Source organism: Bufo gargarizans, chromosome 6 (genome assembly GCF_014858855.1).
Source record: "Bufo gargarizans isolate SCDJY-AF-19 chromosome 6, ASM1485885v1, whole genome shotgun sequence".
NCBI classification, from domain to species: Eukaryota; Metazoa; Chordata; class Amphibia; order Anura; family Bufonidae; genus Bufo; species Bufo gargarizans.
Genome location: NC_058085.1, coordinates 309,132,682 through 309,204,770, shown reverse-complemented (window position 1 = coordinate 309,204,770; position 72,089 = coordinate 309,132,682). Strand labels below are relative to the sequence as shown.

The 72,089-nt window shown below is 45.3% G+C and overlaps 1 protein-coding gene across 1 annotated transcript; it reads right to left on the bottom strand.

The window, feature by feature from the left end:
- Positions 1-38,254: 38,254 nt before the first annotated feature.
- On the bottom strand, positions 38,255-65,731 carry LOC122941301 (interferon-induced protein with tetratricopeptide repeats 5-like). The gene is made up of 2 exons (XM_044298422.1): positions 65,613-65,731; positions 38,255-40,514 (listed from the first exon to the last, which is right to left on the bottom strand). The coding sequence occupies exons 1-2, from the start codon at positions 65,615-65,617 to the stop codon at positions 39,074-39,076; spliced, it is 1,446 nt and encodes a 481-aa protein (XP_044154357.1). The 5' UTR covers positions 65,618-65,731; the 3' UTR covers positions 38,255-39,073.
- Between the last annotated feature and the right edge of the window lie 6,358 nt (positions 65,732-72,089).

The following is a 72,089-nucleotide window of genomic DNA, read 5'->3' as shown; positions in this document are numbered from 1 at the left end:
CCTTATGTACCTTGGGTAGGCAATAAAGAACCGTAAGTCTACCAGGTGTTCCCATAATGTAATTAAATTCCGTTTTTGTTAGGATTCCTAACTGTAGCCCCTATTGCTATATGTAAGCAATTTTTCTTTAAAGGGGACAGTCGGATCTCCTTTTAGTTTTTTATATGTAGTAGCATCGGATAAGTGTCTTAGACATTCTTTGTTGTATTTTATAGTGTCTAGAATTAGAAACTGTTTTCTTAAATCTATCTCCACACATTTTTGAAAGCTAGACACTTCTGGTCCTATTTCATTTCTGGGAAATTTCCTTGATTTATTTCTTAGATTTGTATGTGAGAATTTTTCAATTGTTTGTATATGTGGGGATACTGGATTTTTTTTAAAGTATTTCTTTAAATATTTTTTTTATAAATTTTTGAATGCCGATATAGGTATCAAATTTATTAAGTTTCATCGAGGGGGCAAATTTAAGTCCTTTATTAAGTAATGATATTTGTGCTTGTGTAAGAATTATATTACTTAAATTCATAATGTTGTCCTGTTCTATATTTAGTATTCCCTTCTGTGATCCCTGTGTCTTCTTCCTTCCTCTCTGTGTTTTCTTAATTCTCTTTGTTGTTCCGGATAATGTTGTGTATGTATCGGTGTTGTAGTTTGTTGTTCCATATAGCTCGGTGTTCGTGGGTATCTCTGTTGATACTGGTTCTCTATCTGTGCTGTTTGTGCATTGTTGTGTCTCAAATTGTATTGGTGTTTCGGTGGAGTCTTTTTGTGTACTGGTGATATAGATCACCTGTGTCTTATTCGTGCTGAATGGTGTGGGGGGGAGGGGGGGTTCGATCTAAAAAAGGCTGTTCTGTAAAATTTTCATATCGGTTTCCCACTGGTATATTATATCTTAATTTATCTGTAGGAATCGTCTCTGGGTAATTTCTATTTGTTAATTTTATCTCAGTTCGTTTATGGGTTTCTTGTATATGAAACTTTTCAGACTTTTTCAATTTTTTACTTAAAAAAATAATAATTCCTGTTCTGTCTTATCTAGACTTCTACATATTTTTTCTTGCCAACTGTTATATATTTCATCTTTCGTTAAATGTTCCATGTTAATGTTAATTTGATTTATTTTCTCTGATGTTGTGGCTAGAATTTGTGTCCTTCGTTTTATGATCAATTCGATTAGTGCCCGTGATTGTGCATTTAAAAGGCTATCCCATTTCCCATTGAATTCCTCACTTCATAAATCTTGTGCTGGTATTTTGGTCACTTGTAAACCTTTTGGTATCAGATTTTAACTCAAATGTTGTCTCAAAGATCTAATCTCCCAATGTTGTCTTAATTGTTTCAGCAATAAACTTTCCAATTCTCTAAAAATCTCAGATACAGATTTTTCTCTAGTTTGTAACAGCTCTGTCCCTTCCAAAGTATCAACTATCTTCTTGTTGTGAGCATCTATACCTCTTTTGATATATTATATATATACTATCTTTGATATTTGCTTAAGGCCTCTTTCACACGGGCGTGTGCGCCCCGTTGCCGTATTGTGGACCGCATTTGCGAATCCGCAATACAAGGGTACCGTTCCGTGGGCATTCCGCATCACGGATGCGGACCCATTCACTTCAATGGGTCTGAAAATCCGTCTGCATTTTGCGGGCCGCAGCACGACCACGGGGCGCACACACCCGTGTAAAAGAGGCCTTAGCTGCAGCTGTCTGGCATTGCTCACTTAGTTAAGTTTGCTGTCCACCATTATCCCCTAGCTTTTCTCAGGGCCAGTATTACACAGTGTTTAGCCTCATGCACACGTCCGTGGAACACGGACCATGAGATACCGGCCTGGATTCCTGCTGAGTGCAGGAGCGCACGGCGTCATTGGTTGCTATGACGCCGTGCGCTTCGTGACGCCGCTGATGTACAGTAGTACACTCGTATGATCTATACGAGTGTATCACTGTACAGCAGCGGCAGCATGAAGCGCACGGCGTCATAGCAACCAATGACGCCGTGCGCGCCTGCACACAGCAGGAATCCAGGTCGGTATCTCATGGTCCGCGTTCCACGAACGTGTGCATGAGGCTTTAGGGCTCATTTAGACGACCATATGAATAAGTCCGCATTCATTCCGCAATCTTGCGGAATGGGTGCGGACCCATTCATTTCACTGGGACCGCAAAAGATGTGCTGTCCGCATCTGTTGTTCCGTTCCGCAGACCCGCAAAAAAGATAGAGCATGTCCTATTCTTCTCCGCAATTGCAGACAAGAATACACATTTTCTATGATAGAGGCGGCCATGTGCGGTCGTGTGATTTAGCCTTACGCGTATCCATACTGCACTTCATTTGCCATTTCTCCGTCCAAGCCTCCAATTTCCCCAAACCCCTCCGCAATCTTACATCCCCCTCCTCTGCGTTGATTACTTTGCAGAGCTTAATATCATCTGAACATTGCTAAACATTTTAAAAAGAAAAGGGCCCAATACCGACCCCTGTGTCCCCCCAATGGTCACTGGAACCCAATCTGAGTACCTACCAGTACCAGGTCACTGAACTCCTAATGGGTGTCTAATATAATTTACAGTAGGGGTTAAATCTGCAGTGGACCAGCCTGATGTGGACACACCCTAAAATATACATGTCTCCAAAATGCATAAATCCATCCCTGCTACATTAGCCCCTTAACAGCCCTAGAATGATGCTTTTTTAGAATTTGAATTTTCTAACCCAGTCACCATATTGCTATATGGTGGATGGTTTCCCCAGCAGCAGTAGAGAGGGAAGAGAAAAGTAGTGTTGATCACAAATTTTTGAATCATGAATATTAATCGTGAATATCGGCACTTCAAGAATTCAGAATATTTAGGAATATAGTGATATATATTTGTAATTTCGAATATTCTAGAATTTTTTTTCATCAGTAACCTCCCTTCCTGCTTGTGGGCCAATGAGAAGGCTGCAATGTCTTTGTCTGAGCTTAGCAACATCCCTAGCAACCAATAGGAAAGTTGCCTACCCCTTACTATATAAGAACCTGCCCAGCAGCCATTTTCTGCAGTTTTATGGAGTTCTGAGAGAGACAGCAGTGTCATTGCTGTGCTCTGTGCTTTCCACACTACATTAGATATATAGTTAGATAGCTATATATATAATACAGATAGTTAGTGGGAGATAGTCAGTGTAGGTTGTATCCTGATATAGTGTAGCTGTTGCAGTGCAGGGTGTTAGGTAATGTGATAGGTTCTGCTGTCCATACATACATGCAGACCTGCTAAAATGTGAAGTTTCACATATTGCGACAAAATATTTGCATCGTTAGTGGCGATTTGCGGAATCGCGAATATATTGGAGCACTCTAACTGCATATAAAGCCATTTTTAATGTTCTGCCGTGCCAACCATTTTCTCCAGTCTCAGGGAACAGCTTGGAAAATGTAGCAAAAGTGACCCACGCCTTATTTTGCGCGCATACGTGAATATTACATTGCCGATTTTTCGCGATCAAGAAAATAATCTCGAATTCGCGAATATATGACGAATATTCGCCCAAATATTCGTGAAATATCGCAAATTCTAATATAGCCGCTGCTTGTGAATCACTAGAGAAAAGAAGGTAGATACCTACTTTAAAGAGTGCGGCAATAGCCATAGGTTAGACATAAGTGACATGAATATAAATCCAGATCAATAGTTTGAAAAGTCCAGCTCACCTGTCGAGGCCACGACTAAGAGCCTAGGCGGCTCGAAACATGTTGGCTAAACGGGAGTAAAAGGGAGAAGGCTGCTCTATGTCCTGTCCTGTTCCATATTTGTTAAAGTTTTGGCAATAAAGAAATGCTCGAAAATAGGAACCTCAGTGCCGGATCACCTTTGTGCAGCACGCCAGACCTGCAGAGTATTGCGAAGTGAGGTCACGGTTATGGGCAATCGAGGGTTACTCACTGTTTGGAGGAGAACCCTGGGCAGGCATGCGGCAGTGAAGGAGAGGCTGACACAAAGTTCCTCTGGGGCACACTCTGTATATAGGGACCAGGCCTGATGGTGTGTGAGGTGCCCTGGATGTTGCAGGTGCTTTATGTGCCTGGGGCAGGGTCCCTTTAAGAATCATGACGCCAGTGCCTGTAATGGTGGCACACCGGTTTCCAGTAGCAATAAGTGAGGTACACAGATGGTATGGTGAACCAAACGTTGCTTTACTTATAACAGTCCAACTTTGTACATTCAGATAGTAATACAGTCCCTTGCATCAAGTGCTTCACAAGCAGGCTTAATTCAATACTGGCAGGTATAATCTTGCAAGATACTCGGAGGGTAATAATAATACACACACCCAGACCAGGCTGTACCTTCTCCTCAGAAATAGTGTACACTGTTCCTAGAACTCCTGTCTGGTTTCTATCCCAAGGCCCGGACGCCTAAATGCTGGCTTTTATCCTTGGCAAAACTAATCTTCCTCCCGTATTAATCCTTGCACTATATTTGTAATCCTTCTGCCCTTCAGTTTACTTGCGTCTAGCTGGATACACTGGAGTTGCTTGGCTTGAGGGTACTGCAGGTTTCTCCCAGGAGGCACATTTCTTCTACTGGGGTTGATTCTTCTGAGCTAACATAGGCTCATTAACTGCAGGCAGGCTAGGATCCTTCCACTAGCCTCCTGGTGGCAACTAGAAACCAGGACTATCTGGCTGCATGTCAGGAGGAGGCCCTCAGCATATCTTGGGCTGGTGCCCTCTCACTTCTGTCTCCACAGACTCCTGAGTATGACCTAACTCCTCCCTGTCTGGGCCTGAACATTTATACTAGGGGCTCCCTATCTCCCTCTAGTGTCTAGGATGCTACACTACACCCCAATAGGCCTGTTATACATGTCACAGGGCAACAATACATATAAAAACACATAGAAAATACATTAAAATGCATAGTTAAACATAATGCCACTGTCCCTTGGGAGTAGGAGTAACACGTAACCCAATTGACCCTTGTGTAGTGCCCACCCCTACCTAGTGGGACACTACATTTGTTTTTACATAAGTGACATGAAGCAGCGAGAGGATTCCTCTGTGACAACTGATGACCATAGAGATCTGCCAGTGTTACATGCAGTGAACCAAGTAAATTCCAATATATTATTATTAGTCATAAAGTCAACATATGTCTTCATACATTGTTATTTTAAAAGGGAATTTACCTGGGAAACCCTAAGATTTCACAGTAGTCTATTTGCAGCAATATAATCCTAGCTTCCTGCAACTACCACTAGGGGGCGCTTGCTGTATATGAATTCATACAGCACATATTAAACTCAATAGTAAAGTCATGTACAGAAAGCCCCTGTTCCGTGAGTCTCTTCCTAGTTCAATTATAGGCCCAGTCACACTGTATTTTGGATTTTTTTGTGCCTGAAAAAACATGTTCTCCACAATAGAATCTAGATTTCTGCCTGTAAAACGTGTTTGAGGTGCACTCTAATGCCATACCCTATATATGGGCCATAGAAATCTATGGGTCACAGGGGAATTTTGGACACTTTTTTGGTATAAAAACATACTTTTTATGCAGCCGATTATAGTCATGTGAATGGGGCTATACTCTGTGACCGTATGATGTAATACAGAGGATTTGGAGCTCTGACTTCTATAAAGTAGAATAGAAAGAAGTATCTGTTTCTTTTCCAGTTCACATGGAGATTTTTGGCACTGATTTTGCAGCATTTCTGCCTCAAAATAAGCTCCAAAAACACCTCAAAACAGCCTTGCATTCATTTCAATGGGAAGTAGCACTTGTTTCTCATTTACATGTGTAAAAGGCGCAAGAAAACAAAGCGGCATTGCCCTATATTAGGGCAGAATCAGCACTGAAACTCCCATTAAAATGAATAGGAAGCATAAAAAAACTGCTCCATGAAAGTCCATGCATTTTTGGTGTGTTTTCCGCACTTTTTTTGTTGAGCAGATCTGCTTGAAGTCTGCTTCAAAAACCTCAAGCTGAAAATTCTGCTTCATATTGAAGTAAACACCCACTGGTAAAAAAAAAAAGCATAAAAAAAGTCATCAAAAACGCTTCAAAAACCGCATGAAAAACATGTGTATTTTCGCCCTGAAAAAAGCATACAGATTCTACACTGATATATAAAGCATGTTTTTCAAAATCAGTCGTGTGAATTGGCCCAAACAGCGGCACTCTTCTACATGGGCTTTATTTGGTATTGCAGCTCTACCACATTTAAGTGAACAAACTTTTGAAAAAAACCTTTTTTCCTATGTTAGAGAAGCTCTATACGTTCCTCGGCACAGCTTTTGGGGTCTTAGGAAATGAGTATGTGATTTTCAGTGTAGCCTGTCCTTAGAATACAATAGGAAAATCAATGTGCCTATTGTTCTCTTAAAAGGAATCTGTCAATAGTTGTTAAGATGCTACACTGCTGACAGCAATAGATAGGGGCTGGAGAGAGCAGTACAAACATACCTTCTCTAGACTTTTTATTAACAGGAGTAGTGTAAATATGAACTTTTATTCTGCCAGATTCTGCTTCTTATGTGCACTGGAGGCAGAACTTCTCTGTGAAGTGCTCTGTATATTGAGCTGCTTTACAATCCCTCGCCTTTGCTTTGAATGGTGGCTAGTTAGTAGTTATCTGCTGGTTTGAAGCTTCAGCTGGCACGTTGTGACCCAAAAATTGCTGTGATCGTGGCACAAAAGTTACAAGAAATCCAGCAGGTGTGTATCTTTTGCTATTATTGTATTGTAGTTGAGGCAACTTTCGGGTCCCAACTGAACCCCATTCTCAGTTATTGGTTGCAATGCAGGCTTTCTTACACTTTTGAAACTTTGGCGTGCAATTTGTATTATGGGCAAAATTCACCTTGTAGCCCCAGCCTATGTGTACGTACAGTATAATTGAATTATTTTAATATCAGTAGATCCAGAGTTCTTATAGGAGGTCAGAGATGTTTTTTCATAATCATTTCTAATCCCTGAAAACCCAAGTCTGCCTTTAGAATCCTCTACAAGGAGCCAATTATAGAAGGCATTTCACAACTCATTAAAAAAGTAGTCAATAAAAAACCAACCACTGAGGAAGGAGCACGCTGAAAGCCCCGAAATGCGTCTGGTTTTGGGGGACCCTCATGCCTGATGTACCTGTTTGAAACTATATGGAGCGCTCCATAAGAATTCCTTGAAGAATTCTCATTTGAGAAATTGCTATTTAAGCAAGCGCAATCATCACGTGGATAGGGTTTTCCATTCACTCCCAACCCTACGTGTGGAACCTGTGCTGAACTGCTGCACCAACATACAAAACCCAGCCAGCTGCGATACACCACAAAATAAGAAGTGAGCAGCAAGACCGGGAAGTTGCGCTTTATTTAACAGCGAGGGAGGCTCTGCATATGCCGGAGACCACGTGGGATGCCACGGTATGCACTGAATTCCTTATCCCCGCACCTAACCGTGAGTAACAAACAACTGTGTGTAACGGTGCACGTACAGAGAGAATGCACTCTTAAAATATTCCTATGGACATTGAAGCGATACTTACCAGCGATTAGTCTGTTATACTGACCGCATGGTCTGAACTGTCACTTGCATTTTTACAACTCACTATAGATGAACTTGCAGATATATATCCACCTATTCTCTGCACCTCTGAATCAATATGCATCCTTATGTGATATGCACAATAGATTTTGGTGTACATAATTTTTGTAAATTGCAGTTATATAAAAAATGTATATGGCGTGGTATACATAATATTTTTATATGGCGTGGTATACATAATATTGTTATATGGCGTGGTATACATAATATTTTTATATGGTGTGGTATACATAATGTTTGCTATGAACTGAATTTTAGGCTGTAAAACCATATTAATTAACTTGACTAATTTCGGTCCACAATTAATATTTATTTGATATTCGCTAGATGTTTCAGTGGATATACATTATAAAACAAGCAATAGTGGATCATTTTATAAATAGCTAAACTTATATTCGGTCCAGGACTCCTATGAAATAACTTTTATTCTATCTGTCCGTTATCCATTCCTATGGTTTACAGCACCACATTAATGTAAAAACATAACAACATTTGGATCTATATGTATATAATATGTTTTTTTCTAGGTACAATACATCCTCAATTTATATAGACTGTCCTTAATAGGAACATCAACGGAACAGACTCCAATATCTCCCTATTTTTAATCCATTTATATTCCATTTTTATTTTATATATTTTATATATTCTTAAACTTTTGATTATTTTTATTAGTGTGTTATATACAAATAAAATCAGTTTGACAATCCTATGTGATTCCATATGATGTGTGCCTATCACTCTTTTACTGTAATTTCACACCTTTTATATAAGTCAATAATAAATAGTATGTAAAGAGCTCCCCCTAGTGGCATCAGAAAGATTATTTTATATCTGGCTGAACTGATCAGATGTGGCATAAAGCCTTTAAACCTGCAGCCTTTGTACCTGCTACAATGTGTCAGCGTCAGTAATTTTCAGTAGCCAAGAAGATATGAGATAACTCTTTGATACTAATAGATATATCTCTGTAGACTGTATAGCACCTAGAGATATGAACCAGGTTTTGTTTTAATGCTAAGAATCTATACAGCTAAAGGCCCTGAGATATTCCAGGAGGAAGCAGCCTTCCCCCAGTTTGCCAGTGTAGCGGAGGAGAGGGGAGCCACTGGGAGATGGCAGGCTGCAGCGAGAGGAGAGGTTTGGATTCACCTTTCCCTGTAAAACAGTACATGACCCCTGGGGTAGGGGTGAGGCAGGGTTTACATAATCATTTTTATTTCTATTGTTCAACTCCATGATAGGAGCAGAAGAATGAAAATAATGGAAGTGGCGTTTCCATCAAGTAAAGGAAAAAAAATGCCACCTGATGGACCCAATTTAATATCAGGCTCAGACTGGCCCACCGGGGGAGGCGGGGGATTCCTCGGTAGGCCCCCAGTCTCCTGCGCCCAGGGATAAGGCGGAGGAGTACTTAATTATCTTGTTTCTCAAAAAGAGATAATTATTTTAGCCAATAGGTGGCAGTATCGCACAGTGATGCAGCCTCCTACTGGTGTAAATTGTACAGGAGCCCCCGCAGTATCTTCTAAACTTCCCGGTTGCTGGCAGTGAAAGAGGAGAGAACATGTCTGGCTGTAATGCACCGAGCTGTTTTGCGAGGATCTCAACTGCGGAATCGTGTTGCATTAACCAGTGCCCAAGACCCAGAAGGAAAGTGAGGTTATAGATCAGGTTCAGTAGTGGATTCCCAGGCGGCTCTCTCAAACAACTGAGCGGAGAGTTAGGGATCCTGACATCATACACCTGTTCCCTGCTCTGAATGTATTATTAACGGCGAGATGCCATACGCCCTACAGGTGGATGCAGTAATTCATTTTGGTGTAGGCAACAGTTATAGTCCATGAATCATGTTTTGCTTAACACACACCTCACTTGCATAAGTTATACAGAGAACAGAGTGCCTTGAATATTATTGCTTAGTTGGAAGGTATTGATAGTCCAGGTTATATTCAGCCACTGAATTTACTATACTTGCGGTTTGGTAGAATCCTCAGTAGCGTCCCGAATTGCCAGGGAGGTTAGCAGAGTGAGGAATAAGGTTCCCAGGAGTTCTGGGGTCCGGATCCAATGCCTATGGGGGAGGCTTCAGTAGCAGTATGCACGGCGCACACTCCAAATTAGTGGAACGCTGTGCATAGCTGCCTCGGCGCTTATATGGGGTAGCTCCGCCCAGTGGGAGGAGCCCATGACGTCATCGCGCACGTTGCGTTCCAGCGTGGAACGCAAACGCCGCTGTGATGACCGGAGCAGTCGCTGCGCTCCAGATGGAACCACCCTGCCGATCCGTTACACTACCCCCCTCCCAAGGGAACCCCTCCGGGGTACCCTAGAAGGGGAGGGCCGGTCGGGGAACCTGCGGTGAAACTCCCTTTGCAATTTTGGAGCATGGACATTATCGGCCTCCTCCCAGGAATCATCTTGGGGACCATAACCCTTCCATCGCATGAGGTACTGGAGTCTCCCCCTCCTCCTTCTGGAATCCAAGAGCTCCTCAACCTCGAACTCTTCATCACCTTGGACAATGACCGGAGGTGACTGGGCAGGGTTCCTGCCCGGGAAAGGGTTAGGACGAAAAGGCTTCAGCAAAGATACGTGAAAGGTGGGGTGTACCTGAAAACGAGGAGGTAGAATGAGTTTCATCGTGTTGGGGTTGACGACCTTCTCGATACGGAATGGTCCCAGGAACTGTTTCCCCAATTTTTTAGAGGGAGTACCCAAGCGGAGGTTTTTGGTGGAGAGCCAGACGGAGTCCCCTGCTTGATATGGGGGACTCGGCCTTCTGCGTCGATCATAATAAAATTTTTGTCGATCTCTAGCTCGGATAAGGTTTTCTTTAAGCTCCTTGAGGGTCTTCTGTAATGTGGAGATGTAATCTTCAGTAGCTGGCACGTTAGTAGGGATACTCATCGGAGTGAGAGGAGAAGGGTGAAAACCGTAGTTCGAGAAGAATGGAGAGTGAAGAGTGGAGGCACTTTTGGAATTGTTATAAGAGAATTCCGCGAGAGGAAGCAGGCGCTCCCAGTCGTCCTGGAGATATGAGCAGTGACAGCGAAGGTACTGCTCGAGGCACTGGTTTACTCTCTCAGTTTGTCCGTTTGTCTGCGGGTGGTATGCACTGGACATCCGATGGTCTATCTGGAGTTTCCCACAAAGAGCCTTCCAGAACTTGGAGATGAATTGTGAGCCTCTGTCCGATATCAGTTTAGTAGGCACTCCATGTAGACGGACGATGTTAGTCACAAAAACCGAATGGAATGACGTGGTATAGCAGGAGGTGCTCAAACCCACATGCAGTCGTGCATATATATAGGGGAGCAAATCCTGCACTTGTGGCCCGTTGCTAATGGCAATCCCCAGCAAACATGCATACGGTGGAGGATGCCCGCAGCGAACCACAAGTACCACAATAGACATCCTACACAAGGTAACAATTGTGTGGATGTGATAATCAATATAACAATATAACAAAATAACAAAAGACAGGTGCACTCTGCGGTATTACTAAATCCTCAAACTGGTTTTAAAATTGAGAGATTAGTCAACATGTCCTACGGAGTAGGACATGTCTAAGCCCGGGCACCGCGACAAGGTTTCTCAAGTAGCCCGGGACCTAACACTCTCCTACCTGTGCCAGTGGGCAAATACCAGGAGCCAGTGGGCAAATTACAGGAGCATAAGGCCGACTCACAAACAACTCACCAGTTACCTCCAGCATGTATCCATGCTTGCAATGGGAGGAGGGAGGAGTCTGCAAGTCCCACTCAAGACTGTCTGGTATGGCCCAGGCCTCACAGGTGCACCTAAATGTGGCCTGTAGATGGAAAACAGGCACATTTAAATTGGAGTTTATATACCTCCAGGAATCTCTATATATACAAACTGAATGGAATGACGTGGTATAGCAGGAGGTGCTCAAACCCACATGCAGTCGTGCATATATATAGGGGAGCAAATCCTGCACTTGTGGCCCGTTGCTAATGGCAATCCCCAGCAAACATGCATACGGTGGAGGATGCCCGCAGCGAACCACAAGTACCACAATAGACATCCTACACAAGGTAACAATTGTGTGGATGTGATAATCAATATAACAATATAACAAAATAACAAAAGACAGGTGCACTCTGCGGTATTACTAAATCCTCAAACTGGTTTTAAAATTGAGAGATTAGTCAACATGTCCTACGGAGTAGGACATGTCTAAGCCCGGGCACCGCGACAAGGTTTCTCAAGTAGCCCGGGACCTAACACTCTCCTACCTGTGCCAGTGGGCAAATACCAGGAGCCAGTGGGCAAATTACAGGAGCATAAGGCCGACTCACAAACAACTCACCAGTTACCTCCAGCATGTATCCATGCTTGCAATGGGAGGAGGGAGGAGTCTGCAAGTCCCACTCAAGACTGTCTGGTATGGCCCAGGCCTCACAGGTGCACCTAAATGTGGCCTGTAGATGGAAAACAGGCACATTTAAATTGGAGTTTATATACCTCCAGGAATCTCTATATATACAAACTGAATGGAATGACGTGGTATAGCAGGAGGTGCTCAAACCCACATGCAGTCGTGCATATATATAGGGGAGCAAATCCTGCACTTGTGGCCCGTTGCTAATGGCAATCCCCAGCAAACATGCATACGGTGGAGGATGCCCGCAGCGAACCACAAGTACCACAATAGACATCCTACACAAGGTAAAAATTGTGTGGATGTGATAATCAATATAACAATATAACAAAATAACAAAAGACAGGTGCACTCTGCGGTATTACTAAATCCTCAAACTGGTTTTAAAATTGAGAGATTAGTCAACATGTCCTACGGAGTAGGACATGTCTAAGCCCGGGCACCGCGACAAGGTTTCTCAAGTAGCCCGGGACCTAACACTCTCCTACCTGTGCCAGTGGGCAAATACCAGGAGCCAGTGGGCAAATTACAGGAGCATAAGGCCGACTCACAAACAACTCACCAGTTACCTCCAGCATGTATCCATGCTTGCAATGGGAGGAGGGAGGAGTCTGCAAGTCCCACTCAAGACTGTCTGGTATGGCCCAGGCCTCACAGGTGCACCTAAATGTGGCCTGTAGATGGAAAACAGGCACATTTAAATTGGAGTTTATATACCTCCAGGAATCTCTATATATACAAACTGAATGGAATGACGTGGTATAGCAGGAGGTGCTCAAACCCACATGCAGTCGTGCATATATATAGGGGAGCAAATCCTGCACTTGTGGCCCGTTGCTAATGGCAATCCCCAGCAAACATGCATACGGTGGAGGATGCCCGCAGCGAACCACAAGTACCACAATAGACATCCTACACAAGGTAACAATTGTGTGGATGTGATAATCAATATAACAATATAACAAAATAATAAAAGACAGGTGCACTCTGCGGTATTACTAAATCCTCAAACTGGTTTTAAAATTGAGAGATTAGTCAACATGTCCTACGGAGTAGGACATGTCTAAGCCCGGGCACCGCGACAAGGTTTCTCAAGTAGCCCGGGACCTAACACTCTCCTACCTGTGCCAGTGGGCAAATACCAGGAGCCAGTGGGCAAATTACAGGAGCATAAGGCCGACTCACAAACAACTCACCAGTTACCTCCAGCATGTATCCATGCTTGCAATGGGAGGAGGGAGGAGTCTGCAAGTCCCACCTTATTACCTTGTGTAGGATGTCTATTGTGGTACTTGTGGTTCGCTGCGGGCATCCTCCACCGTATGCATGTTTGCTGGGGATTGCCATTAGCAACGGGCCACAAGTGCAGGATTTGCTCCCCTATATATATGCACGACTGCATGTGGGTTTGAGCACCTCCTGCTATACCACGTCATTCCATTCAGTTTGTATATATAGAGATTCCTGGAGGTATATAAACTCCAATTTAAATGTGCCTGTTTTCCATCTACAGGCCACATTTAGGTGCACCTGTGAGGCCTGGGCCATACCAGACAGTCTTGAGTGGGACTTGCAGACTCCTCCCTCCTCCCATTGCAAGCATGGATACATGCTGGAGGTAACTGGTGAGTTGTTTGTGAGTCGGCCTTATGCTCCTGTAATTTGCCCACTGGCTCCTGGTATTTGCCCACTGGCACAGGTAGGAGAGTGTTAGGTCCCGGGCTACTTGAGAAACCTTGTCGCGGTGCCCGGGCTTAGACATGTCCTACTCCGTAGGACATGTTGACTAATCTCTCAATTTTAAAACCAGTTTGAGGATTTAGTAATACCGCAGAGTGCACCTGTCTTTTGTTATTTTGTTATATAGTCACAAAAACCTCAGCAGTCTCCTTCGAAGATGGTAATTTTTTCAGGGCCACAAAATGTGCCATTTTTGTTAGTAGATCAACAACAACAAGTACGGTATTATGACCTTGTGAGGGAGGAAGATCAACTATAAAATCCAGTGATACCCACTCCCAGGGTCTGGAGGGTATCGGGAGATTCATTAGTAGGCCGTAAGGTTGCTTACGATCATGTTTGCAGGTGGCACAAATCTCACATGAGGCGACGTAGTCTTCAATTTCCTGTATCATGTTGGGCCACCAGTAATATCTGCGGACTAAATCCACGGTTTTGGAGATGCCCGGATGACCCGACATGGGAGTATCATGGCATAGTTGAATTACTTGTGTTGTAACGTTTGGTGGTATGTATAGATGATTTCCCTTATAATAGAAGCCTTCATCATCCTTACGGAGTCCTGGAGGTAGATCGTTTTCATTTAGGGTTAAGCAGTCCTTGAGTCTTTGTCGTAGAACTACAGTGGCGATAATTTTTTTGGGTGGAATTACCCCCGAAGGGAATTCTGCCCCTGGATGGGGATCATTCAAACGAGAAAGCGCGTCTGCCTTTCCGTTTTTTGAGCCGGGTCTGTATGTGATTTGGAAATCGAAGCGGTCGAAGAAGAAACTCCACCTCACTTGGCGAGAGGATAATGTCTTACCGGTCTTTAGGTATTGGAGGTTGCGGTGGTCTGAGTATATGGTGATTGGGTGTGTCGAGCCTTCCAATATATGTCTCCAATTTTCCAACGCGTTTTTTATTGCCAGAAGTTCCTTTTCCCCTATGGGGTAGTTAACCTCGGCCGGATTGAGTGTCCGGGAGAAAAACCCTACCGGATGTAGGGGCGTCATTAATGATGAACGTTGAGATAAGACAGCTCCTACAGCATGTTGGGAAGCATCCACTTCGAGGACGTACAAGTTGTTAGGGTCAGGTATGGTGAGAATGGGAGCGGATGTAAACCTGTCCTTCAGTAGTTGGAATGCTTCCTGAGCTTCTCCATTCCATATGAACCTCGTGTGGATGCTTGTAAGTGTGGTGAGCGGTTTTGTAGTTGCAGCGTAATTCTTGATGAATTTCCTGTAGAAATTAGCGAACCCCAAAAACCTTTGAAGTGCCTTTCTGGATCCTGGAGTGGGCCAATTTTGTATACATTCAATCTTTGACTGGTCCATCTGAATCCCCTCGGGGGAGATGATGTAACCCAGGAACGGTAGTGTATTCGTATCAAATACGCATTTCTCGAATTTTGCGTACAGGCAATGGGCTCTCAAACGTGCTAATACCCAATGCACGTGTCTTCTATGGTCTTGGATGTTGTCTGAATAAACCAATATGTCATCGAGGTAGACAATGACACAAACATCCAGTAGATCTCGAAAAATATCATTTATAAAATTTTGGAATGTTGCAGGTGCATTGCACAGTCCGAACGGCATCACTTGGTATTCAAAGAGTCCGTAACGGGTGCGAAAAGCGGTTTTCCACTCGTCTCCTTTTCTGATCCTTATCAAGTTATAAGCTCCTCTAAGGTCCAGTTTGGTATAGACAGTGGCAGTGCTGAGACGTTCAATCAGTTCGTTGATGAGAGGCAGTGGGTACCTGTTCTTTACCGTCACTTTATTTAGGGCTCTATAGTCGATGATAGGACGGAGGCTGGAATCCTTGTTCCGAACAAAGAACATTCCCGATCCTGCGGGTGAAGTAGAGGCCCTAATGAATCCCTTTTTCAGGTTTTCCTCTAGATACTGTTTGAGGTGGTCTAGCTCAGGTTTCGCCAATGGGTAGATTCTCCCCTTAGGTATTTCACTTCCTGGAAGTAGATCTATGGGACAGTCGTATGTCCTGTGAGGCGGAAGCATCTCCGCATTCTTTGAACTGAACACGTCGGCGAAGTCCTGGTAGTGGTCTGGTACCTGGGTGCCGCCAACCAGTAATATGGAATTTGTAGGATAACAGGTCTCCTGGCAATACCCCGAATCTAACCGTACCCTTCCTTGGTCCCATAGTAGTGTTGGTCTATGTAGTTTTAACCAAGGTAGTCCTAGTATGATAGGGAATAAAGGGGAGGGTATAATGTCAAAGGACATAAATTCAGGTGTGGTTGTTTTCACACGTCACCATTATAGGTAAGGGTTTGGTTTTGAACTGGGCCTGAGGCCGAAGTAGTACCGTCAATAAAACTCACGGACAACGGGGAATTCTTTTTGATCAATGGAATTTTATTTTGCTTAATCAACAGCGTATCGATAAAATTTCCGCAGGATCCTGTATCCACCATTGCGTCAACGGTAAGTCGATTTTGGTCCCACTGTAGAGTAAGAGAGGTGTATAAGTAACCCGGGGTTCTGATCTGGGGATCTACGATTTTACATAGAGAGTATCGCTTACCTTCGGACTTCTTCCGTATTACCGGGCAATCTTCTACCCCATGGCCTTCGGAAGAGCAATATAGGCAGAGATTCAGGTTGCGTCTTCTGGTTTTCTCTCTTTCTGTTAGAGGGCCCCTGAGGGCAGCTATCTCCATCTTTTCTTCAGGAGGGTGCATCTCGGTTTGTCTACTGGGAGGTAGATATCCATAGGACCGTTCTGCTCTGCGTTCACGGAGACGCCTGTCAAGGATGGTGACACGTTGCATAAGATCTTCGAGGGTGAGGGGCATGTCACCTCTTGCCAACTCATCCTTCAGTGCTTCGGAAAGGCCGAGACGGAACTGGTTCCTAAGACTGAGATCGTTCCACTCAGTCTCCCGAGCCCACCGCGTATATTCCGCGATAAAATCCTCAACAGGCCGTCTGCCTTGTTTAATGCTCCTGATGGCGGATTCCGCCGTCAGCTGCTTGCTATGGTCTTCATACAAGAGGGCCATGATTGTAAGAAATTGGTGGTAGTTGTCTAGGACGGGGTCCTCCCTCTCCAAGTAGGTATTTGCCCAGGCTCTGGGCTCCCCCCTAAGAAAGGAGATCATAGTGAGGACTTTTATCCGGTCAGTAGGGTAGGTCCTAGGGCGAAGCTCAAACATTAATTTGGAAGCATTAATGAAATCTCGGAACTGCTTACGATCGCCTGAGAATAGTTCCGGAGGACTGACCATTGGCTCAGGTCCCTCCCTTGGGGGGTTTGTGTTCTGTGCGACAAGGTCTCGCAATGTCTGGTTCTCTAGTTGCAGGTTCTGAACATCCTCTGAGAGGTTCTCAACCTTTTGTGAGAGGACGACGATGTGTCGTGCTAGTTCCACTGGATCCATTGTGGTTCCACTAATATGTAATGCACCGAGCTGTTTTGCGAGGATCTCAACTGCGGAATCGTGTTGCATTAACCAGTGCCCAAGACCCAGAAGGAAAGTGAGGTTATAGATCAGGTTCAGTAGTGGATTCCCAGGCGGCTCTCTCAAACAACTGAGCGGAGAGTTAGGGATCCTGACATCATACACCTGTTCCCTGCTCTTAATGTATTATTAACGGCGAGATGCCATACGCCCTACAGGTGGATGCAGTAATTCATTTTGGTGTAGGCAACAGTTATAGTCCATGAATCATGTTTTGCTTAACACACACCTCACTTGCATAAGTTATACAGAGAACAGAGTGCCTTGAATATTATTGCTTAGTTGGAAGGTATTGATAGTCCAGGTTATATTCAGCCACTGAATTTACTATACTTGCGGTTTGGTAGAATCCTCAGTAGCGTCCCGGATTGCCAGGGAGGTTAGCGGAGTGAGGAATAAGGTTCCCAGGAGTTCTGGGGTCCGGATCCAATGCCTATGGGGGAGGCTTCAGTAGCAGTATGCACGGCGCACACTCCAAATTAGTGGAACGCTGTGCATAGCTGCCTCGGCGCTTATATGGGGTAGCTCCGCCCAGTGGGAGGAGCCCATGACGTCATCGCGCACGTTGCGTTCCAGCGTGGAACGCAAACGCCGCTGTGATGACCGGAGCAGTCGCTGCGCTCCAGATGGAACCACCCTGCCGATCCGTTACACTGGCCATCCTCCTGCCCTCCCTGCTGTCAGAAAACTGTGGTTGCTGGAGAGAAGGAATCCTCTGCGGTGCTGGGCTAATTTCTCAGGTGTGCGACAGTAGTGAGCTGTAGGAGACTGTAAGGGGGAAATAGGGGATTTGTTTATAGTAGACTCAGATCTGTGTATGTGTGCTGCTCTCTGCAGAGTTCAGAGTGGCATTGGGTGGGGACTTTGCCCTAGGTCCCCCCCAATGCCTCTGCTTTAGTTGCACCCCGATTAGCGCCACAGCTCCAGATGCCCCCCAATGCCCCCACTCTAAATGCACCCCTAATATTGCCTCTTCTCCAGTTGCCCCCAATACCCCTGCAGCTGCTCCAGGATCACCACTATTACCTTGCCTCAGGCGACCCTAATGCCTCTGCTTTAGGTGCACCCCCATAAATGCACCAGCTTCAGATGCCCCACTCTAAATGCACCACTAATATTGCCTCTTCTCCAGTTACCCTTGCTCCAGGATCCCCACTATTACCCTGCCTCAGATGACCCTAATGCCTCTGTTTCAGTTATGACCCTCCGTTTGTGCCCTTGATCACGTTGCTCCTCTAGCACCTTTGCTTGGGCTTTATTAAAGGTTGTGACATGCAAAGGGGGTTGGACTTATGCCCGAAAAATTCTGCAAACAGTGCGTCACATTCTCTCGTATTGACACGTATGGTTTACATGGTGGTAGTGATGATATTCTGTATTTACAGGCATCACTGCTGCCATGTAAAGAGATACTGGTGGTAGAGTGGTGGAGGATTTAAAGGGGTTGTCCAGGTTTTCAAGTTATCCTCTCCACACCATAGGGCTTAACTTGTCGGGCATATTTATATCTGCACATTAAGGTCTGACAATATTAGAACCAAAATGGAGATTCACATTACCTTTAAGAGGCCAAACTCTCTGTTGGAATAAGCCAGAGAAGATCATGATGGTCACTGGCACACAATGTATATTGTTTTAAAAGTTATTGCCAACAGATGTGGTATCTTAGAGATTGTAATGGGTCTCACATGAACTGTCTTAACTACCGGGGTCAAGAGAGGTTATTGCTTAAAAACACTGGTTTCTCTAAACATATCAGTCTGAGGAACAATGGGTGTTCATGGCTAAGCCATAATCTGATAAGAGACGTCCATAAAACACATCTGGTGGGGAATGGGTATCTTTTCGTGTATATATATATATATTCCTGTGTGCATTTATTTAGCGTTTGAACTTGTTAATGATTCATATATACTATGCAATATTAATGTATTATAACCGATTAATAATGTATCTTTTTGTATTGTATCTCACTGAGGGAATATAGAGAGCTAAGTTGTATGTTCTTAAAAGAAGGATCTATTCAGAGGAACTGATGGTATTTCAAACATCATTACTCGAATAGCTGTGACAATTAGGTGTATACAAACCAGGGCAAAAGCTAGAAGTTTATGGTTCTCTTATCTGACCATAAATAAGATGGTCTGTTAACTGTCAAAATGGATCCATGATGTCTGGGAAAGTGATCCTAAAGTGTCAGAAAGAATACCTCCTAATTGATTTAAGTTGGGAGAGACCAAAGGTTAAGAGGTATAATAAAGCCAGATATATATGTAAATTCAAAAAATTGCTATATGATACAACAGTGCCATCAAGTGGTAGATGGGCAGAAGGAATGCCAATTAAATGACATCATCCCCATGATTACCATACATAACACCCACCTTATCTAATTGGAAATCCCTAATCCAAGAGGGGATGGGCATAGATAAGGATGAGGATATCTAATCCAGTTTTTGGGAGAAAGAAAGGGAAGATCACTTGAAAAATCACTTGAGACAAAGAGGACTTGAGCCAAACATCACTTGGAACTTCTTCAGGGAGAACACTTGGGAATTCATTCATCAGCATCACTTCACACGTCAGGAACGTACCTCAGGACGGGATAGATCTGAATCTTGGAAAGCTGGGTCCCTTCTAAAAGCTCTTTATCCCAAAGCAAGGGGTAATGTATAATCCATTTTATTTGCAGTAATTATAAATCGCTCCAATTGGCATATAGTTGAGACCCCATTATTAGTGGGTCAATAGTGTTAACATTAATTTTACGGGAAATTTTAATGAACGTGCACATCATTAGAATTCCTGTAATATTGCTATCAGAGTGGAATCTCTGATCGGATTTTATTATCCGTAGTTAGGTCAACGGGCGTATTTATAAGATGTCTCTTACTGCCATATTCTCTGATTGAGCATAAGGGATTTTCCACAGATTCATTTCTATTGTTTTTTTTTGTTGTTGTTGCATTATAATATTTTGATTACCAGTATATTAATCGGTAATAATTTGGTAAAAAGAAAAAGTAGTATTGTATTGTACTTAAGTCAGCCTGTAAACGGTGGAGCACCATCTTATGGTCAATTTTGATATTATCTTTGTATTCATTTGTATGCCATTTATACTGCTTGTATTTATAATAAATTATATTTTGTATAATTAATTGCACCCTGTTTCATTAGCTGCACAAATTAACTTTAGATCTCATCAATAAAAGAACTGGCGTTTATATGTCCGCCAATTAAATTTTCATTTTTTATTTTTTTTATTTTTCATAAAATATGAAATCATATTTTTATGATTCCATATCTTATATAAAATAAATACCCGACATATCTGGAGGCACTGCTGAGATTGATTGAGATATTTCTATAACCAATTTGTGCAATTAGTGAAAATATAATTTAATACTTATTGGCAAGTCAAATTGTTGTTGTTATTGATTATTGATCAGAATCATGAGTGTAACAAACAGCGACCCAGGTAATGGCCAGGTTTTAGCAGATAATCCATCTGACCCAGGAAAGATAATCTCTAAGGTTATCAATTATGTTTATTCCCGTTTGAAGTTAGTTAAAAATATAGATGAATGGACTAATGAACTGCCAGCGAGAGCCTTTGAAGAACGTTGTGATGTATGGAAGTTAGGTGGCATGGTTGATAGATACCTGACCTATATGGATTTGGCAAATGATAATACCAAGAGGGACCAACACCTCTTATGTGCATTGCCACCTGTTTTGTATGCATTGTTGGCAGTCAATACTCTTTCAAAAGCTAGGTATGAGTCTATAATGGGTACAAAAATATATGTATCCAAAATGGAATCAGAACTAAAATACGCAGAAGCGAAGATCAAAGACTTAGAGTACAACCTTAGTCTCAGCCTTGATGCATACCAAAAGGCAAAAAGTGATTTAGAGGATTTATATCTCCAGTATTCCAAAATTAAACAGACAGATGAATCAGCCCATAATATAGTCAATGCTGAAAGGGATCCATCTAAATTGGAATTCGGACCATACCGAACCACTACTGCTGCAAAACGGGACATATATAGCCTTACGTGTAGACCCAATCAGAGTCCCCGTGAATTCCTCTCTGTCCTCAAAAATGCCTATGGGTTGGCATATAGATCCCCAAATTGGGAATCTGAAGAATTCAAGCAGTTATTCTATGATGCTATGCCAACCCAGATCAAACTTAACTTAGCCAGAGATCTGGATATTGATGCTCCCTTGGATAGGTTGGTGACGGCTGCCACCACGCTGTATAATATCAGTGAGTGCCATACAACAGGTGAGAGAAGGTTTAAAAATTCCCCAGAGCAAAAGGTAGCTGAAGCTAAGGTAAACCCTAACTTGGGATTTGAAAGCCAGCCACGAAGGTTCCCTCAGTCTACAGGACCTTCTCAACAAGCCCAGCAACAACAGGTAGGACCGCCCAAACAGACCAAACCCCAAAATAATAATGGATCAGAGGGGAATAATTCAGGTAATGGGAAGTCTAACTACCGTCCCTATTACAATAACGTTCCCCAGGGATATAGGCCCTATAACAATCGAGTTTATCAGGGTTATAGACGTTGGGATAATAGGCCCAGACAACAGAGGGAAGATAGGCAGGAATCCTTGAATTCACCCAGGAGTAGGTCACCTACCAATAACCAGGGTGCCCAACAAAGCCAAAATGTGCCCAAACCAAACAGGTTTGATCAGCTGGTAGAGCAAGTGGCCCAGCTGAGCAATATGGTAAATAAGTTGTCCCAGTTATCCCCAGAAAAACAGCCTAATCCTTTTTTAGGGGCAACTGCCGGTCCCAGCAATGTAACAGCATAAAGCAAAGTGGGCCGGGTCAAAACCCAGGCCACTGTAAGGATATTAAATTGATTGTGGTAGAATCTGATGTGATTCCTAATTCTTTATTTCCTTGCAGTACCCATGACCCTGAAATTAGGGCCAGGGGGGAAATGTCTAATATGTCATTTGTCTTGCAGGCTAGTGATGTCAATTCAGTTGACCAGATGTCTGTTCCAGTGTATAATCACATCATCCCAGCATCTAGCCATAAGCCAGCTGTGATTTGTGATGTCACACAGCTTGTCCCAAAGGAGGGGGCTAACGCTGCTCCTCCAGCTTGTCCTGGGAGACTCAGGAATGCAGAGGTCACAGAGCTGCAGAGAGGTCAACCTCTCAGACAGCAGATGGGTAAACATCCTAACTTTCTCTGTGATTTGTTGCAGGTGGATGGCCGATACTTTGTGGACATATATCTACAAAATGAACTTATCGGACCAATCAAAGGATTAATAGATACTGGATCACAAGCCACCATTTTATCTTACACCTATTTCAAACAAGTTTCAGATTTAACATCAAAGAAGCCACGATTAAGGTCATTTGATGGCTCATAGGAATCGATTTATTAAAAAGATTGAGTCCCATAATTGATTTCATTAATGAAGCAGTATGGACTCAGGTGAAGGCACCCATTGCCTATGAATACTCTTGCAACACACAAGCACAACGCAGTTGTCATGTGATTGAAGAGAAACCTAACTCTATTGAAGTGCATTTCAGGAACAATCAAATACCGGAGGTCACAATCCTGAAGAATGGTAAGCCCGAGGAAGATATCAATGGTGCTGCTCACACCATTACCATCCAGAGGGACAAAATCAAAAAGGTAACTCTGGATGATGATATATTAACCATTTCTCTTGAAAGGGGGAATCAAGAAGTCTTGGACCTGACCAGGCACATTCAATCGATGGTACGGATTGAAAAGGTCAATGACAATTTATTGATTCCCGTACAGGTAAACAATATAGCCCGGGTGAAATATGCCAAGTTGGATCTGAAATCCGAAGCGAGTTACATAAGCCTAGGACTTTTAAAACAGATCACCAACCCTAAAATGATTAAGAGTTCCTCTCCACAGGACCAATGGATTCATGATCTGGATGGAGATTTCCAGAGTCATAATGTTGTTGCATATCCCTACAAAAGGACACCGTAATTGGTTTAGCTATGGATTCGGAATACTACACATTTGGATTCCAAAATGATGTTATTGGAATAATTCCTGATGAATACCTGACAGAGGAACAAACAGTGGAACAACATTTTTCCTCAACCCCTGAGGGGTTATTTAACATACACTCTGTTTATCCTTTCAGCTCTGAAGAAGGTACATGCCACATCGAAGAGTCATCATTAGTTTTCAACCATGAGATCGATGAAAAAGAGTGTGAATCATACCAGCAAGGAAAGGATAAGGTACGCTACACCCAGAATGATTTAACTAGTGAGCTTGAAGAAGCTTACGAGTTAAGTCAGCCTGAGATTTTCCCAGAATTTCAGGAGCGGGTGGAAGAACAAATCTCCATGGCTGACGCATGCTCCGACGAGTCGAAGCGTCAACGGCTAAAGGAGCTCTTCATAGAGTTCCAGGAGATGTTTGCCAAGGATTCTTATGACTGTGGGGAAACAAACCTACACGTTACAAGAATCCAAACAGATCCCGATGCACCCCTGTTTTTGTCAAACAATACCGACTTCCGCTGGCGGCTTACGAGTCACTATCGGAAATCGTCAAGAACTTGGAGGAGAGGGGTATCATCCGTCCAGTACACAGTTCATTCAATCATCCGATACTTGGAGTCCTCAAACCTAACGGTCAATTTTGTCTCTGCTCGGACCTAAGACAGTTGAACAAACGTGTTTATATGTCCGGATGGTCCGTGCCATATATTGACCAAAGTTTGGCACAAATACAAGGATCCAAAATCTTCACTGCCCTTGACTGTGCACAAGGATATTGGACGATTAAGGTGGATGAAAGGGATCAGTACAAACTGGCCTTTACATTTGGCAAACGACAGTATGCGTGGACCCGATTGCCCTTCGGGTACATAAATGTGGGCCATGAGTTTGCAGTGTTCATGCATAAGGCAATGCCTGATGCCGCTGAACGAGGTACCTTATCCTATGTGGATGACATACTGATCAAAAGTACAACTTTTGAGGAACATATTCAGGAGTTGAGGCATGTACTAACCCAGCTGAGGAAAGCAGGTGTAAAACTTTCTTTACAGAAGGCTCAATGGTGCCGGACCAAGGTTAATTTCCTAGGTCATGAAGTCACTGCGGATGGAATTAACCCACAGAAAAAGAAGGTGGAAGCAGTGACCAAGACAAAATCTCCTACAAATCTCAAGGAGTTGAGATCATTCCTGGGTATGATGAACTACTCACGTAAGTTCATAGATAATTATGCCGAAATTACAAAACCTCTTTTGCAGTTGCTAAAGAAAGGAGTAAAATGGGAATGGAGCGAGCGTCATGAGCAAGCTGTAACTGAGCTCAAGGCCAAACTTATCCAGGCTCCATGCCTTGCTTATCCAGAAGGGGGAAAACCTTTCTTCGTGGAAACAGGTTTCACTGATAAAAGCATAAGTGCAGTTCTTTTCCAAAAACAGGAAAACCGAAACAAGATCATCGCCTATGCCAGCAAGTCATTGTCACCGGTACAGGTAAAATTCAATAGCTGTGAAAAAGCATTATTGTCAACTGTATGGGCTTTGCAATATTTTAGGAGTTTTATCCAAGGCGAAAGGATCATTGTGGAGACCGCACACCAGCCGCTGCAATACTTGCAGAGTGATCGTATAAGAGATGGAAACTTGTCAAACAGCAGGATAACCGCCTGGACAATGTCCTTAATGGGATGGCCATTGGAGATCAGGTACAAACAAAATAATAAAAACCCAGTTGCTCAGGGATTAGCAGAAATCCATGACTGTACCAATACGGAACGTAAAGGTGAGACAACGGAAAATGATTTCCTGGAGGAACAATCATCATCACCATATAAATCTTATGAGAAGAGTACTGCAAATCGTTACCATGTGTGTATGTAGACGGCTGTTCATTCCATGCCGATGAAGGATCCGAACGTACATTGGTTGCAGGTATTGGAGTCGTGTGGAATAATACATTCCTAGATATATCTGTTGGATACAAAATTGGTTCTAAAAGCAGCCAGGTTGCAGAGCTTACTGCTGTGTACAAAGCCGTGCAAATGGCTATTGAATATGATATTAAGGAGTTTGTAATCATCACAGATTCTGATTATGTTCGTAACAGCTTTGTGGAGTACTTTCCGGGATGGAAAAGATCCGACATGATGAGAAGCAATAACAAGCCAGTAAAGCATGGTAAGATGTTTTGTAAAATTGACGAGATGGTTACCGTCCACAGTCTTATCATTTATTGGAAGAAGGTAAGAGGTCATTCAAAGTATCCAGGCATGGATAAAGAGGGGAATGACCTAGCAGATTCCCTTGCCAAGCAGACAGCCATTGACGGAGAAGTCTTTGATGTTGACGACCTCATGGGAACTGTCCAAGTGGATGCTATGACAAGGAGTCAAGCCCAAAAGGGAGATGAAGCCAATGTGGCACAGTGGAGCCAAGATTCCCCTAGTGAAGATCTCATTGCGAGCCAAAAGGGGGATCCGATTATTGGCCTCTTTTATAAGTACATTGAGGATCCACACAACTGTCCCATAACCACGGAAGACTGTATGGGTAACGAGGAGTTACGAATTTTGATGAAAGGTAAGTCCCAATTCTCATTACAGGATGGATTACTGATAAGGACCTCGAAGAACGATATCACACAATGGGTAGTACCTGCAGCATACCGAGGTCTGATGTTGCAACATGCACATGATGCCCCAACCGCTGGTCATCGAGGTGAGAAAATAACGTACGAGTTACTACGAGACTACGCTTACTGGCCACATATGTTACAAGATGTGCGAACATATTGTCAGGGATGTCTAATCTGCCCTCAATTCCAGCCACAAGGACCCACTCATCGGGCACCGCTGATGAAAAGGGGGATGTCCATGCCATGGTCAGACATCCAAATTGACTTCATTGGACCAGTAACAACCTCATCAAAAGGAAACAAATATATGTTAACCGTAACTTGTCTGTTCACCAAATGGGTGGAATGTTTGCCGTGCAAAACATGCAGTTCAAGCGTATGTGCATCTCTGCTCATTAACCACGTATTTTCTAGATTTGGTCTTCCCCAGCGCATTGAATCCGATCGTGGAAGTCACTTCACCAGTGAGGTGATGACAAAGATGTGGGAAATCCTGGGGGTAAAGAGGAAGCTACATATAGCTTATCGACCAGCCTCTAGTGGTGGAGTAGAACGTTACAACCAGTCCATTGTAAACATCCTGAAAAAGTTTGTCAATGAATCTGGTAAGGACTGGGATGTCAAGTTGCCTTTGGTGCTTATGGCCATCAGAGCCACTCCAAGCACAGCAACTAAGCTTTCTCCCTTTGAGATGATCACGGGAAGGAAGATGGTGTTACCCCAGCATTTACTTTACAGAACAACGGACCATAACTTGATCAATGCTACAACATCGCATCAGTATGTGGAAAATTTACGCAAGCACCTTCAGCATGCTTTTGCGTTCGCATAGAAGAATATAGAGAAAGCCACAATGAGTGCTAAGACATACTACGATCTGAAGACTACACAGAAGGAGTATCAAATTTCCGATCGGGTATATCTCTATAACTTCGCTCGGGATCAAGTGAAGGAGAGAAAATTCCTACCTTCCTGGAAAGGTCCCTATGTCATCACTGACAAATTATCTCCAGTGGTCTACAAGATCAAAATCCCTAAGGGGGATGAGTTTATTGAAAAATGGGTGCACATTAATCAGCTACGTGTTTGTCACCCTAGTGCACGACTTCGAGAGATTGAAGGAGCTGGATGAAAAGAGGTGAAGAGACTTTACGGTTCCAGCTAAAGATGGAAATAAGGATTGGTATTGTATGAACTAAAAAGTGTTATCTGTTATTGAACATCTTTAACTCATACTAACCCATCCTGATGTATGTTTCCTCTGTAACAAAATGTCTCCTAACTCACCTCTGAAACCAGAACTTACTCTGTCCAAGAAAAGAACTTATGCCAATCAGAGGTATATGGTATTAGTAACTCTTTTCTTGCAGGATAACGTTGAAAAGTGTATGTACTCATATGTGTCATACAATATTTTATAGGCGTAAGATGTCATCAAAGATGATTGCCATTATCTACGTCGTCCTGATCTTGGGGAAGGAGTTCCACACTGAGCCGATTGCTATGCCAAGTCCTTCATCCGGAATCATGCTACAGGACACCGCGGGGTTCATATTGACGAACAAGAGGATTCTATCCCAGAAGATCGACATCAGCCTGGATCCTCATGTCTTCGTCGGAAAACAACTCAACGTGTCTGAGATCCTGTCGACGGAGCTCCAATCCTGGTACCAGATGCACATCGGATATTTCCAAGAACGGATTACGCAGATCCTGAAGCAAGCGAGGAAGACCTTGACCAGAGAACAGTTTTCTACAGACCAAAGCGATTCATGTTTGCAATCGTAGCCGCCATAATTTTTGGCATAGTGGGCACTGTTATTACTACCGGTGTGACAGTTACCGATTCCATCTCTATCAAGACATTGGAACTTGAAGTTGGTTCATTGAAAAGGAACCTATTAAACATTCATGTGGAGATGGAGAATCAAAACAAACCTTTATCGAACTTATATCCTGTTTTGCAGGATCTATAGGATGTTTGAATTTGTGTCCCATCCAAGTCATGCGTTAGATAAGGTTCTCCAGAAGAACTTTAACCAAGCTCTGGTTGGAACACTATAAGCCAAGTCTACGCATCGAAGAAAATATATGAAAAGCCCTTTATTACATTCCAAATGCATTCACATTTTATGGAATATTTTTGGAATGAAGGGGGATTTGTCGGGCATATTTATATCTGCACATTAAGGTCTGACGATATTAGAACCAAAATGGAGATTCACATTACCTTTAAGAGGCCAAACTCTCTGTTGGAATAAGCCAGAGAAGATCATGATGGTCACTGGCACACAATGTATATTGTTTTAAAAGTTATTGCCAACAGATGTGGTATCTTAGAGATTGTAATGGGTCTCACATGAACTGTCTTAACTACCGGGGTCAAGAGAGGTTATTGCTTAAAAACACTGGTTTCTCTAAACATATCAGTCTGAGGAACAATGGGTGTTCATGGCTAAGCCATAATCTGATAAGAGACGTCCATAAAACACATCTGGTGTGGAATGGGTATCTTTTCGTATATATACAGTGGAGGAAATAATTATTTGACCCCTCACTGATTTTGTAAGTTTGTCCAATGACAAAGAAATGAAAAGTCTCAGAACAGTATCATTTCAATGGTAGGTTTATTGTAACAGTGGCAGATAGCACATCAAAAGGAAAATCGAAAAAATAACTTCAAATAAAAGATAGCAACTGATTTGCATTTCATTGAGTGAAATAAGTATTTGAACCCCTACCAACCATTAAGAGTTCTGGCTCCCACAGAGTGGTTAGACACTTCTACTCAATTAGTCACCCTCATTAAGGACACCTGTCTTAACTAGTCACCTGTATAAAAGACACCTGTCCACAGAATCAATCAATCAAGCAGACTCCAAACTCTCCAACATGGGAAAGACCAAAGAGCTGTCCAAGGATGTCAGAGACAAAATTGTAGACCTGCACAAGGCTGGAATGGGCTACAAAACCATTAGCAAGAAGCTGGGAGAGAAGGTGACAACTGTTGGTGCGATTGTTCGAAAATGGAAGGAGCACAAAATGACCATCAATCGACCTCGCTCTGGGGCTCCACGCAAGATCTCACCTCGTGGGGTGTCAATGGTTCTGAGAAAGGTGAAAAAGCATCCTAGAACTACACGGGAGGAGTTAGTTAATGACCTCAAATTAGCAGGGACCACAGTCACCAAGAAAACCATTGGAAACACATTACACCGCAATGGATTAAAATCCTGCAGGGCTCGCAAGGTCCCCCTGCTCAGGAAGGCACATGTGCAGGCCCGTCTGAAGTTTGCCAATGAACACCTGAATGATTCAGAGAGTGACTGGGAGAAGGTGCTGTGGTCTGATGAGACCAAAATAGAGCTCTTTGGCATTAACTCAACTCGCTGTGTTTGGAGGAAGAAAAATGCTGCCTATGACCCCCAAAACACCGTCCCCACCGTCAAGCATGGGGGTGGAAACATTTTGCTTTGGGGGTGTTTTTCTGCTAAGGGCACAGGACAACTTATTCGCATAAACGGGAAAATGGACGGAGCCATGTATCGTGAAATCCTGAGCGACAACCTCCTTCCCTCTGCCAGGAAACTGAAAATGGGTCGTGGATGGGTGTTCCAGCACGACAATGACCCAAAACATACAGCAAAGGCAACAAAGGAGTGGCTCAAGAAGAAGCACATTAAGGTCATGGAGTGGCCTAGTCAGTCTCCGGACCTTAATCCAATCGAAAACCTATGGAGGGAGCTCAAGCTCAGAGTTGCACAGAGACAGCCTCGAAACCTTAGGGATTTAGAGATGATCTGCAAAAAGGAGTGGACCAACATTCCTCCTAAAATGTGCGCAAACTTGGTCATCAATTACAAGAAACGTTTGACCTCTGTGCTTGCAAACAAGGGTTTTTCCACCAAGTATTAAGTCTTTTTTTGTTAGAGGGTTCAAATACTTATTTCACTCAATGAAATGCAAATCAGTTGCTATCTTTTATTTAAAGTTATTTTTTCGATTTTCCTTTTGATGTGCTATCTGCCACTGTTACAATAAACCTACCATTGAAATGATACTGTTCTGAGACTTTTCATTTCTTTGTCATTGGACAAACTTACAAAATCAGTGAGGGGTCAAATAATTATTTCCGCCACTGTATATATATATATATATATTCCTGTGTGCATTTATTTAGCGTTTGAGCTTGTTAATGATTCATATATACTATGCAATATTAATGTATTATAACCGATTAATAATGTATCTTTTTGTATTGTATCTCACTGAGGGAATATAGAGAGCTAAGTTGTATGTTCTTAAAAGAAGGATCTATTCAGAGGAACTGATGGTATTTCAAACATCATTACTCGAATAGCTGTGACAATTAGGTGTATACAAACCAGGGCAAAAGCTAGAAGTTTATGGTTCTCTTATCTGACCATAAATAAGATGGTCTGTTAACTGTCAAAATGGATCCATGATGTCTGGGAAAGTGATCCTAAAGTGTCAGAAAGAATACCTCCTAATTGATTTAAGTTGGGAGAGATATATATGTAAATTCTAAAAATTGCTATATGATACAACAGTGCCATCAAGTGGTAGATGGGCAGAAGGAATGCCAATGAAATGACATCATCCCCATGATTACCATACGTAACACCCACCTTATCTAATTGGAAATCCCTAATCCAAGAGGGGATGGGCATAGATAAGGATGAGGATATCTAATCCAGTTTTTGGGAGAAAGAAAGGGAAGATCACTTGAAAAATCACTTGAGACAAAGAGGACTTGAGCCAAACATCACTTGGAACTTCTTCAGGGAGAACACTTGGGAATTCATTCATCAGCATCACTTCACACGTCAGGAACGTACTTCAGGACGGGATAGATCTGAATCTTGGAAAGCTGGGTCCCTTCTAAAAGCTCTTTATCCCAAAGCAAGGGGTAATGTATAATCCATTTTATTTGCAGTAATTATAAATCGCTCCAATTGGCATATAGTTGAGACCCCATTATTAGTGGGTCAATAGTGTTAACATTAATTTTACGGGAAATTTTAATGAACGTGCACATCATTAGAATTCCTGTAATATTGCTATCAGAGTGGAATCTCTGATCGGATTTTATTATCCGTAGTTAGGTCAACGGGCGTATTTATAAGATGTCTCTTACTGCCATATTCTCTGATTGAGCATAAGGGATTTTCCACAGATTCATTTCTATTGTTTTTTTTTGTTGTTGTTGCATTATAATATTTTGATTACCAGTATATTAATCGGTAATAATTTGGTAAAAAGAAAAAGTAGTATTGTATTGTACTTAAGTCAGCCTGTAAACGGTGGAGCACCATCTTATGGTCAATTTTGATATTATCTTTGTATTCATTTGTATGCCATTTATACTGCTTGTATTTATAATAAATTATATTTTGTATAATTAATTGCACCCTGTTTCATTAGCTGCACAAATTAACTTTAGATCTCATCAATAAAAGAACTGGCGTTTATATGTCCGCCAATTAAATTTTCATTTTTTATTTTTTTTATTTTTCATAAAATATGAAATCATATTTTTATGATTCCATATCTTATATAAAATAAATACCCGACAAACTATATTTAGATTAGTGGGGTCCGATTCTGCGACCCCCCCACTGATCCCAGGAACTGGTCCTGTTCCCCCTATTTGATGGTGTGGCAGGCCACACATATGCCCTGCTGCTCCATTTATTCTCTTTAGGACCACTGGAAATAGCCAGCGCTGTACTCTGCCATCTCCAGCGACCCCATAGAGAAGGAATGGAGAGGCAGGGCATATGCTCAACCTGCCACATAAAAATCAAGAAGGGGGATCAGTGGGGGCTCCAGGGTTTAGAACCCCACGGATCACTTAGTTATCTCCTATCCTGTGGATAGTGGATAACTAGAAAAGTGGACACAGGTCCTTTCACAGGCGAGCATTTCTATTTTAGTTTGACACATATTTTGGGACAAATGTTTTATTTTTGTTATCTTTATTTTTTTATACCCAAAGAAAACCTTTAAGGATAGAGAATGTGAAAAGGTCCAACAGTTATGACACAACAGGTGATAAGTGTCTGATTGATGGGGGCCTGACTGCCGGGACCCCCATGATCAAGGGAACATGGTCTTAAAACTCTTGTATACATAGATTGGCAGTAATGTAATTGAATGTCTCAGGACCCCTTTTTTCATTATCAGTGGGTGTTCCAGCAGTTAGACCCCAGCAATCTGATGTTTATCACCTATCCTGTAGATAGGCAATAGGTCATTATGGTAGGACAACTCTTTTAATGTAGATTAAGTACAATATGAGGAGGTTAAGATTTGGTAAATTTCATGCAAGACATTGATGCTTAAAGGGATTAAAGGGTTTGTCTCACTTCAGTAAATGGCATTTATTATGCAGTTAATACAAGGCACTTAGTAATGTATTGTGATACTCCATATTGCCTCCTTTCCATCACATTATACACAGCACGTATCCATGGTTACGACCATTTTGCTGTGAATGTCTGCCATCATACTTCATCTTTAATATTTCTGTTATCACTGTAAGTGCTGTGGGGTTTTGCTCTGGTAGACAGGATAGCGGACGCAGTATAGAGGCAATCACAAAGTCTTTAAGTTAAACAGTTCAGTGTTTATTCACACATAAGGAAAAACAAAATGACTGTTCAGTCTTGGTGTTTCTTCACACCATGCAATGTCCATAGAACAAAATCTTCACCTGGTTAGCAGTTTTCCACCCGCAGTCAACAGCAGGCTTTAGGGGTCTGTTTCCCGGCATGCGGCTCCCAGCCCTTTAGCACGACACAAATTCACAGGTCCCAAAACACAGAGACTCCCCAGCTTCTCTGTAAAATGGAGTATAAACCACACCCAGCTGAGACTGCTGGCTGGGTTTTATATAAGCCAAAAAAGACCCGGCCTGCAGCGTGGGGAGCAGCCACCCACCCAGCACTTTGGCTACTCCCAGTAAGAGCCGGCCCAGATCGGCTTTACAGCTATACTAACAACAAACAGTGTCAGTCAGCACTAGCTGCCGCTGACACTTAAAACTATCGGCTCTTACCTCACCGAGGCCAGGAATCTCGGTGACACATACCTTCAATCAATGATGACCCCTTGCGCTTTCCTACAGTGCTTATGAACACGACCGTTGGATGTACATACAGACACAGAATGCACACAGAGTCTTTTTTTTTTGGGGCCCCATTGAAGTGAAGGGAACAGTACGGACATGGTTATAAAGGAAAATAATAGCATTCTTAACACAGAATGCTTAGTAAAATGTGGCTTGAGGGGTTAAAAAAAAACAAAAAAAAACCTCACCTCATCCACTTGATCGCGCAGCCGGCATCTTCTTCTTTCTTCTTCCTTCAGAACCTGCAAAATGACCTCTGATGACGTAATCGCAGGTCCCGCTGAATGAAGATAGAAGGAGGTCATCAAAGGTCCTTTTGCAGGTCCTGGAAAAAAGAAGAAAGAAGACTATGCCGGCAACAAGTGGATGAGGTGAGTTAATTTATTTATTTTTTAACCCCTCAAGCCACATTTTTGTAAGCATTCTGTATTAAGAATGATATTATTTATTATTTTCCTTATAGAACCATGTTATAAGGGAAAATAATAAAATGAATCAGTGAAGAAGTCCGGGTTCGGGTCTGGGTACCACATTCAGTTTTTTCTCACGCGCGTGCAAAACGCATTACACTCGCGTGGAAAAAACTGAACAGCGGAACGCAATCGCAGTCCAAACTGACTGAAATTGTGTGCCTACTCGCACGATTTTCCCTGAACACACATGCATTGCATCCGGCCCTCACCCGCGACGCCCGTGTTAAAGAGGCCTTAGGGATACTTGAGGGCTAGCGTTGAGATTCACTGGTCTAAATAGTATATTATATTTAAAACAGGAAGGTAAAATAATCCACGGCACTCACCGGCCTTCATTTAATCCATTAATTGTGTGAAACCAAAAGTGCACAGTGCATAAGGAAAAAAATCGCATATAGCAGATGACCACCGGCCTAAGACAGTTTTTACGTTGTCTTGAATGCAAATATGAATGCAGGGGTTTCTGAGCCTCCTATATTGATGACCTATCCTCAGAATAGGTCATGAAGATGTGATCGGTGGTGGTCTGACTCCTGGCACCCCTGCCGATAAGCTGTTTGTAGAAACCACGCTGCTCTGGTGAGCTCTGTGGCCTCTTTGCAGCATACCAAGCACATTGCTGTTCCTTGTATAGTGGCTGTGATTGGTATTGCAGCTTAGACCCATTCACTAAATGGGGCTGAGCTGCTCCTAGGCCATGTTACTAATGAACCTGACGTCACTGGCCTAAGAAGAGGCCGAGAATCTCACTGGGAGTCGGACTTCAAAGGATCAGATTTTGATGACATATCCCGAGGATGGGCCATCAATATAAAAGAACCAGAAATCCCCTTTAAACTGTGAACTACTGTGCAAAATGGCAGCACTATACATTTATAGCTAGAGTAACAATGCTGTCATATCACAGCACCGTGTGTTTATAGATAGCATGGAATATTACAGCGGAAAATGATTTATTTCCACAAATCAATATTAGTATATTAAATGCTTTAGATTATATATATATTTGAAATATTAGTGCAACATTGTCAGAGTGCTCTCATTATATATTAAAGCTTAGCTATGTTCTAATACTTGACAAATTTAATACAATCCTAAATTTGAGCATGTCAATGTAGCAGAGCGGAATTTACTACTTTGTGCATCATATACATTTTTATTTATTTGCATAAAGTGCATTCCTGTGGAAAACAATGAAGGTAATACATCATATCACCATGAGTTGTGTGCAATTTAAGTATATACGTTTTTCTATAGTTTACCTACCATTTGGTGGTTTGGTAGAGGCAGAGTTTATTAACAAAATGATTGTTATAGAGTACCTATACTCTAGCTACAAAAAAATCACCCCTTGAAGAGATATTTTAGATATAATTCAGCCTGAAGAGTCTAACAACCTACATTTCTCTGTACATGCTGTGTGTCCTGACTAGGGTTGCCACCCATACGGGAATGACCCGGACAGTCCAAGTTTGTAATGCTGTGCCCGGGTACAAGCCTTTCTCAGACCCGGGCACAGGATTCATTTCAAACTGCAGACTTGCTAGCCGGACCTCATCTGACAGCTGGTGGTGAGTGGCGGCGGGCGGTGATGAGCAGCGGCAAGTGGTTATGACCGTGAGCGGCCGGCGTGTCAGTCAGCGGCGCCGGCGGCCGGCGATGAGGTCAGGTGTCAGCAGCGGACGATCAGCTGAGCCTGTCACTGCCGGCGCGGCGAATCCGATCAGCCTGTGACATCCTAGCCCAGGGCGACGCTGTCTTCAGACACTTCCTCCCTCCCTCTCCTTCTCTCTGCTAGTGAGAGGAAGTGACATCAGAGAGAGAGAGGGAGCGTGGGAGAAATCATTCTCCGGCAGCCTGCACGTGGAGCAGCTGCTCCAGCAGTTTCTCTTCTTCTTTTCGTCTGGGAGTCGAACTCTACGACTAATGCCGTGACTGCCGTCCTTCTCCACACACCTGGACCTCTGAAGCTTAACTTCTAAAAAAGGTATTTAAAACATTTGAAGTGTTTAATAAAAAATATTAATTGGAAGGGGGAGGGGGGCGGCGGGCACGGCACTTGTTAGTATTGCAGATAAAACATGCCCCCATAAAAAAATGCCACAGTTAACCAGTGACATGTTTTGTAGGGGCATCTTTTATGTGCAATAATACATATCGTCCAATACAGACATCCAAATTTCATGTTAGTGCAAAATCCATTTTATTGATAGTTGTCGTCCAATCGACAAGTGCTTTTGGGGCCGTGCAGCGTCCCCTTCATCAGGCCCAGAAATGCGCTTGTTGTTTCAATGACAACTTTCAATAAAATGGATTTGCACTATAGATGTACTGAACTCAGTGGCGTAACTACCGGGGAAGCAGGGGAAGCAGCCAAGGGGGCCCGGCGCCCCAAGCAGCGTGTGTGACAGTTTATTTTCAAGTTAGATAAATATCGTGTTCAGGGCCCCTTCACAGCCGCTAGAGTGATCTAATTTTACTGTCTGCTAAAAGTCTCCTGGTCTGGGATTCGAACCCACAACCTCCAATCTATAAGTGAATCAGTGGCAAAGCATTTACCCTCACAGCCATAAAGGCTGCATTACAACTGACTGTAAAAAAAAAAAAAATACATCTATACACATGACAGCTGCCCAAACACACCTAGCACTGCTATATCTGTATATGACAGCTGTCCCTGCACATTCAGCTCTGCTACATCTCTATATATGAACAGCTGCCATGTGTATAGATGTACACTTAGCCAGCTATAACAGTAGAAGTCTCATATTTTTTAACTCAGCCTCAAGGCAGCTCTTATGGTCTAGTGGATAGCTGCTCTGCCTCTGAAGCAGAAGGTCCTGGGTTCGAATCCCAGCAGACTCTTTTCTGAAATACAAGCACTGACTCCATATAAGGGCATACAGGGCGGGACAGAATACAAGGCGGGACACAGGAAGAGGCTGCATCGCATCGCATCGCTGACATGGAGGTAAGTAGAAGTGTTTATTATTTTTTTTTAATACCCGACTGTTACTGCCATGGGGGAGCGGAAGGCACCTGATACTGGCACATGGGGGGAGGGGGGTTGGCACCTGATACTGGCACCTGGGGGGGGGGGGGTTGGCACCTGATACTGGCACATGGGAGTGGGGTTGGCACCTGATACTGGCATGGGGGGGGGGAGGGAGAGAGGCACCTGATACTGGCATTGGGGGGGGGGGGGGGGGAGAGAGGCACTTGATACTGGCACTTTTTTTGTGGTGGTGGTGGGGGGGGGGGGGAGATGGCACTATGATACTGGGACATAGGGGGGGGGGGGGAGGCACCTGATACTGGCACCTGGAGGGGAGAGGGGGGGTTGGCACTTGATACTGGCACATGGGGGGGGGGGCACCTGATACTGGCACATAGGGAGGGGGGAGGGAGAGAGGCACTTGATATTGGCACTTTTTAGTGGGGGGGGGGAGATGGCACTATGATACTGGGACATGGGGAGGAGAGAGGCACTTGATACTGGCACATGGGGGGTGGGAAGGAGAGAGGCACTTGATACTGGCACATGGGGGGAGATGGCACTATGATACTGGGACATGTGGGGGGGGGAGAGGCACTTGATACTGGCACATGATAGGGGCACTTACTGGCACATTATTGGGGGGCATTATGGGGGACACTAGGCCGGCAGCCTATCAGAGGCCGGACACTGAGCGGCATCTACTGGGGCACTATATATGGGGCATTTTATACTGGTACATTTTGGGGGGGCACTAGCAGGAAGGGGGGAGAGGAGCACTATGGGGGAAGTTACTGGGGGCACTATATAGGGGTATTTTATACTGGCACATTTTTTGGGGCACTATGGGGACATTAGCTCAACTGGGGGCATTACAAGGGGGTATTTTTTGCACTGTCACATTATAAGGAGAATTATTACTACTGGGGGGGGGGGCATTATGGTGGGTTTTATTACTGCCCCATGGTATGACCCCCTAGTAGCGGCACCAGCCTCTCCCTGCTCTGCTATCCCTCTGCCCCTTCTCCAAATCCTTATTATAAAATCTTTCTCATTAGGATAAAACACAACATCAGCTCCGCCGAGCCCCCGGCCAAAGTGTGGAAGTGGTGTCCGAGATCCCCAAGGACCAAGCCATGTAACTGTAAGTGTTCATGTGGAGTATGTTTATGTTATACACATATAGCCTACACTGTGCCACACAATATACAGTATACCGCTACACTGTGCCACACAATATACAGTATACCTCTATACTGTGCCTCACAATGTACAGTATACCGCTACACTGTGCCCCACAATATACAGTATACCGCTACACTGTGCCACACAATATACAGTATACCTCTACACTGTGCCTCACAATATACCGCTACACTGTGCCACACAATATACAGTATACCGCTACACTGTGCCTCACAATATACCTCAACACTGTGCCACACAATATACAGTATACCGCTACACTGTGCCTCACAATATACCTCTACACTGTGCCACACAATATACAGTATACCGCTACACTGTGCCACACAATATACAGTATACCTCTATACTGTGCCACACAATATACAGTATACCGCTACACTGTGCCACACAATATACAGTATACCTCTATACTGTGCCACACAATATACAGTATACCGCTACACTGTGCCACACAATATACAGTATACCGCTACACTGTGCCACACAATATATAGTATACCTCTACACTGTGCCACACAATATACAGTATACCGCTACACTGTGCCAAAGGAGTGGGGTTTACACAGGAGGAGGGAGGTGCGAAGCGCGCTGAGGGGGGCCCTTACAAATATTTGCTGTGGGGCCCAGTCACTTCTAGTTACGCCCCTGACTGAACTGCTGATACTGATACTAATATCGCTGCCGATACAGAGTATTTGGGCGAGTACTACTTGTACTCGCCCAAATAATCCGATACCTTCCCCGATATTGGAACTTCAGGTCGGAGGGAGATGTCCCTCTGACTGGCAGCAACAAGGGAGCATACAGACGACTTCCTTTCCAATCAGGAAGCCGGGAGGTGGGTTATCATCCGCCTCCTGGCTTCCTAATTGGCTAGGATGCCTGCTTCACTTGTTGCTAGGCAGCCTGGCTTCCTAACCAATCAGTAAGCTGGGCAGTATGTAGTGAATCGCATCCCGGCCTCCTGATTGGTCAGGAAGGTACGCTGCCTACAAAAAAGTAACTCCATATGTATTGTGATGCCTTGTGATTACCTACAATATTATTTAATTACAAAATATGTGCATAGTGTATACTTTACAAACAAATTGCTGCGAGGTGCTAAAGTCTTCGGGTTTGGTTTGAAGAAAAGGTGGCAACCCTAGTCCTGACTAATCAGATTCCCTTTTCTATTCCCCATTCCTTCAAGAAGACACTGCAGTTGCATCCCCCTCCTCTCCCCGCCTCATGTCTAGAATTTAATTGTTCACAGTACTGTAGATAGATTTCATGGAGGCACACCCATTCTACTGATTTATGAAAGAAAAAATGGTACGTTTTAAAACACAAGCTCTGTCTTCTGTGTCGCTCCTTTTTCAGATCGCCAGCTTCAGCTCACAGAGTTCACTCACATATTCCGCATTGTGAGGGTCATATTTTAAGGCTTTTTCAAAGCAATTAATTGCATCATTTATTTCTCCATTCATCTTATGGACAAAGCCAAGCAAAGCGAAACCCTCAGGATCATGAATATCATTCTGAATCTTCTTTGAAGCAATTCTTTTTAGAGACTTTGCACTGAACTCTCTCTCTTTCGTGCAAAAAGTAAACTGTACGCTCTTTTTATAGTAGTTGATGGCTTCAGATTCAGACCTCATGTTGTATTCTTTGAAACGTCCATAACTGTAATAGATCTGCTGCTTCTCCTCATCAATAAGAGTGGTAAATGCCATAACGGTTTTAAACGTGTCCTCAGCTTTTTTATATTTCTTGACTTCACAGTACATATTTGCTAAATCTATATACGCATAAACAAAAGTTTTCTTGTATTCCAGCGCCTTCTCAAAATGAAACAGAGTATTTTGCAGGAGGTCATTAAATTTTTTAGTGTCCATTTGGCTCATATAACTATTCCTGTTTCCAAACCTCATTTTCTCATTGAGATACTTTCGCCTATAACAGAGTCCAATTTGGTGATGCAGAAATCCAGAAGTTGGGATGAGATCTGCTGCAGTTTGTAGGACACGCAAGGCATCATCTAGCATTCCAGCTCTCCTGTAAAACTTTGCTACATAACGGAGCAAATATGGAAGGTTTGGAGCTTGATTTATGGCTTCTTCAATATAGATTTTTCCCTCGTCAGTCCTGTTTAGATCTTGTAGCTTTAAGGCAAGAAGTGACTTCACCACTGCATCATTTGGATTCTTCTCCACTGCACGTTCCAGTAGCTCCAGTGATTTGCATTCTGAAGCAGGACATTTTCTGCCATCAAAACTATCGAGTCTAAAGATCACTGTTGCATATCCACTGTTCCACTCAGGATCTTCTGGCTCCAGCTCCAAAGCCTTTAGAAAACATTGTTTTGATTCTTCATAATATCGCCTACCACAGTGTAACAAGGACCAGGCTTTGTCACCATACATTTCAGCTACGTCTGTGGTATCTTTCAGTTCCTTATAAATATGTTCCACCTTATCTATATATTTTTGAGAATCTTCATACTGGTTTAAGTAGTAGAACACCCACGCGTAATTTCCGTATGTCACCAAATACTTTTGATCAGTCGGGTTGTTCTCTTTAATCATTTCTTCTGCTTGCTCTAAATGGGCAATAGCTTGTGTGTTGTCCCCTTTCAGATGCATCACATAGGCCAGTAGATTGTACACCATGTATTTGTTCTTGGTGACAAGGAATGTCAATTGATCATACAATTTGTCTGCTAATTCATCAGGGTCTGTGTCCTTTAAAAGAAGTTTCCAAGTAAAGTGGCATTTAAGTTGTAGTAAACGCAGCTTCAAAGTTCCCTTTTCTGATCCACTGGGATAAAGAATGAGAGGTGATTGGTATTAGTAACTGATTAAAAAAGTGATAACATAAAATGCACAATATGGCCTCATGCACACGACCGTTGTGTGCATCCGTGGCCGTTGTGCCGTTTTCCGTTTTTTTTCGCGGACCCATTGACTTTCAATGGGTCCGTGGAAAAATCGGAAAATGCACCGTTTTGCAGCCGAGGCCGTGATCCGTGTATCCTGTCCGTCAAAAAAATATGACCTGTCCTATTTTTTTGACGGACAACGGTTCACGGACCCATTCAAGTCAATGGGTCCGTGAAAGAACACGGATGCACACAAGATTGGCATCCGTGTCCGTGATCCGTGGCCGTAGGTTGCTTTCATACAGACGGATCCGAAGATCCGTCTGCATAAAAGCTTTTTCAGGTTAGAATATACTGAAAAACTGTGTACATGACTGCCCCCTGCTGCCTGGCAGGTGCTGCCAGGCAGCAGGGGGCAGACCCCCCCCCCCTGTTTTTAACTCATTTGTGGCCAGTGCGGCCGCCCCCCCCCCCCTCCCCTGTAGTTAACTTCTTGGTAGCCAGCCCCCCCTCCCTCCCCTGTAGTTAACTAATTGGTGTCCAGTGGGCCCCCCCTCCGTCCGCTATAGATAACTCATTGGTGGCCAGTGGGCCCTCTCCCCTCCCACCCCCTCCTAATTAAAATCGCCCCCCTATCATTGGTGGCAGTGGTGAGTACCGATCGGAGTCCCAGTGTAATCGCTGGGGCTCCGATCGGTAACCATGGCAACCGGGACGCTACTGCAGTCCCGGTTGCCATGGTAGCTTAGCAATTTGTAGAAGCTTTATACTTACCTGAAGAGCAGCGATGTCTGTGACCGGCCGGGAGCTCCTCCTACTGGTAAGTGACAGGTCTGTGCTATAAGCAATGCGCCGCACAGACCTTTCACTTACCAGTAGGAGGAGCTCCCGGCCGGTCACAGACATCGCAGCTCTTCAGGTAAGTATGAAGCTTCTACAAATTGCTAAGCTACCATGGCAACCGGGACTGCAGTAGCGTCCCGGTTGCCATGGTTACCGATCGGAGCCCCAGCGATTACACTGGGACTCCGATCGGTACTCACCACTGCCACCAATGATAGGGGGGCGATTTTAATTAGGAGGGGGAGGGAGGGGAGAGGGCCCACTGGCCACCAACGAGTTATCTACAGCGGAGGGAGGGGGGGCCTACTGGACACCAATGAGTTATCTATAGCGGACGGAGGGGGGGCCCACTGGCCACCAACGAGTTTACTACAGGGGAGGGAGGGGGGGGGGCGGCCGCACAGGGGAGGGAGGGGGGGGGGCGGCCGCACTGGCCACCAATGAGTTAACTACAGGGGAGGGAGGGGGGGCGGCCGCACTGGCCACCAATGAGTTAAAAACAGGGGGGGGGGTCTGCCCCCTGCTGCCTGGCAGCACCTGCCAGGCAGCAGGGGGCAGTCATGTACACAGTTTTTCAGTATATTCTAACCTGAAGCGTCCCCATCACCATGGGAACGCCTCTGTGTTAGAATATACTGTCGGATCTGATTTTCACGATGTAGCTCATATCCGACAGTATATTCTAACATAGAGGCGTTCCCATGGTGATGGGGACGCTTCAAGTTAAAATATACCATCGGAATGGAGAAAACTCCAATCCGATTGGTATAAAAGAACTCCAGACTTTACATTGAAAGTCAATGGGGACGGATCCGTTTGAAATGGCACCATATTGTGTCAACTTCAAACGGATCCGTCCCTATTGACTTGCATTGTAATTCAGGACGGATCCGTTTGGCTCCGCACGGCCAGGCGGACGCCAAAACGACTTTTTTTTCATGTCCGTGGATCCTCCAAAAATCAAGGAAGACCCACGGATGAAAAAACGGTCACGGATCACGGACCCACGGACCCCGTTTTTTCGGACCGTGAAAAAAAACTGTCGTGTGCATGAGGCCTATATTACATATGGGTCACATGAAATGTATGTAACCAGAATGTTCTATAATGCCATCTAGTGTATAGGGAAACTTTGTGTTCAATTTGCCTGAACTGTAAGGTTAAAGGGGTTCTGCAGTGAGTACATACTAATCACCTAACCTAAGGATAGGTCATCAATATCTGATCTAGAAAAGAAGATCTATGGCACACCAAAGGATTCTTTTTCAAACTATGCTTTAATGCATATTTGTGCAGTTACATCATTTTGTGTTAAATTTTCAACCAGAATATGTAACAGTATATGGAGCCGTCAAAAGAAGTCCCACTCCCAACGTTTTCGGTCAATAATGACCTTTGTCAAGGGATCTGGCCCATCCAAACGAGCCCGCTCCTCACATGGGTCCGATCCCTTGACAAAGGTCATTATTGACCGAAATGTTGGGACTTCTTTTGACGGCCCGTATACTGTTACATATTCTGGATGAAAATTAAACACAAAATGATGTAACTGCACAAATATGTATTAAAGCATCGCTTGAACAAGAATCCTTTGGTGTGCCATAGATCTTCCTTTCTATATCGGACTGACTTTTGTCCTCTATGAGCACCCACCACTGGAGGGTGTGCAGATCTCACAAGTATCAATATCTGATCGACATGAGTCCGACTCCCGGAAAGCCCATCGATCATTTGAAGAAGAGGTGGTACTCGCATTAACGCTGTTTCTGCTTGAAGATGACACTGCGCATCATCTCACATGCAGAGGCGGCGCAGTGCAATTACAAGAGATCGCCCCATTCAAGAAAACTCTGCTACACTTTTGGGGTAAATTTATAAAGACTGAAGTTTTATATGTGAGTCTTGATCTCCTCTGTGCTGGACTCAGATGTACCTAACTGGTTAAAGAGAGTTTTCAGGGAGTAGAATATTGATGACCTCAGGATAGACCATCAATATATCATCAACTCCCAGCACCCTCACCGATCTGCTGTTTGAAAAGGCTGTGTTCCTCCAGTGATCGCATGACCTCCTCGTAGTATACCAAACACATGTTTTTTATAATGTAATATTTACTGCACAATCATGTATGTATTTTTTAGAATGTAGGTTTAATCATGTTTTTTTTTTTAATAGGTGGGCTACTTATTATATACATTAATATTTATTGGTTCGTCACACCATATAAATAAATCTTTTCACCTGCATGCTCACGTTGTACTTGCACTCAGCACATTGTTGCACTGTCACTTTAAATTGTCTTAGCACTTTATGGTGGTATCACACATATATACTAGCAGAAGGACCCGGCTTCGCACGGTTATATTTCATCTACTATTTCATTTTATGTTTCCGCGTGTCGTAAAAAGATATCGACAGTTTCCCCATAACAGTGACCTCTACAGAACCTGCCCCTTTAAAAATTACCTTAACAGTGCCCACACCCTTAACAGTGCCTGCCCCTTTAACAGTGACCTCCACAGTGCCTGTCCCTTTAACAGTTACTTCCACAGTGCCCGCCCCATTAAAAATGACTTTTACGATAACTGCCCCTTTAACAGTGACTTTCACAATGACAGCGCTTTTAACAGTTACTTTCACAAAGACCACCCCTTTAACAGTGACTTTTACAGTGACCGCCCCTTTAACAGTGACTTTCACAGTGACCACCCCTTTAACACTGACCATCCCTTTAACATTGGCCGTCCCTTTAGCAGTGACTGCCCTTTAACAGTGACTTTCACAGTGGCCGCCCCTTTAACAATGACTGTCACAGTGGCTGACCCTTTACCAGTGGCCGCCCCTTTAACAGTGACGTTCACAGTGACTGCCCCTTTAACAGTGACTTTCACAGTGACCGCCCCTTTAACAGTGACTTTCACATTGACCGCCCCTTTAACAGTGACCATCCCTTTAACAGTGGACGCGCCTTTAGCAGTGACTGCCCTTTAACAGTGACTTTCACAGTGGCTGCCCCTTTAACAGTGGCCGCCCCTTTAACAGTGACTTTCACAGTGACAGCCCCTTTAACAGTGACTTTCACAGTGACTGCCCCTTTGACAGTGACTTTCACAGTGACCGCCCCTTTAACAGTGACTTTCACAGTGACCGCCCCTTTACTAGTGACTTTCACAGTGACCGCCCCTTTAACAATGACTTTTACAGTGGCCGGCTCTTTAACAGTGACTTTCACAGTGACCGCCCCTTTAACAGTGACTTTCACACTGACTGCCCATTTAACAGTGATTTTCACAGTGACTTCCCCTTTACTAGTGACTTTCACAGTAACTGCCCCTTTAACAGTGACCGTCCCTTTAACAGTGACTTTCACAGTGACCACCCGTTTAACATGTTCCTTTATAGTGCCCGCCCCTTTAATAACAGTGACGTCAACAGTGCCCGCTTTTTTAATAATAGTGACCTGCACAGTGCCCGCCCCTTCAACAATGACTTTCACAGTGGCCTCCCCTTTAACAGTGACTTTCACAGTGACTGCCCCTTAAACAGTGACTTTCACAGTGACTGCCCCTTAAACAGTGACTTTCACAGTGACTGCCCCTTAAACAGTGACTTTCACAGTGACCGCCCCTTTAACAGTGACTTTCACACTGTCTGCCCATTTAACAGTGATTTTCACAGTGACCGCCCCTTTACCAGTGACTTTCACAGTGACCGTCCCTTTAACAGTGACTTTCACACTGTCTGCCCATTTAACAGTGACTTTCACAGTGACCGCCCCTTTACCAGTGACTTTGACATTGACTGCCCCTTTAACAGGGACCTTCATAGTGCCCGCCCCTGTAAAACTGTGTTTATGGCAGTTGGGATTTGAAGGAAAAGACTTGCAGGCTTGTGATGGCTAATGTGGGTTCTTTTTTGGGAATATCTCAGGAACTGTACCTCCTAGAGAGCTGAGAAAACCTTCCCGGACACCTGATGTACCTGTGTGCCAAATTTGGTGAAGATCGGTCCAGTAGTTTGGTCGTGCATAAAGAACGTCCAGACAGACAGACATACAGAAATCCATTTTTATATATATAAGAAACTAGAAGAAGGACCCGGCTTCGCACGAGTATATTTAATCTATTTAATTTTAAGTTTCCGTGTGTTTTAAAAAGATATCACCAGTTTTCCCCATAACAGTGACCTCTACAGTGCCCGCCCTTTTAACTGTGATTTTTACTGTGACCGCCCTTTTAACTGTGACTTTCACTGTGACTGCCTCTTTAACTGTGACTTTCACAGTGGCCGCCCCTTTAACAGTGACTTTCACAATGACCGCACCTTTAACAGTAACCGCCCCTTTAACTGCCACTTTCACTGTCACCGCCCCTTTAACTGTCACTTTCACTGTGACCGCCTCTTTACCTGTGACTTTCACTGTGACCGCCCCTTTACCTGTGACTTTCACTGTAACCGCCCCTTTAACTGTGACTTTTACTGTGACCGCCCCTTTAACTGTGACTTTCACTGTGACCGCCCCTTTAACTGTGACTTTCACTTGTGACCGCCCCTTTACCTGTGACTTTCACTGTAACCGCCCCTTTAACTGTGACTTTCCCTGTGACCGCCCCTTTAACTGTCACTTTCACTGTGACCGCCTCTTTACCTGTGACTTTCACTGTGACCGCCCCTTTACCTGTGACTTTCACTGTAACCACCCCTTTAACTGTGACTTTTACTGTGACCGCCCCTTTAACTGTGACTTTCACTGTGACCGCCCCTTTAACTGTGACTTTCACTTGTGACCGCCCCTTTACCTGTGACTTTCACTGTAACCGCCCCTTTAACTGTGACTTTCCCTGTGACCGCCCCTTTAACTGTGACTTTCACTTTGACCGCCCCTTTAACTGTGACTTTTACTGTGACCGCCCCTTTAACTGTGACTTTTACTGTGACCGCCCCTTTAACTGTGACTTTCACTGTGACCGCCCCTTTAGCTGTGACTTTCACTGTGACCGCCCCTTTAACTGTGACTTTCACAGTGACCGCACCTTTAACAGTAACCGCGCCTTTAACAGTGACTTTCACAGTGACCGTTCCTTTAACAGTGACGCCCCTTTAACTGTGACTTCCCCTTTAACTGTTACTTTCACCGTCACCGCCCCTTTAACTGTCACTTTTACTGTGACCGCCCCTTTTAAGCAGTAATGAAATATGGCTGGGTTGTTATAGAAACCTGGAGTAAAACTGTGTTTATGGCAGTTGGGATTTGAAGAGAAAGAATTGCAGGCTTGTATTTGGGGGGGGGGGTGGGCTCATTTTTTGGGAATATCTCAGGAACGGTACGTCCTAGAGAGCTGAGAGCCGGTCTAAACCCATCCCGGACACCTGATGTACCTGTGTGCCAAATTTAGTGAAGATCGGTCTAGTCGTTTGGTGGCGCATAAAGAATGTCTAGACTAGGCATCCTGAAACTGTGGCCCTCCAACTGTTGTAAAACTACAAATCCCACTATGCCCTGCTGTAGACTGATACCTGTAGGCTGTTCGGGCATGCTGGGAGTTGTAGTTTAGCAACAGCTGGAGGGCCGCAGTTTGAGGATGTCTGGTCTAGACAGACAGAAACTTATTTTGATATATATAAGAGACTAGGAGAAGGACCTGGCTTTGCACGGGTATATTTCATCTATTTCATTTAAAGTTTCTTTGTGTCGTTAAAAGATATTGAAAGTTTCCCCTGTAACAGTGACCTCTTCAATACCCGCCCCTTTAACAATTACCACTACAGTGCCCACCCCTTTAACATTGACCACCCTATTAACAGTAACCTTCATAGTGGCTGCCCCTTTAACACTGACTTCCACAGTGCCCACCTCTTTAAAAGTGACTTTCACAGTGACCGCCCATTTAACAGTGACTTTCACAGTGACCGCCCCTTTAACAGTGACTTTCACAGTGAGTGCCCCTTTAACAGTGACTTTCACAGTGGCCGCCCCTTTAACAGTGACTTTCACAGTGGCCGCCCCTTTAACAGTGACTTTCACAGTCGCCACACCTTTAATAGTGACCGCCATTTTAACAGTGACTTTTATAGTGGCCGCCTATTTAACAGTGACTTTCACAGTGGCCGCCCCTTTAACAGTAACTGCCCCTTTAACAGTTACTTTCACAGTGACCACCCCTTTAACAATGACTTTCACAGTGACTGCCCCTTTAACAGTGACTTTCACAGTCGCCGTCCCTTTAATACTGACTGCCCCTTTAACAGTGACTTTTCCAGTGGCCGCCCCTTTAACAGCTACTTTTACAGTGACTTTAACGGTGACTTTCACAGTGAACGCCCCTTTAAGTGACTTTCACAGTGACCGCCCCTTTAACCGTGACTTTCACTTTGACCGCCCCTTTAACAGTGACTTTCACAGTGACCGCCCCTTTAACAGTGACTTTCAATAGTGACCGCCCCCTTAACAGTGGCCGCCACTCTAACTGTGACTTTCACAGTGACTTTAACGGTGACTTTCACAATGAACGCCCCTTTAACAGTGATTTTCACAGTGACCACCCCCTTAACAGTGACTTTCACATTGACCGCTCTTTTAACAGTGACTTTCACAGTGACTGCCCCTTTTAACAGTGACCGCCCATTTTACAGTGACTTTCACAGTGACTGCCCTTTTAACAGTGACTTTCAGTGACCGCCCTTTTAACGGTGACTTTAACAGTGACCGCCCCATTAACAGTGACTTTCACAGTAACCGCCCCTTTAACAATGACTTTCACAGTGACTGCCCCTTTAATACTAACTGCCCCTTTAATAGTGACTTTTACAGTGTCCGCCCCTTTAACAGTGACTTTTACAGTGACCGCCCCCTTAACAGTGATTTTCACAGTGACCGCTCCTTTAACAGTGACTTTCACAGTGACCACCCCTTTAACAGTGACTTTTACAGTGTGCACCCCTTTAGCAGTGACTGCCCCCTTAACAGTGACTTTCACAGTGACTGCTCCTTTAACAGTGATCAATCCTTTAACAGTGACTTTCACAGTGACCACACCTTTAACAGTGACTTTCACAGTGGGCGCCCCTTTAACAGTGACTGCCCCTTTAACAGTGACTTTCACAGTTGCCGTCCCTTTAATAGTGACCGCCCTTTTAACAGTGACTTTTATAGTGGCCTCCCATTTAACAGTGACTTTCACAGTGACTGCTCCTTTAACAGTGACTTTCACAGTGGCCGCCCCTTTAACAGTGACTGCCCTGTTAATAGTGACTTTCACAGTGACCGCCCCTTTAACCGTGACTTTCACTGTGACCGCCCCTTTAACAGTGACTTTCACAGTGACCGCCCCTTTAACAGTGACTTTCAATAGTGACCGCCCCCTTAACAGTGGCCGCCACTCTAACTGTGACTTTCACAGTGACTTTAACGGTGACTTTCACAATGAACGCCCCTTTAACAGTGATTTTCACAGTGACCACCCCCTTAACAGTGACTTTCACATTGACCGCTCTTTTAACAGTGACTTTCACAGTGACTGCCCCTTTTAACAGTGACCGCCCATTTTACAGTGACTTTCACAGTGACTGCCCTTTTAACAGTGACTTTCAGTGACCGCCCTTTTAACGGTGACTTTAACAGTGACCGCCCCATTAACAGTGACTTTCACAGTAACCGCCCCTTTAACAATGACTTTCACAGTGACTGCCCCTTTAATACTAACTGCCCCTTTAATAGTGACTTTTACAGTGTCCGCCCCTTTAACAGTGACTTTTACAGTGACCGCCCCCTTAACAGTGACTTTCACAGTGACCACCCCTTTAACAGTGACTTTTACAGTGTGCACCCCTTTAGCAGTGACTGCCCCCTTAACAGTGACTTTCACAGTGACTGCTCCTTTAACAGTGATCAATCCTTTAACAGTGACTTTCACAGTGACCACACCTTTAACAGTGACTTTCACAGTGGGCACCCCTTTAACAGTGACTGCCCCTTTAACAGTGACTTTCACAGTTGCCGTCCCTTTAATAGTGACCGCCCTTTTAACAGTGACTTTTATAGTGGCCTCCCATTTAACAGTGACTTTCACAGTGACTGCTCCTTTAACAGTGACTTTCACAGTGGCCGCCCCTTTAACAGTGACTGCCCTGTTAATAGTGACTTTCACAGTGGCCGCCCCTTTAACAGTGACTTTTACAGTGGCCGCACCTTTAACAGTGACTTTCACTGTGACTGCCCGTTTAACAGTGACTTTCAGGCCCCCTGCACACGATCAGGATTGCGTGCGGATTTTGCGTGCGGATTTGCGTGCGGAAAATCCGCACCGAAGGTCATGTACATTGTATTCTATGAGAATTTGAAAATCTCAATGCACACGATGCGGATTTTTTAAAATCTGCGACCTGTCAATTAATTAGTTTTTTTCCTGACCGGATTTTCTTCATTCACTTAGTGAAATCCGCACCAAATCCGCACGCAAATCCGCATGCAAATCCGCACCAATTAATGCGGATTGACCACACAGATTTGCCTGCGAACACCTGCGGATTTCAGTGCGGATTCTCCGCACATGAATCCTGAACGTGTGCATGTACCCTCACAGTGACTGCCCCTTTAACAGTGACTTTCACAGTGACCGCCCCCTTAACATTGACCGCCCCTTTAAAGGGGCATCCTCAACACGCCGTTTAATATTTACCTGCTCCCAGCACGCTGTCCACTTCCAGGTTTCGGCACTCGGCAGGGGGTGGGCTCCATCTTTAGTGATGTCTTCTCCCGGCAGGGCCGCGCGCTGTACTGAACGCGCACGCCGAGTCCGCGCATGCGCCCTGGTGACTTCTTCCTGGCAAGTATGACCGCCCCTTTAACAGTGACTTTCACAGTAACCACCCCTTTAACAGTGACTTTCACAGTGACCGCCCCTTTAACAGGGACCTTCATAGCGCTCGCTCCTTTAATAACAGTGACCTACACAGTGCCCGCCCCTTTAATAACAGTGACCTCCACTGTACCCACACCTTTAAAAATAGTGACCTCCACATTGCCTGCCCCTTTAAGCAGTGAGGAAAAATAGCTGGGTTGTTATGGAAACCTGGAGTAAAACTGTGTTTATAGCAGTTGGGATTTGAAGAGAAAGACTTGCAGGCTTGTTTTGGGGGAGGCTCATTTTTTGGGAATATCTCAGGAACGGTACATCCTAGAGAGCTGAGACCTGGTCTAAAACCTTCCTGGACACCTGATGTTCCTGTGTACCAAATTTGGTGAAGATCGGTCCAGTCGTTTGGTCGCACATAAAGAACGTCCAGACAGACATCTAGACAGACAGACAGAAACTCATTTTTATATATATATATATATATAAGATAGATAGCATTTTCCCCGTCTCTCCACCCTGTCGAAGGCTTTAGTAGCATCCAACGACAGGATGGAGCGGGCGCCGCGCCCCGGGGATTGAATATTCATAAATAGCCTATGCAAATTGTGATGGGTGCCCCTGTTTGGCATAAAGCCGTTTTGATCCGGATGAATAATCGTAGGGATAACCCGCGAGAGCCTCCTAGCAAGGACTTTTGATAGTAACTTAGCGTCTGTGTTTAATAGGGAGATTGGTCTATAGGAGCTCAATTCGGCCGGATCTTTATCCTTTTTTAGAATTAGAACAATAAGGGCCTCCATCATAGAGTGTGGTAATCTCCCTCCCTGTGCTGCTTGGGAAAAAACCTCCAGCAGCTGGGGGAGGATCACCTCACTATGCTTGCGATAGACCTCATATGGAAGGCCGTCTGTTCCTGGCGATGAGTTCCCTGAGACGGACCCAAGGGCCTCCTGCAACTCAGCAAGAGAGAGCTCCTCCTCCAGATATTCTTTTTGAGTTTCATTTAACGTAGAAAGTGGAATTTTCTCCAGGAACCGCATCACCAGTTCAGACGACAGTCCAGGGGAAGATCTATATATCTGAGCAAAATATTGTAGAAAATTACCAATTCCCTCTGGATCTGTTATGGTTTCGCCCTCTACATTACGAATTGAGATGATAGATTGTTTTTTCTTATCTTGTTGCGAAATTATTCTAGCTAGAAGCTTGCCCGGACGTCCAGACTCGATGAAATAATTGAGCCCCTTGAAGAATACCCTGTGATTTGCTTTCTCTGTTACATATTTCTCCAAGGAGCAACTAGCCTTCTGCATCTCTTGCCTATTGTGCTCAGTGGGATGGCTAGCGTATCGCTCAGCTGTGAGTGCAGTGATCTTACCCAGTTCCTCCTCTTTCTTCCTAAATGTTCTCTTTACTGTGGCAATCTCACTTATAAAAACCCCCCTCAAATATGCTTTCAAGGCATCCCATACTATGTTGATATTAGGTTAACAGTGGGTTAGGTTAACCTCCCAAAAGGAGGATATCAGTAGTTTAATCGTCTGCAGATTGTCCAGAATAGTTGTAGTGTCCCACCAGGTAAAGGTGGGCACTGCACAGGTTAATGTGTTGCATTGCATTAAATGTCATGTGCATGTTTTTCCCTGTATTATCTGGGTGTCAGGCCTGTCAGGGTGTAGTTTAGCCTCCCAGACGTTAGAGGGAGCTGGAGAGCCCTAGTTACATATAGGAAGGCCCAGACAGGGAAGTGTTAGTTCATTCCAGGGGACTAGAGGAGTCAGCTCGTCCACCTGAAGCTCCTGAGGCTAGGATCAGCTCAGTAGAGACACCCCAGTTGTAGGATCCAACCTCCTGGGAGAAACTTACAGTTACCCACCTGATAAGAGGAGGCGTCCCAGGGTAAGTGAAGTGACCCTGATAGGCAGAGGAACCTAGAAACCATTGCAAGTAGTATAATACCTGAGGAAGGAAGTAACCAAGGATAAAAGCCACCCTTTTAGGCATCCGGGCCTTGGGAGTTATCAAGCCAGAGTAGGAGTTCTAGAAAGGACAGTGTCAAAGTACAACCTGCTGCTGAGTGCTTGTGGAATTTACCCTCAGTGTAACTTGCATGACTATTGCCTGCCATATTTGTGAATAAGCCCCTTTTGTGGAACTGTAATACAGAGACTGTGCTACACCTGCTGTACAAAGTTGGATTGTCCAGTAAAGTTTACGTTTTGGTTCACTATATACTTGTGTACCTTCATCATTCCAACCACCAACCGGCGTGCCACCGTCCAAAGGCACTGGCGTCACGAATTACCACAGGGACCTTGCCCCAGGCACACGAAATACCTGTAACATCCAGGGCACCTCAACTACCATCAGGCCTGGTCCCTATCTACAGAGCGTGCCCCAGAGGAACCTGTGTCTACCTCTCCTTCACTGCCACGCGCCTGCCCAGGGTTCCGCAAATATAGTGAGTACCCTCGATTGCCCATAACTGTGACCTCACTTCGTCATACCCTGCAGGTCTGGCGTGTTGCATAAATTGGCGTCACGAACAGGATCCGAATATTCCTGCGCCATTGCGGATACAAAAACTGTGTGCTGAAAATTATCTTAAAGTGACAAGCCCTAATTATTTTATTGCAAATTGCTGGGCCAAAGTGAACTGTAATAATTGCGGTGTGAAGATTGCATTGTATGGACTATTTTCTGCCGATTTGAGTCACCGCTTGCTGTCAGTGAATAGACAGCCATATTGCTCATTTAACCTGATCGGATTACAAGTGCGCCTCGTGGAGCTGTTTGGCGCGAAAAAGAGGACTTTGGCGCGAAAAGAATCAGGCGGAGCCATCGCCCAGCCAACCAGGAAGAAGAACCCCGCCCACCGGAGTCCCGGAGCTACGAGAGGCCGCGCCTACCTGCTGACGCGGTACGCAAGACGTCCGACACCCGTAGCTGCGCATCTCGCGAGACTTGGAGCGAGCACCACCGGAGTGAGTACTGACTTTAAAAACTTTTACCGGCTTCTCCGTTTACCTGTCCGGAAGCTCCCCGACCCCTGCCAAGGCACCGGAGGGATCCCCGCTAGTCGTGAAAGACTTGTCTGAAAAAAAAAAAGTTTAAGTTACTGCCATAGCCGCTCCGGTCCGCTCCGCTACATTTAAAGGGCCATACCCACCTAGCAACGCCATGTCTGCGGTTGAGGAAATCGCACAGGCAGCCCCAGTCGTGCCTGCCGAAGTACCCGCAGCCGACTCTGGGACCCCTGCCGCCGCGGCACCGCCAAGCCTGATGCCGCTAACCATGCCATACTATTTCGGGGCCCCCTGGTTCCCACGTTATTCAGGGGAAGCCCACAAGTTAAAAGACTTTAAGGAACAAATACTGGCTCTGTTCCGGCTTTATCCCATCAATGCTGAGCAGCAAATGGAGATCCTCTTAGCTCAATTAGAAGGGGCCGCCCGCAGGGAAGTAATGTCATGGCCCCGTTCTGAGAAAAATAGCCTGGAACAGATCTTTGAACGTTTGGGCACCACGTTTGAAGCCAGAACGGTGTCAGAAGTTAAAATGCGTTTCTTCAGCAGAAAACAGCAGCCTGGAGAGTCGCTCCGTGATTTTGCCCTGTCCTTACAGGAGACGCTGAGAGCTGTAGTCCAAGTGGATCCTAAAGAAGCTGAGGACCAGGACCGGACTCTTAGAGAGCAATTCATTGCAGGCATAAGTACTGAACATTTAAAGGGCCAGCTGCGGATGTTGTCAGCTCAACACCCTCACTGTACATTCCTGGATTTTAAAGAATTGGCCATCAGCATACTGGGCCAGAACCCTGCTCCAGGGCCAGCAACCTTCCCTGAACCCCAGGCTTGTCAGCCAAAGACTATTAATGTGGGGTCTGCAGGAGTCAGTCAAGCCACCCAAGCTCCAGTCACGGATGTAGTGGCAGCACTAATGGAGCAAGTGAACTATCTTACTCTAAGTCTGGAGAAGGTGTGCAAAAAGATAGAGGAGTGGGAGAGACCGTTATTACTAGAAGATAAGGATCCCCTTCCTCCCAGGCTCCCACCTGCATATGGAGATGTGTATCCAAAAGAGCCTGATGGGCGACTGAAGTACCGGCCCAGAAGTAGAAAACAGCCTGTCTGCCAACATTGCAAGAAATATGGACATACCGAATCCATGTGCTGGCAGTTAAACGACTAACCCCTGAGGCAGAGGACCGCCCCTCGGGAGGTAGAACAGAAGGTCCAAAGGATCCAAACTGGATGCCTAAGTATGTCGGGTCCCGTCCGAAAATTAAGATATGTATCAACGGGATACCCTTTGAAGCCCTGTTGGACACCGGGTCACAGGTCACCACCATTCAACGGCCTGCCTTTGACAAGTTCTGGGATCCAAGTCTCCTCACCCAGCCACCAGAGTCCTGGCTAGATATTATCGCTAGCAACGGTAAGCCAGTGAAAGTGCATGGGTATTGGGAACCTACTCTTCAGGTGGGAGAAGCCACCCTGCCACAGCAAGGCGTGATTGTGGTACAAGCCGGAGGTAAAGGAGGACACCCCGTGATCTTAGGGACTAATGTTCTTAAAAATTGTTACTCCGAAGTGCTTGAAGCATTGAATCAAACTATATCTTCAGCCTCGCCTGCTTCCAGAAGAGTTATTCAGAAAACTATTAGCGTGCTGTGCGCTCAACAAAGGTTCGCCAACAAGAAAGGAGAAATTTGCACTGTCCGGATCCGGGATAACCGGCCGGTGGTTTTGCCTCCAAATTCCCAGATCATCCTGTGGTGCCGTGCTGTATTAGGGATCCAGGGCCAGGACTATCAAGCCCTAGTGGAACCTATTCCTATTAAGGATCATCCTTTCGTACGGACAGCCAAGAGCATGGTAACCGTGTCCCAAGGTAAAGTGCCTGTTCGTTTAATCAACTTTGGTGATCATCCCGTCACCCTCTTTAAACATTGCCCCGTTGCTCAGCTTTTACAGGTGTCTTTCCAGGATGTGATCCGTCTGCCTGCCGCGGAGGCGTTCCAGACCGCGCAGAGCAGCAGTACCCCTACGGCATCCTGGTGGGAAGAACTACATGTGGGGAACGAATCCACCCCAAAGGAGCAAATAGAGGGGGTCCTGAAGCTGGTGAAGGAGCACCACCAGGCTTTCAGCAAACACTCCACAGACTATGGAGAGGTCAGTGTGATCAAACATACCATACCCACTGGCTCTCACCCTCCTATTAAGGAGAGGCACAGACCCATACCACCTACTACCTATCAGTCTGTGAAAGAGATGATAAAAGAGATGAAAGACTCTAACATAATCCGGGACAGCCATAGTCCCTGGGCTGCGCCCCTAGTACTTGTTCGAAAAAAAGATGGCGGCATAAGGTTCTGCGTGGATTACAGGAAAATTAATCAAATCACCCACAAGGATGCATATCCATTGCCACGCATCGAGGAGTCCTTGACTGCCCTGGGGTCATCAGCCTATTTCTCCACCTTGGACTTAACCAGCGGGTACTGGCAGGTACCCATGGCCCCAGAAGATCGAGAAAAGACTGCTTTTACTACACCTATGGGCCTGTTTGAATTTAATTATATGCCGTTTGGACTGTGTAATGCTCCAGGGACGTTCCAGAGGCTGATGGAACGTTGTTTAGGCCATAGGAATTTTGAGACGGTGTTATTATACCTGGATGACGTCATTATATACTCCAAGACGTATGAGGACCATCTAAAGCACCTGGGTGAGGTGTTTCAAGTTCTTTCTAAATATGGCCTCAAAATCAAGCCATCCAAGTGCCACCTGCTGAAACCAGCCGTCAGATATCTCGGGCACATTGTCAGTGCCGAAGGAGTACAGCCTGACCCTGACAAACTTGCGGCTGTCCGTAACTGGCCTACTCCTACGACCGTGAAAGAGGTGAGAAGCTTTCTCAGTTTTGCAGGGTACTATAGGCGATTCATCCCGCATTTCGCACAAATTGCGGATCCCATCCAGGAACTCTTGAGGGGGCATCCAAAGAAGAGCCCAAAGACTCCTATTCCTGTTGAATGGAATGAAGAGCGGGAAATTGCCTTCCAACTCCTAAAGCAGAAGTTGACTGAACCCCCTGTTCTGGGTTACCCAGACTATCAGAAGCCATTCCACCTCTACACAGATGCCAGTAAAAGAGGCCTGGGGGCCGTGTTGGCTCAAGTGCAAGATAACAAAGAAAGGGTGATTGCCTATGCCAGCAGATCCCTGAAGGGAGCTGAAAAGAACGACCAGAATTACAGTTCTTTCAAGCTGGAGTTTCTTGCCTTAGTGTGGGCTGTGACCGAAAAGTTTAAGGACTATCTCGCTGCCACACCGTTTGTTGCCTTCACAGATAATAATCCCCTGGCACATCTGAATACAGCCAAATTAGGGGCACTGGAGCAAAGGTGGGCCTCCCGCCTGGCCAACTATGATTTTACCGTGAAGTACCGGGCAGGCCGCTCCAATGAGAACGCTGATGCTCTGTCACGACTCCCCACTACAGAAGCCCCAGATGAACTGAAAGATGCCTGGGAAGAGGTGGAGATGCCAGCGTTTTATAACAAATTTACCCAGCAGGATAATATACGTACTGAAGTTTCCCCTGCTGCTGATCCTTCCTCATCAGATGGTCCTGAGTCCAGAGGCGATCAAGAAAGATGGATTAAGCTCCAGTCCGAAAGTAGAGTCCTCGGTGAACTGCTCGACTTCCTTACCAGTGGAAAAGTCCCTGAGAGGATCCGCAGGAAGAGTGCAGACCCAGAGCTAGTGAGACTGTGGAGACATCGCCATCAACTATTCCTTCAAAAGGGCCTGTTGCTCAGAAGGAGTCTGGATCCAGTGTCCTATGATAGAGTGTATCAAATTCTCCTGCCACGTCGGGATGCCAGCCTGGTGCTGGATATGTACCACAACCAGTCCGGACACTTCGGTGTGCAAAAGACTGAGGCCACCATTCGCAGAAGATTCTATTGGATCGGGATGAGAGAAGATATCGAGAAATGGTGCCGAGAATGCACCGCCTGTGCTGTGGGGCGAACTGAACGCCATGACCAGAGGGCGCCTCTCCATCCCATCGTAAGTAAGGCTCCTTTAGAACTTGTTGCCATTGATCATGTAAAGTTAGAGCCGAGTCGCTCAGGGTATACATATGCCATGACTATAATTGATCACTTCACTAAGTTTGTCGTAGCAGTGCCTGTGAAAGACCTGACAGCAAAGACCACAGCGGAGGCGTTCTGGAAGCATTTCCTGCTGCCCTACGGTTGCCCAGAAAGGATCCTCACTGATCAAGGGTCCGCATTTGAGTCACAGCTGTTCCATGAGATGTGCCTGCTACACAACTGCCAGAAGGTCCGGACCACCGCCTATCATCCGCAAGGTAACGGACTCTGTGAGAAAATGAATAAGACTCTCATTGAAATGCTGAGAGCAGTACCCCCTGAGACGAGGGGAGATTGGCCTACTTTGTTGCCGCAGCTTATGTACACTTACAACAACACCATCCACTGTTCCACCGGTTACACCCCGTTCTATTTGATGTTCGGCCGACAAGGGAGATTGCCTGCGGACCACTCCCTAGGGGTACAAGTGCCGGATGAGATCAACCCACTGCCCAAGACTGACTGGGTAGTGGAGCACCAAAGGCGTCTTCTTAATGCTAAGGAGATTGTCCAGGAACGGATGGAGATTGTCCGAGAAAGGCAGCAGAAAGACTTTGACCAGACTGCCCATGCGGGACCCCTGGCTCTGGGAGACAAGGTATGGTTGAAAAACAACCACCGGACCAGCAAGTTGGACAGCAAATGGGAAAGGATTCCCTATCTTATCACTGCCATACCTAACGCTGCGGCCCACATTTACCAGATCTCCAGGGAAGGAAAAGGTCCCCAAGTTGTTCACAGGAACCGCCTCAAGCCCTGTATAGAAGGAGAACCAGCGGCGGAGGAGATGGAACCTGAGCCTACTGAAGAAGAGTTGCCGGCTCCACCTATGGACCCCATGCAGGCTGTGGAGAACTTAATCCATGATAAAGAGCCGCTCCACTGGGCCCTCACGCCTTGGTTGAATCTATTGGTTCCTGCTCCTGTTCCTGTTAGCCCTCAGCCTCCTGAAGAAGCTCCAGAGGCAATGGGCTCCTCTGACATTCCTGAAGCCAGGCAGGAAGAATCCCTGCCAGTAAGGAGGTCTACCCGTTCTACCAGGGGGCATCGTCCTGTGAGGTTTGTGGACTACGTTATGGGACCAGGTAGCCCCTCACGGGAAACCCCTGTTTAACCGTTGCAAGCCTGGGTACGGACTCATGTTGTTCTTTGAGCCTCCAAGGACTTATGTTTACCTATATTTTATATGGACTATCCTGGTTTATTGATACGCTGTGCCAGGTCAGCGCCCCCGTTCCTTCACCTTATCCTGAGAGAAGAGAACGACGCCCCTTGTCATCACTCCTTTCAGTGCATTTAATAACTGTTACATTGTTAATGTGGTGAATATTGCATATGTATGTTCTCTGCTATCTTTCAGGTTGCCGTTCCAGATGGGCGGACCCTCCATGTTGCGCCGAGGACGGGCAACGTTATAGCGTGGGGGTATGTAGTGTCCCACCAGGTAAAGGTGGGCACTGCACAGGTTAATGTGTTGCATTGCATTAAATGTCATGTGCATGTTTTTCCCTGTATTATCTGGGTGTCAGGCCTGTCAGGGTGTAGTTTAGCCTCCCAGACGTTAGAGGGAGCTGGAGAGCCCTAGTTACATATAGGAAGGCCCAGACAGGGAAGTGTTAGTTCATTCCAGGGGACTAGAGGAGTCAGCTCGTCCACCTGAAGCTCCTGAGGCTAGGATCAGCTCAGTAGAGACACCCCAGTTGTAGGATCCAACCTCCTGGGAGAAACTTACAGTTACCCACCTGATAAGAGGAGGCGTCCCAGGGTAAGTGAAGTGACCCTGATAGGCAGAGGAACCTAGGAAACCATTGCAAGTAGTATAATACCTGAGGAAGGAAGTAACCAAGGATAAAAGCCACCCTTTTAGGCATCCGGGCCTTGGGAGTTATCAAGCCAGAGTAGGAGTTCTAGAAAGGACAGTGTCAAAGTACAACCTGCTGCTGAGTGCTTGTGGAATTTACCCTCAGTGTAACTTGCATGACTATTGCCTGCCATATTTGTGAATAAGCCCCTTTTGTGGAACTGTAATACAGAGACTGTGCTACACCTGCTGTACAAAGTTGGATTGTCCAGTAAAGTTTACGTTTTGGTTCACTATATACTTGTGTACCTTCATCATTCCAACCATCAACCGGCGTGCCACCGACCAAAGGCACTGGCGTCACGAATTACCACAGGGACCTTGCCCCAGGCACACGAAATACCTGTAACATCCAGGGCACCTCAACTACCATCAGGCCTGGTCCCTATCTACAGAGCGTGCCCCAGAGGAACCGTGTCTACCTCTCCTTCACTGCCACGCGCCTGCCCAGGGTTCCGCAAATATAGTGAGTACCCTCGATTGCCCATAACTGTGACCTCACTTCGTCATACCCTGCAGGTCTGGCGTGTTGCATAGTGAGCCAGTATGGATTTAGCTTAAATCCTAGCCCCCTAGTATCCTTATTCTTCCCGCTGCGAACCTCAACCAGTAGGGGTGAATGGTCCGAAACTGTTCTTACTCCGTATCGCATCTTACAGATATTACTCAGATTGCTCTCATTAGTAAATGCTAGATCGATCCTAGACATTGCTCTGCCCCCCCCCCTACTGACACAGGAGTATACTCTCTTTCCTCCACCAAGATGTTCCCATATATCCACCACTCCCACCTCAGAACAGAATTGAGGCAGCGGGGAGTTACAAGGATACCTCCCCTTTTCCACATCAAGTGAAAATCTGTCTTTATTAGGATCAATGACCGCATTAAAATCCCCTATCAGGATTAAGCGGCATTCTGGTCTCTTTTCAGAAAAGGGCATTAACTGAAGCAGTGGGTACATTGAAAATGGCGGAGGTATATAGAAAAAGGCTAGGATATAACTATCACCATTAAGCTTGCCATGCAAGAAAATAAATCTGCCCTGGGCATCTATATGAGATTTTATAAGGGTAAAATCTATGGAGTTATGAATAAGAACCGAAATACCCCTGGAGGAGCCACTAAAGGTAGAATGATACGATTGGGACTGCCATCCCGTTGTCAGGCGGGACAAGGTTTCCCTAGTTAGGTGAGTTTCTACTATACAGATAATTGCTGGAAGATATCTTTTTAATGCGTCCATAATCGCTTGCCTTTTAACTCTCTCCCCAAGTCCTCTGACGTTCCAAGCTACAATTCTAGTGGACATCTCTCACAAAAGGAAAAAAAAAAAAAAAAAAAACATTCCTGCAAGGTGGGTCCCCCCCCCCACTCTTGATCCGCCCGAACTAGTCAGCGAACCTCTAACCTCCGGCCGTTCTCCCCCAGCCTGGCCCCCCCTCCTATCCCTCCAATCATAGTGAAGCACAATTTCAGATGCCCATTTGATCCATCCAGTCTGATGCCTGTTGTGGTGACTCAAAAAAAAGGGAAGTCCTGTTATGAATTACTCTTAATTTCGCTGGGTATTGTAAGGAATATTTAATCTCCTTAGCCGCCAATCGTTTCTTTATCTCTATAAAATTTCTTCTTCTTTCCTGAGTCTGCCGCGCAAAATCAGGAAAGAAGAGCAGTTTTGTACCCTGATATTCAATAGGTGTACATTCTCTTGCTCTCCTCAAGATACTATCTCTATCCGCGGAAAGTAATAATTTAATTAAGACTGCACGCGGGGGTCTCCCTGGGATGGGTTTCCCTCCCGGAATTCGGTGGGCTCTTTCTATTTGAAACATAGAGGAAAAGTTATCGCTGCCAAAGCTATTCATAAGCACATCTTTAAGTTGTTCCTCTAGATGACGGCCTTCAACTCCTTCTGGGAAACCGATTATACGAACGTTGTTGCGCCTTGATCTATTTTGTAAGTCCTCTATCTTGTTTTGAAGTGCTTGATTTTCTGAAGCAAGAAGCAAAGTTTTAGATTTTAATATGCCCATGTCAGTTTGCAGAGAGTCAACGGATTTTTCCATGCTATGGACTCGATCCCGAATCTTTACTAGATCTTCTCTTATTAATGAGATATCGCTCTGCACTGACCCCGATTGAGTGGACATTCCTTGCACTAAAGTGCCATTATTTTCCACAGCACTTAGGATTCTGTCCAAGACAGCTGGGTCGTATTTGGTTCGCATTTGTACAGAGAGGCTTTCCTCGCCTACCTCCTGATCCGCGTCCTCTAGACCATCCTGGGAGAGCATCGTTTTGGGAGGTTTTAGCAGATTTTTTCGTCTTAGCAGGGAGTTTGGTTTTAGCAGGATTTTTATCATTTAGAAAGGGCGACTTCAAAAACTTGTCGATTTTGTTCTCTGGGGTCTTTGCCCCAGGCTTAATTGCAGAGGAATCAACTGAGCGTCGTTTTGGGGCCATTCTCCCAAGATTTCCCCTTTTTTTTTTTTTTTTCTGTTGCCTTTTTTTTTTTTTTTTTTCCTCTCCTTCCTTCCTGCCTGCCCTATATCCTCGCCTCTGTCTTTTCTTTTACTTTGTACTCTCCTTTATATTTCTTTTGATTCTTTTCATGCCGGCTGCCTTTTTTTTTTTTTGCGTAACGCAAAGTTTCGGCAATAAACTACACCCTCTTTGCTGCCATGTACACTACTAACCCCTCTCTTCACCAATAGCATAGAAATCAGCAGTACTGCAAGTGTAGACTGAATAAAATGGAATACTTATTTCTCACGTGACCAGAGTGTGATGTCCAGAGCCTTAGTCCCAGTGCACGCTGTGGCTAACGGAGGAGAGGGGCGACGGCGATATAAGGTATAACGGCAGCAAGATATCCGGCAGAGTGACAGTCCAGCATCCACAGAAAGCAGCAGGGTGAAACCAGGCGAGCAAGGCAGTTCGGCCACAGGGAGAGGAAGACGGCAGGCAGGGCAGCACCAGTAGAGCCCATCAATCAGAGCCAGTCAAGGGCCCAAGCAGAGCAGCAACAGCGAGGACGGCAGACAAGAAGCGCCGAACGGCAGACAGCAGGCAGAGGAGCGAGGCAGGCGAGGAGGCAAGGAAGCACGGCCGAGGGACAGAACACCCAGAGCAGGACGAGAGAAGCAGCAGCAGCACACGGCAGCAACAGGAGAAGCGATCAGCGGCCAGACCAGGTAAGATTCAGCGTCTCAGAGCACGAGTCTTGGCATCAGCTGTTTGGCTTCAGCTGGTCAGCATTAGCCTGGAGGGGAGAGACCAGCACTGGGGAGGATCGAGACGCGCTCCCTCACGTCATCCCGCCCCTCCAATGTGAGTGTATATTTTAATTGCTCCCATGTCCCTATGGCTCATAATTAATATCTCTAGGATTTTATATGGTTTATTTATTGCTATAAATATGTTTACAGGGGTGAGGGTGGTTTGCCCATCTTCAAGATGGCGTCTATGTCGCGTGTGCCCGAACCAGTTAGCCTTAACTAGGATACACTAGCATTCTTTGGATGGGGCGGCGATGTCGTCTCCTCTCTGTTTGTTTTGTAGGAGGGTGACACTGGGGCCCTGTGATGCGTTCTTACATCTAGCAGTTCACATGTCATCGCAAAACTGCTGTATTATGGCGAGACTTGACGCCATCTTGACAAGGTGTTTGGGAAACATGAATCCAAACAATTACAGGTGATTCTCCTTCTTCAAGTCACAGGTGGTCCTCATTAGAAAGGGGTATATAGGTAGGGCAGACATCAGGATTAGGATTAGCCCCCAGGAGGAAGCTGGACGAAACGTACGTCACCGTGCTCCCTTTACACTGGGTCTGTACCTCACTATGCTTCTGTTTTTTAATGCTTATTCCATGAGCTATGTATTATATGTGCGTGATTTAGCACGCTAGACTATGAAATCCTGCATATGGTATAATTGAACGGTCCCATACCATTTTTTTAACTGCTCTAATAATTGCATTACTCACATCATCAATTGTCCACTAGGGATATTACTAATAGGTGGCTGGATAGTGTTGTAAAGTTGTGCGGTAATTTTTTGAATATTATTGACATTTCACTTATGGTTGGGTATTATCGCATCATGTAGTTACAGGGGTTATGTTTTGGGGAGCTGTACTTGCAGTAGAAGTGGGAGGGCTTAACATATTGTGAGTCCATGCTGCATTATGTGTAATGATTTTATCTTATTGTCTTATTGTTTGGTGTTATATTTTCGGTGGGTCATATTTTGTTACCACACTGTGGTCTATACTTTTTTGCGGTTGTGGATGCAGAATGGCTGTGAAAAACTGCCAGTGTTTCAATTTTTTATGCCTGTCGTGTGCATGTAGCCTTAGGCCTCATGCACACGGCCGTTGAATTGGTCCGCAATCCAGAGCTGCGGTGCGGACGGATCACGGACCCATTCAAGTTGAATGGGGCTCGATCTGTCCCGGAGGCACAACAGCCGTGTTCTTGAGGCCTTATACTATAAATGCCTGGGCAGTGGTTCTTCACCTCTGCATGGACGTTTCAAAACTTTAGTTCAGAGATTGCAGCAGTGCGATAATATTTCAGCTGCTGGAGTGTGGATCCTGCTGTTAGTCATAGCAAGTCTCCCCATAGAGAAGCCAGGGACATTTATATATTTTATTACAGTCCCTGCCTACCTTATCGATCTATACACTGCGCTCAATGACTGCTGTGTATAGAGATCAGGAAGCAGCAATGCGGTCATGTGGTCACTGAGAGCCAGGAGTCTGCGAGAGCTGCTGGGACTTAGCAGACCCAGATCAGCTCTGCATTAAGGTTGTACAGTGATTTACAACCTCTGGGGGGTTGAATTCCTCCTGCAACAGGCTACAGAAAAAATCAGCAACAAATGTAAAAAATTTTTTTAATTAAATGTCTCCCAAAGGTCTTGAATAGAGCACAGGTTAGGACCATTGGGGTTGTAGGCTCCTAGGCCTGATAACCTTTTTAATGTAGTTCTCAGTGAATCTCTGTTCCTATGTTCTTTGAAGGGTTTGCCAGGACTGAACTGTTGATGACCAATCATTAGGATAGGTCATCAATATCAGATTGGTTGGAGTTGGTCTCCCAGTACATCTGCTGATCAACTATTTTTAGGAACTGTGGTGCAGGAACCAGGTAGTGGAACTAAAAAGCTCCATACACTGTGGAGTGGCTGTGCCTGGTTACTATAGGGAGCATAGCAGCATTAATCGGGCATGGCCACTACACTGTGTACTGACCTTTGGAGTTCTGGAGCCTCGTTCCGCTGCTACAGCTCCTGAAAACAACTGATCAGCTGACCCCTGACCTCTGATATTGATCAGTAGTTAAAGGTCTTGTGCTGCTAGTAAATATTGATGACATATCCTCAGGATAGTTCATCAATACAATATCTGATTAGTCGTCAGACTCTCGACACCCCCACCAATGGCTCTTTGAAGAAGAGGCGGCGCTCACACGAACGCTGCTTCCGCCTCAAGATTACATTGCATCTTGTCTCGCTTGCAGAGGCAGTGTAATTACAATTACTCCTCCCATTCAAGTGAAGTATTGGTAATTACTCTGTGCCGCATTTGCAGGCGAGACGATGTGCAGTTTAATTCTGAAGCAGAAGCAGCGACCATACATTCGAGCGCCGCCTCCTCTTTAAACAGCGAAACAGCAGTACCAGGAGTTGGACCCCCACCAATCCGATATTGATGACCTACCCTGAGGATAGGTCATTAATATATACCCACTGCACAATCCCTTGAAGTTCCAGAAAATGCCTTAAAAGAGGACCTGCCACTTCTCCTTGCATGTCTGTTTTAGTAAATAATATTCCACAAAAAATGACAATTCGGGAGCATCTATTTATATTACTCTGTGCTGTGTCATTGCTCTTTTATTCCTACTATACGTTTAAGAATAAAGGTACAACTGGGTGTTACCAGCTGGGGGGGGGGGGGTCCCTGAACAGTCTCACTTTGTCCAATGCAGGTGCTGGTGGTATCACTCAGTTGTACCTTTAGTTTCAAACTTCTAGTGAGAATAATAGAGGGACAGCACAACATACAGTAAGGATGCTCCAGAATAGCTATTGAATGAGGGATGCATGCAGTTACTAGAACCGACACGTCAGTAGAGGTGACAGGTCCTCTTTAAGTGGAAATTGCTTACACAACCGACCCGAATCTACAATACATGCTTCTTCATCATAGCTGTAACTTGACAAGGTATAAAGTACTGCCCTATAATTGCGGCATCTTGGAGGTTAACAAACAAAACATTTAGGAAAAAGTGAGAGTATTTACCTCATTTTGTCACGTCTCCTGTCCTTGTGTTCTCTGAGATTTGGAGAAGAAACTTTCTGAATAGAACCCAGTGATCACTGCGCTTTTATATAGTCCCCACCGTCAGTGCTGAGAGGAGGGGAGACGGGAGAAACGATACTGCTCCTTGTTAGAAACAGAAAGGAATGGAAACTGAAACAAACTCTGTTAGTAAAGAGGCAATGGTGAGGGCATTCATTCCTGCAATGACTTAACCCCTTCATGCTAATTCCCTTATAATCATCTTGTCATAGAACAGAGTCCTATTACATAACTACAATTATTTTTTTTATAAATTAATTATTTTTTAACGTTTTACATTCAATTTAGCTGAGAGACAATGCTGAAAAATGGTCTCCAGCATACACTGAAAATAAATAGTTCAAAGGCTATGGACACTTTTAAGAGAATTTGTATTATTATTATTATTATTATTGCATTGTACTCATTTTGGGCTAAAAAGGATATTTTAAATGGCTCTTTAATAAAGATGTTCAGTCCCTTTCTCTGTACAGCATTTGCAAAGTAGCAGGCTCTCTGTCTACACGGCGTCCTTTCAGGGAGCTCAGCTGGAGGCTATGTATAATAGTAACATAGTACATAAGGCCGAAAAAAGACATTTGTCCATCCAGTTCGGCCTGTCATCCTGCTAGTTGATCCAGAGGAAGGCAACAAAAACCCTGTGAGGTAGAAGCCAATTTTCCCCACTTTAGGGGAATAAAAAATTCCATCCCGACTCCAATCAGGCAATCAGAATAAATCCCTGGATCAACGACCCCTCTCTAGTAGCTATAGCCTGTAATATTATTACGCTCCAGAAATACATCCAGGTCCCTCTTGAACTCTTTTAGTGAACTCACCATCACCACCTCCTCAGGCAGAGAGTTCCATAGTCTCACTGCTCTTACCGTAAAGAATCCTCTTCTACGTTTGTGTACAAACCTTCTTTCCTCCAGACACAGAGGATGTCCCCTCGTCACAGTCACAGTTCTGGGGATAAATAGATGATGGGATAGATCTCTGTACTGACCCCTGATATATATTTATACATATTAATTAGATCTCCCCTCAGTCGTCTTTTTTCTAAAGTGATTAGCCCTAATTTTGATAATCTTTCAGGGTACTGTAGTTGCCCCAGTACCCTGGACCCTCTCCAGCAATGCTATGTCTGCCTTGTTTACAGGAGCCCAGAACTGTACACAGTACTCCATGTGTGGTCTGACTAGCGATTTGTAAAGTGGTAGGACTATGTTCTTATCACGGGAATCTATGCCCCTTCTGATGCAACCCATTATCTTATTGGCCTTGGCAGCAGCTGCCTGACACTGGTTTTTGCAGCTTAGTTTGCTGTTTATTAAAATTCCTAGATCCTTTTCCATGTCATTGTTACCGAGTGTTTTACCATTTAGTATGTACTGGTGACTTCATCTGCCACTTATCTGCCCAAGTCTCTAATCTATCCAGATCCCTCTGTAGTAGTATACTGTCCTCATCAGTGTTAATTACTTTACACAGTTTAGTGTCATCTGCGAAAATTGATACTTTACTATGCAAGCCTTCTACAAGATCATTAATAAATATATTGAAGAGAATAGGGCCCAATACTGACCCCTGAGGTACCCCACTAGTGACAGTGACCCAATCTGAGTATTTACCATTAATAACCACCCTCTGTTTTCTATCATTGAGCCAGTTACTTACCCACATACAGACGTTTTCTCCCAGTCCGAGCAGTCTCATTTTATATACTAACCTTTTATGTGGTACAGTGTCAAATGCTTTGGAGAAGTCCAGATATAAAACCTCCATTGATTCGCCGCTGTAAAGTCTAGAACTTACGGTACCTCCTCATAGAAACTGATTAAATTAGTCTGACATGACCGATCCCTCACGAAGCCATGCTGATATGGCGTTCTTTGCTTATTTCCGTTGAGATGCTCTAATATAGCATCCCTAAGAAAACCTTCAAACAGTTTGTGGTCAGGACCTGGCGAGTGGAGGATGCCCAACCACCACCCCCCTGCCTAATTGGCCTGAGGTGTGCCTTGGCCTCACTAGGTCGGTATGCCTGAAAAAGGGGGCATACTCTGAAAGTGATGGTTGAATGACTGAATGAAGAATGGGAATGGGTGGGCAGGGGACGTCCGAATGTCGACGTGCTGCCTGTGGGATGCGGACCGCTTAAACAGGTACTGGTCCCTCCCACAAATCCAGGCTAGCCTGCGGCCAGCCTTAACACTTGTGGTCAGGACCTGGCGAGTGGAGGATGCCCAACCACCACCCCCCTGCCTAATTGGCCTGAGGTGTGCCTTGGCCTCACTAGGTCGGTATGCCTGAAAAAGGGGGCAAAACCCACCAGTGAGGGAAGGATGGCCTGACGTGCTATTCCGCCAATGTGCTGAATGCTTGGACCAGCTCTGCTAGTGGCTCCGGGATATACCGTGCAAAGCACCCCGAGCGCCAGCGCCCTAAGTGTTTAATGATGTGCGCAGGAACTCCGTGCTTGGACGCTGCGGATGCCGCACCGATGCGGAAAGAATGCCCCGAGAATTGAGCCGGATTCAATCCTACACTAGTCAACAGGATGCGAATGTGTTTGATGAACTGGCTGGACGTCAGTGGACCAACAGGGAATGGAAGTAACGGGTCGGTGGGGCTGTGAAGACTAAGGGCCAGCAGGAGGTTGTCCAGGACTGCCACTGGACACCACGCATTTGTGGTCTGGAAAAACTTGACTACATGGCCGGGACCTACCTGCCTTGTTTTGCTGTGAGGCAACTGCAAATGAAAGTTACTGCCTGTCCTGACTAAATCTCCCTTGCGGAGCGCCACCGCCCCTTGTCTGGCCTGTGTCACTTCACCTGGTCTTAAAAACCCGTAAAACGCCAAGTACATGGCTGCCTTTATCACCAGACTGGGAAGGACTCCGAACGGCGACAATGCGAGGACTTCCGACAGGCTACGAAACGTGTCCCCCGTAATTGGTCGACGGACCGACTTGACCGTGACCTGACTTTTCTGAATGCCTCTGAGGATGGCCTTGATTGGGTGAGCTGAAAATATAGAGGGTCTGTCTGGCTCTTGAAGTGCCAAAAAATGCTGCACCCCAGCCAAATATAGCCTGATGGTGTTGTAGGATAAAGCCAACACCGAGTGACAATAAGACACGAAAGCCACCATATACTTGACCTGACCAGTGTCACCCCTGGGATATGCCAACTGGAAGTCTAAGAAAACTACCCACGCTCGGCGGTATGACTTCAACGTACTGGTCGACAAAGACTTTGTAATGAGTGAACTGGCGACCACCATCAGAGAGTCTAGTCCAAGACCAGCAGCCGCCAGTCCGGTACCGGGGTGCCCACTGAGTCTGCTTCTGGGTTCTGTAAGAAAAAGCGTGAAAAATCAAAACGAGATAAAGCATCAGCTGCAACATTGCTGACCCCGTCCAAAAACAGGGCATGAAAATGAAACCCCTGTTCCAGGGCTATCCAGGTCAACCTACGCATGAAGGACATGATGAGTAACGATTTGGATCTACCCTTGTTGATGATCTCTGCAGTCGCCATGTTGTCAGTGTGGAAAACCACCGTGTGACCCGACCACCTGTGCCCCCAAACTATAGGCAGCTGCAACTATAGGGTAGATCTCGAACAATGCCGACGTCTGAGAAAACCCCGGCATCTGTAGTACATGCGTGGGCCATGAGCCGGCGAACCAATGTGAGCCAAATATGGCCGCGAAACCTATGGAGGCAGCTGCGTCTGAAAATACGTGTGGAGAATCCGAAGTGGCCCTTGGAATGAACATGGAAATGCCATTCCACCCGCTGAGAAATCTGTCCCACATGAACAGATCTGCTCGGGCATTGGCATTGAGGTGCACTGATGCGTCCAAATCGCTGGTCTGTTGGAGTAAGACTAACAATCTAGAAATGAAAGATCTACCCTGAGGAATGATCCTCATGGCAAAGTTTAACATGCCCAAGAGAGACTGCAACTCTCTCTTGGTGCAAACCTGAGACGTGAGCAGGGAACGTACGCCTGCCTTGATCCGGTTGAGTTTGTCTAGTGGCAGACTGGCCGACATGTCGCGTGAATCCAGGGAGATCCCCAAGAACGTGACAACCTGCGCAGGCCCTTCTGTCTTGTGGGCAGCCACCGGAATGTCTAACTCCTTGAAAACTCGCAAGAGAACCTGCAAGTCAACAGGAGCCCGTGAGGGATCTTCTATCAACAGAAAATCATCCAGGTAGTGAATGACATTCTGGCAACCCCGTACTTCCAACAAAATCCATTCCAGAGCCTGCGCTAACTTGTCAAACAGACTGGGGCTGCTCTTGGAACCAAACGTCAACTTGGTGGCGAAATAGTAAGCATCTCTCCATTTGATGCCATGCCACTGCCAGAGAGATGGGCTAATGGGCAACAGTTTGAACGCATCAGAGACATCTGCTTTGGACAGCCAAGCACCCCTGCCTGTCTGTAGAATGACCTGGATAGCCTGGTCCACGGAAGTGTACTTCAATGAAAATTCCTCAGACGGAATCAATGAGTTGAGACTAGGAACGTGAGAAGAATGTGGAGCAGACAAGTCATAAATCAAACGAAATTTATTGGAGTATTTCCCCTGTACCACCCCCACCGGGCTCACCCTCCATGTGAAAAAAGGAGAGGACTGGAAAGGACCAATTATGAAGCCCTTCTCCAGCTCACTTGCCAACAGCAGATCCACCAGATCAGGATGTCTAGAAGCCGACTGCAGGTTGGGGCATTCATGAGTCTGCTGTGGCAAGGCGATGAGCCCGGTGTGGAACCCCCGTGAAAATCCTTCCACCAGAAAAGCGCGGAACGACTGAACCGGATGAAGCCGCAGCAGCTGGTCTAGTACCTCGACATTCACCCGGCTCAGTCATGCCGGCTTCACGGTGCAGACTGTGACCGGATGTGCCCTAAAACATGTGGCACAGATGTGCAGGAGCCTGCACTGGCTGAAATTGCAGACAGCATAGTTAAAGTTGTTGCAGAGCTGGGCTTTCCCCAAGTAATGAATGGGTCTCCCCAGCTTGTCAAACTGGGTTGCCTGCTGGCTGGGACCCGGGTTGATCCCACCTCTGGAGGTACTGGGGGCAGCTGTAAGGTCAGCCAATGGGCACCAGGCGGTAGTATGAGCAGGAGACTGACATGTGGCGCACACCGGGGACTTCAAACTGGCGAAGTGCCTACAAAATAACTCCATGTCAATATTGCTCCAGTCCGTGACTACCTGGAACTGGGCCCAAATGGCTGCAGCTTTGGCCGAGAAGGACCTATGATAATCGTAGAACGCTGTGCCCCCGTACTTGTGCGCCAAATCTACCACCCTGTAGAGGTAAATGTCCAACTCCTCTCTCCTGTTGGGGCTGGCAGAACACACAACGTCTCTGAATAGGCTGAAAGCCAGGACGAACTCAGCCAGGGTCAGCTTGCGACTGAGCCTGGGGTCTTTGGCCTTGAGTACTACTGACAACTCGCTACAGCCGAAGGACTTGTTTTCTGTAACGTCGTGGGACGTAATTAACAAGGATGCCAAGTTGACATCCTTGCCCTCTAGGATGTCCTTCTTAATACTGGGCCTGACGAAATACACCGGCGCCACAGAAGGCACTCCCCCGCCCTGTGACAGGTTGGCTGTTGAAAGTAGAGTAGGCACGGTACCTGTGACCACAGCCGGAGGTGCCGCGCCACCAGCTGGCCCAACTGCTGGGGGGGGGGTCGCGACGCTGTTCCATTACTTCCATCCGGGCTTGTAAATCCTGGATGGAACTAGTGAGTGTGTTTAACACCGCGTGGATCTGTACCAAGGAATTGGTGATGGTGGTATTGTCGCCGGAAGCAGCCGGCCTGGCTTGTGGTGTAGCGGGAAAGAGCAGTCTAAATAATTCCGCCTTTCTGGCTGTAGCCGCAAACGGAATCCCTCTCCTGAGCAATTCAGCCGTCAACCTAGGCACAGTCCAAGCCCTGAGGGATGGAGTGCTGCCGTGTTCGGACCCTCTTGGAGACGGAGGCAAGGACACAAACTCTTCAATATCTGAAGGCTGAGACATGACGACTGAAACCACACAACAACAACAACGGAGAAAGGGAGAGAGAGGAGAAAAAAAAAAAAAAACAACCTGTTAACCCTACGACCTGCTGCCCATAAGCCGACAGACAAGGTGACAGAAACCAACCTCCCCCCAACAGCGTGGAACGTTTGACGAGAAGCCGACGAGGCTGACAGGGAGTATGATAGTCGTTTCCACTGACGTATGAGACGAGCCCGAGTATGTCAGAATCTGTGACGTGGCAGATATATTAAAAACGAACACTGCGGGCTAACGAACCTACAGACGTGGTAGGTGATGTATGTAAGTATAGGATTTGTGGAAAACAGACCGTATGACGTATGACACTACACTACGAGATGATGTGAAGAGTC